The sequence below is a fragment of the Strix uralensis genome, chromosome 24 (genome assembly GCF_047716275.1).
Source record: "Strix uralensis isolate ZFMK-TIS-50842 chromosome 24, bStrUra1, whole genome shotgun sequence".
Lineage (NCBI taxonomy): Eukaryota > Metazoa > Chordata > Aves > Strigiformes > Strigidae > Strix > Strix uralensis.
Window position 1 is genome coordinate 9,223,719 of NC_133995.1, and position 68,757 is coordinate 9,292,475.

The 68,757-nt window shown below is 56.1% G+C and overlaps 2 protein-coding genes across 4 annotated transcripts; one reads left to right on the forward strand and one right to left on the reverse strand.

Moving 5' to 3' along the window:
- Positions 1–1,550: 1,550 nt before the first annotated feature.
- On the reverse strand, positions 1,551–16,819 carry SLC16A1 (solute carrier family 16 member 1). 2 transcript variants are annotated; one of them, XM_074893336.1, is made up of 5 exons: positions 16,702–16,819; positions 7,779–8,036; positions 4,726–4,869; positions 3,325–4,188; positions 1,551–3,047 (listed from the first exon to the last, which is right to left on the reverse strand). In XM_074893336.1, the coding sequence occupies exons 2-5, from the start codon at positions 7,993–7,995 to the stop codon at positions 2,770–2,772; spliced, it is 1,503 nt and encodes a 500-aa protein (XP_074749437.1). In that variant the 5' UTR covers positions 7,996–8,036; positions 16,702–16,819; the 3' UTR covers positions 1,551–2,769. The 2 variants fall into 2 exon arrangements, with proteins under 2 accessions (XP_074749437.1, XP_074749438.1); XM_074893337.1 differs by lacking the exon at positions 16,702–16,819 and adding an exon at positions 15,961–16,058.
- An 18,612-nt stretch (positions 16,820–35,431) lies between these two features.
- Positions 35,432–59,756, forward strand: LRIG2 (leucine rich repeats and immunoglobulin like domains 2). Of its 2 annotated transcripts, XM_074893934.1 has the most exons (19): positions 35,502–35,554; positions 41,670–41,741; positions 42,227–42,301; positions 42,801–42,935; positions 43,458–43,601; positions 43,734–43,877; positions 44,468–44,611; positions 44,867–45,010; positions 45,137–45,286; positions 47,765–47,845; positions 48,677–48,748; positions 48,888–48,956; positions 50,363–50,526; positions 51,712–52,032; positions 52,921–53,202; positions 53,796–54,245; positions 54,726–54,875; positions 56,097–56,378; positions 57,018–59,756. In XM_074893934.1, the coding sequence occupies exons 3-19, from the start codon at positions 42,231–42,233 to the stop codon at positions 57,245–57,247; spliced, it is 3,033 nt and encodes a 1,010-aa protein (XP_074750035.1). In that variant the 5' UTR covers positions 35,502–35,554; positions 41,670–41,741; positions 42,227–42,230; the 3' UTR covers positions 57,248–59,756. The 2 variants fall into 2 exon arrangements, with proteins under 2 accessions (XP_074750034.1, XP_074750035.1); XM_074893933.1 differs by lacking the exon at positions 45,137–45,286 and having other exon boundaries at positions 35,432–35,554.
- The last annotated feature ends 9,001 nt before the right edge of the window (positions 59,757–68,757 follow it).

A 68,757-nucleotide genomic window follows, 5' to 3' on the forward strand; every position in this document is an offset into this window, starting at 1 on the left:
AATCTGTGCAGTGACTGGGGGGGTGGCTTCACAGCGCAGCAGGGCCCGGTCAGCCACAGCCCCCCCGCTGCTACCAGGACCTCGTGGCCCACAGCCTGGGGAAGCACCCACGTCCCCACGGGCTTTCTGTGGCCCTTCGCAGAGGTATTGTCTCAGCAGCCCCACACATTCAGCCCCCAGCGCGTCCCTGCGACAGGGGCTCGTGCAGAGCAACACGTCCCTGAAGGCACCAAGGGCTGGTTTGAGCATCCACCACCCACTCACCATCCCCCTGGTAAAAGCCAGCGCTCCCCCGTCACACCACACCCCACAGCTTATTTGGGCTCGGTTTAGGGGTAGGTAACAGCGCGGCGCTCTGGGAGCCAAGCTCCACTCTCATACTTCCCAGCACTGCAGGTACCTTTGCTCGCAGAAATTACGTGGCTAAATCAAGCCCTGCTCCTCCCAGGAGCTGGGGTGCGCGGGAGGGACTGGGCAGGGAGGCAGCTCCTGCCCGGCCGGGCCGCAGCGGGAGGAGAGGGGTGCTGCAGGGCAGAGTCCGTGCCGCGGTGCCAGCCCTGCCGCGGCACGCAGCCAGGGCCCCGCGCTCTGCCCTTACAGGCAGGGCAATTATAGCTCTGAGACTGAGTCACTTTATAGGGCAAGAGTAAGTTTCTCCTCCTGAACCCACACACACACCTTCCTCCTCCACAGGAACGGTCCCCCAGGAGACCCCGAGGCAGGATGGGGCTGACACCCAGCCCCAGGCTGCACCACCCAGAGGGGACAGGGCACAGAGACCACCCTTAGAAGACAGCTGAGGATTTACTACCGAAGTGTTCCCAGCCAGCCAAGTCCAAGCAGCAGGAAATTATTTAAACATTTTTCCTTAGAAGAAGGGTTGGCACCCTGCCCCGGCTGCGCGAGCCTCTCCCGTCAGCGCCTGGTTATGGTAACGCCCGTGTCAGCCGCAGTGGTACCACGGCCCGGGACAGGCAGCAGCCCAGAATGTAGACGAAAATAAAATTACTTTACAGCATCACAGCTCAGCACTGGACAACAAAATTCTTTTGTACAACATACTCTGCTGACTTTATAAAGTTACTCTACAATATGAAAAAACCCTGGCCTGCTTTCTGCGAGGTTTAGACTGAAACAAAGCCCAAAGCAGCCCCACAGCCCAGGGAGCTCGAGGGCGGCTGCAGCGCAGGAACCGACGTTTAAGTGTGTCCATGCCCCTCGCAATGAAGAGGGATCGAGGCTTTCACAGGCAGCCTGTAAAGAAGGGCAGGAGAACATCTCTGAAAGCAGAACACATGGGGACCCTTGGCTGTGCTGAACCCCAAAGCCTCCTCTTGGGGCTGAAGAGGTGGGAAAGGGGCACCTCGCCCTCGCTGGATGGGGACCAGCCTCCACAGCCCCAGGAACCGCTCAGCCCTGGGGTGCTGGAGCAGGGGGTGGGGACCCGGGCTCTGATACAGCCCCACTCACCTCTCCCCAAAACTGACCCTAAATACGTCACCTGGCACGTAGGAGTGTGAGTCTAGGAAAGAAGGCCAACATTTGACGGGTAAATTGTAAAAAAACAAGTTTATTTGAAAAAAACTCAGCCTCTTAGATTATTTCTGATCAACATTTACTAGAACTTGAGAGCCATTAACCTGCTCCACGTACGTTGAGATATTTTCCAGCGCTAAAAAATAAAAAATAAATACGTACAAATTCTTTCCTCCCCCTTACGTGTCCTAGATGTGAGTGGTTAGGCATCCACCGCCTTAAGATCTCAGTTGAACAGAAGCAAGTAAAAGAGGTTTCTCTAAGAGATAGAAGAGCGAAAGCAGAAGGCCTGTCTCAGGGATGTACCATCTCCGCTCTGCCCGGGGTCAGGCACCCGCAACACCCGTCTGGGGCAGCGCAGGGGAAGCCCCCCCCGGGCCGGGGCAGCATGGCCCCACGGCGCTGCCAGCCCAGCCCCTGCGCTCGCACCCGTTTCACATCACCCAGCGTCGGGCTGAGAGGAGGCACCGGCAGGGCAGAGCGGGGGGGCAGGGGGGCCCCCGGCCCTCCCCACGGAGGGCACACGGGGGCTGCCACGGCCCCGGAGCGGGCGACGCAGCCCAGCAGGAACTGCAGCTGTCCTTCAACCCGAATATCCCGTGAGAGCAAAACTACGAAAGAGGGATTTTAAACAACTACAGTAACTAAAGTGTTTTCAAAACATACCTAAAGAACACCTACGGAGCCAGGAGGCACCAGGCACGGGAGCCGAAGCCCAGCCTGCCCCGTGCCCGGGTCTCCCCCTCCGCGGAGGGCCTGCGGTAAGAAGCGTGTGAAGCAGTATTCATCCGGGGCTGGCCCTGAAGCCCATCGTGCTTCAACAAATCCAGTATCCTGCTTTTTATGGCTTTTTAACAACAAAACTCCCCAAAACACACGCGTACCCGCCCCCCCCCCCCCAAGCAGAATACAGAGCTAAAGCACGGTTTAGAGTTAAGGCTCATCCAGATTCAGCTAGGTATGAAGACTGTAAGGCACGTATTAGTACATTCATGTTACTGTTAAAAAGCCAGACTATAAAAAGCCCCCCTGCCCCCCGACACGCGAGGATACTGCGTGTGTAGCCCTGTTACCTTTGTTGAACACAGATGGAAAGACAATTCAGAGCCTGGTTAAAAATGAACACCTGGTTTAAACACTTCTCACGGCCGCCCAGCGCCAGCGGAGCACTGCCCCAGCCGCCGCGCCAGGGCAGCGGCGCTTCCCCGACACCCCGGGATTGAGACCGGTCCCTCACATGTGGCTCTCCTCCTCTTTGACACCATCCTCCGCGCTCTTCTGAGGCGAGGGGGCCACGTCATTGTTTGCCTCTTTCTGCTTCTCAGCCTCATCGACGTTGGTCTCCTCCTCCTTCCCTTCCTTCCTCGACTTCTCCTCCGCCTTCTGCTCCTTTGCCACCAGGCGGTAGTTGATGCCCATCCCGATGAAGAGGTAGATCCCAGAGACGATCAGAATGACTCCACAGGCCCAGTACGTGTACTTGTAGTCACCGTACATGTCGTTGAGCCTCCCTGAGGGACAAAGAGGGGACAGCTTAGCCAGACACCCCCAGAACCGCTCCAGGCCAGGGACACGTTCCCAAGAGCAGCCCAAGCCCATCACCTTCAGCTTCAGGCCTTCACTCCTCCAGCCCCTGCTCCCCCACCCTCTGCCAGGGGCTCAGCCCCCACCCCCTCAGCCATCCCTCAGATGCTGGAGCGGCCTCAGGGCCAGTGCTCGCCCCCCTCCTCACCCTGCCCATGGCTCGGGGGGACCCGGCACTGCTGCGTGGAGGTACAGCACACCTACCCAGCATGGGGGGTCCCAGCAGCACAGGGCAGCACTCCACGATGGTCACCAGGCCAACGGCGCTGGAGAACCGCTGTGCTCCCACCAGGTCCATCAGGGTCTCAAACAGGACCGAGCTCAGCCAGCCGAAGGCAAAGCCAAAGAAGCCGGCGTAAATGCAGAAGCCGGCGTAGGTGGTGGACATGGGGGCCAAGAGGTGGCACACCCCATTGTAAATCACAGAGATGGCAAAGAAATACTGGATTCTGGGTCTGATCCACTTGGTGTTTGCCACCAGTCCCATGGAAGGTCTGGCCACCATGTCTACGAAGGCCAGGATGGAGAGCAGGAAGGCTGCAGACTCATTAGCAATCTTCTTGCTCTTTGCGTAATTGCTGAGGAAGACCAAGGGAGTGAACAGCCCAAAGAACATGATGACGTTGCCCGACAGATAGAGCAGGAAGCCCCTGTGGGTGAACAGGGACAGGTCCAAGAACCTGTTGATTGTCTGCATAAAAGTGGTCTTCTGCTTCTTGGCCTTCCCGCCGATGAGGTCTGTGCTGGTGTCACCGTCGTCCTTTTTCACCGCCTTCCCAGCCTCCTGCAGCACCTCCTTAGCAGCCTCTTTCTTCAGCTGATCCGGCTTGGGGCCTATGGGCCGCATCAGGGACCCGGCGACGCAGCAGTTCAGCAAGAGGCCCCCGAGGATGAGGAAGCTGCCGCGCCAGCCAAATATGCCGAAGAAGAGCTGGTTCACGGGTGCCAGGGTGGAGAGGAACACGGGGCTGCCCGCCATCGCCAGCCCGTTGGCCAGGGGACGCTTCTTGAAGAAGTACTTGCCGATCATGGTTAAGGCTGGGTTCAAGTTAAAGGCGAGTCCAAGGCCTGAAGGAGAGGAGAGACAAGGGGCTCAGAGCCCGACCACCCCCACGAGCCAGCAGCACTGGCAGGAGGGCTGGTGGGACGAGCAGGAGAGGGGGTTTCAGTTCTGGGGGCTTCACAGCTCCGTTTCGGCTGCGTTAACTTCCCCATGGCAGGAGCAGCACTCGGCCCCCGCCACCGACGTGGGAGAAGGTGCCCGGGCAGCAGTGAAGCTGCACGCAGGAGTTCGGGAGCTGGAAGGGCAGAACCGCCCCGGCTCGTGACAAACCTTGTGTCACGGGCAGGGCACAGCCCTCACCCGGGGTGGGAGCAGCGGACACTCTATTCTCTGCACCACGCACTAGTCCCACGTACAGTCACTAGTACGGTCTCCCCACGTTACGTGACCGGGGCCAGCTCTTGTTAAAATACGTGACAGGAATCAGGATTTATGCAAATTCATCACAGACATTCCCTACCACGGGTTTTGGCTACTCCTCCTGCTGCCTCAGGAGAGGCCTTACCTCCACTGCCCCCCATGAGGGCCAGGCCATCACTTACCCCCTACAACCCCAACGCAGAAGTAGAGCCCCTCCACCGTGTTGCAGAAGGAGGCTGCAATCAGCCCGCAGCCGGAGAGGCAGCCGCCAGCGATCATGATGGGCCGGCTGCCGTATTTGTTCACCAGGACGCTGCTGATGGGACCTGGGGAGTCGAAGGACACACACCCAGAGGTGAGTTATCTTTGCTCGAGAGACAAGACAGAGGCACACGAGCACACTGGAGGTTTATCGCCACAGGCCTTCACACAGTGACACTTCACCCAGTGAGGGAACTGGGTAAGGGGAAAGGACGGGAGGTTCAGAGGCAGCTGGAGATAAAAGTGTGATATTCGGTTAGAGCACAAAGCTGGGACTTCTCTGAGCAAGCTGCTTTCTGTGGCCTAAACCAGGAGCTGCCTGGACACCAGCCACCCCCAGGGACAGGGGTTTGGGATGGGGTGAAGCCACCTGCCCTGGGCTGGGTCTCTGCAGCAAAGCAAGCGCACAGCAGCTGCCCTTCTCCAGGGAGAGGTTTCTGATTGTCTCCAGGGAGAGGTTTCTGATCGAGGCCAGAGCCATGAAGAAACAGCTGGGATAGGCGAAGGCAGAGGAGTGGCACCGGGTGCCCTGGGGGAAGGGGTGCTGCTGCTTTCACTGCTGTCCTTAAGGCAGGAAGAGCCCAATTGCTCTGCACACTCGCCTTTAAGTGCTTCATTATCAGGAGTTTTAATCCAAAGCAAACAGTGATTAGATACTGTGAAGCATGCTCTACAGATACTAAAATGTATTTAAATAAACTGAATGAACATCCATTGAACATTAACAGACCCAGTTTTGCCATTAACAGATAGAAGGTTGTCAACATGTTATTCATGGGTCCTCAGACGCTACTTGACCTTTTTGCCCAGTTCAAACAAAGCCGGGAGAAGGTCACAGAAGCTCTGCTACCCCAGAGGCTGCCCCAGCCCCGCAGCTCCCCGCAGCCCGCGTGGTGACTACGTGCCAGCCAGAGCACCGGCAGCTCTGGCCCGATGCCACCGGCCACAGCCCCGTGAGAGGCAGCAGCAGCACCCTGGGGCTGCCACATCACCCCAAGCCCCACACGCTGCCCCACAGAGCACTCAGCACTTTGCAAAACCTGTACCTTGAACTTGGCAAACATGATGCCCCTGGACAGAGTCTAAAGGCAGCAGTGGCAGCCTTCCCTCCAGGAAAGCCAGCCCGGAGCAGCAGGCTCCAAGGACAGATAGCAGGAAGCACCTGGCAGCACCGTGTGCCCTGGTGGCAACTCCCACCCACCCCCCTTCTTTAATTAAAAAAAAAGAATTCACACCCACTCCTATCTTAAAGACTCACATGAAGCATTTCCAACCAAATGTTAGCTGATCTGTTTTGATTATTCACGCTGTGAAAAAAAGTGTAAGTAATGGAACCAGAGTCCTCCCTAATCCTAACGTGGAGCTGAGAAAGGGGCGTCTGGGACTGTTACACCCACAAACCCCAATGGCGACTGCACGGGGCTGGGACGAGCTGCTCCGCCACCTCTGGCCTTGCCCAGGACAGGAGCTACCCCAGCTCTGCAAGACACCATCAGCCCAGGACATTTTGTCAGAGCATGAGCTACTTTTTTTGCCTCCAGCAGGCACACAGCTCCCGCAGGAAGGTGCACTAGGGACAGGGAGAATAAGATGTGCAGTGACAGCTCCAGCAGGTTCAGCCCCTGCCAAGGGTCTGGGCTCAGGCTGCAGGAGCCCTGGAACGAGCGAGTGGGGCAGCGGCGTGTTCCCACGCTCCGGCAGCCGGGGGATGCTCCTGGGGCAGGTCTGGTACCTTCGGCATCCCTGCTTACAGGCAAGCGGCTCAGAACTGGCGAGCTGCTGGGATTTAATGGCAACAGTTCAAGGGGAGCTGGAGAGACAGTGTCAGTGTGGAGGGAGGGGGCAGAGGGACAGCCCGGGGGGTGGGGAGCTCTCACCCCAGCTGCCCGGCAGCTCCAGGCAGTGCCGCCCCCGGGGCGCCCAGAGGAACCAGCTCGAGGAGGAATGGCCCAGATTGACTCTCATTAAGGCAGTTACACGGTTTACAAGCTTGTTATAACATCGGAGCAGGGAAATGTGCTGGTCGCTTCGCTAGCTGAGCGAGGACAAAGCAGAGCCTGTTCCCCCAAAGGAAGCGCCTCGTGCTTAGCCGGGTGCTGACGTCAGCTCCTCTCCAAGCACAAACGCGACGAGGACACGGGCAGTTCGCCAGCTGGGATGGCAGCGGCACAAGCTCCGATTTGCCTCTGAAGTGGACACAACAACAGGCTCCCAATAAGAGTTTCTTTCAGCCCAGCGACCCAGTGCAAAGCTGCGTTTGCAGGCGGGTACGAGACACCAGGGTTTGGAGACAGGCGAGACGAGGGCCGGGAGCACATCGCCCCGTGCCTCGCCCGTTCAGGACAAGCATAAAGCGCTCAGCTTGGGGACTGGAAGACTCCGAGGAGCCATTTCTGAAGGATGGGGGAGGGGAGCTGCTTCAGGTTAAGTAGTTTTGCTTTATTCCACCCGTGTCTCTCGGGCCGCTCAGCTGTGCTGAGTGCACTGAGACATCAGAGCCAACCAGAAACTGGGGACTGATCCCTAGATACAGTCACTGTTTGCTGGATTAAAAAAAAAAATCAATATGTTATCTAAAAGAAAGAGACCCTGCGAGCAGGGCTCCCACGCGTGGCACAGCAGCTCCCGGCCTTCGGGCAGACGCTGGAAGCGGACGCAGCGTCTGCAGCGCCCTGTAACAAGGACAAGGGCAGAATTACACAAGTTGTAAGTCCCCGGAAAGATTTTACTTACAGCTTTGCAGAGGAGGACAGATTAACCCGGTTTTTGCATTCTGGGCATTAAATAGAACTTTTGAGCAACCTAGTTCAAGCAAACTCGCTAAGGGAAGTTTTGCTCCCACGTAAGGAGAGAATTCCAACTTTGAGCAAAGTTTTGGTTGTCGTCACTACAGCAAGACGCGGAGCAGACCCAGAGCGCCACATCCCGTACCGCCACGCACGAGCACGTGTACCGCTGCCTCCAGCCCACTCACCTCCCGCATACATCACAGCCAGCATGATGGAGGAGATCCATGAGACTTTGCTGCTGGACGCGTTGAAGATGACCTCAATCTCTTTGAAGAACACGGTGATGGATTTGGGGAAGGCATAGGAAAACCCAATGGAGATGAAGGCTCCAATGACCACGGCCCATCCCCACCCTCCTTCAGGAGGGGTGTATCCCACAGGGCCTCCGATGGCTGGTGGCATCTTGAACCAAGTTGGCGATGACTCGGTTGGGGTTCAAAGATCTGCAAAGGACAAAGCATTGCCTCAGCTGAAAGCAGACGGCTGCACCACCGCTCCCTGGCACGCAGTGGCACTGCACCAGCGCCCCGGACCACCTCCAGGAGAGCCGATCCCAGGGGCGAGTGCTGGGGGCTCGCCAGCACACCAGCCCCAAAGCCAGAACACATGCTCAGATTGCAGCTGGCCTTTCTAAGAGCCCTGGCCAGCAGGTAGTCATAAGCAACAAATTTAAGACATAATACCCCGCCCTAAGCTGAAAAGAGCAGGCAGTGACCTTGCCAGCAGCAGGGTGAAGTGGGCAGGGCTACCGGCAGCACATGGCAGTGGCCAGTCTGGTCGAGCCCCTGCAGCTTCTTCTCCAGGAGCGTGGTCCCAGCACCGCCCCAGCACACCGGGAAACCTTGGGAAGCCCCAGGCCACCCGGAGCAGGAACGGCACACCCAGGTTATTAAATGTAGACACACCAGGGGAAGTCAGTCCATGGGCACGAGCCAGGACACCTCCATTTCTGTGAAGGAAGAGCAGGCAGGTGTCCCAGCACAGCCATCAGCCCTGAAGGTCACGGGCTGCGGCTAACCTTGGCCTGAGCAGTGACCAGGGAAGGGACGTGGGTCTGCCCAGAGCAGTCACAGCCTGGCAAAGCCCAGTTCTCTGTGATCTGGGCCCCAGCTGGGCACACCTCAACCCAGCTGCAGCCAAACCCTCCTTCCCTACCGAAAAGGCTACAGCAGGTTTCATGAAAGCACCTCAGCTTAAAACAATTCACCTTAAAAGCTCAAAACCAGAAGGGATTAGAAAACAAAAATGGGGCAACGTCATCCAGGCTTGCTGAAGTGTGGAATCCCCTTAGAGAGGCTGAGCAGGGAGAGGCTGGTTTGGAGCCCGGCAGGGTCGGGCTGCTCGTGCGTTCCCCGTGCTGCAGCATGGCCAGATCACACCCTGGAGCTGTGGTTACTCGAAAAATACAGCAGCAGAGAGCAGCACAAGCCGTCCCAGGGAGGAAACGCAACCAGTGCAGCTGCTCGTGAAGGTGGTGTACAGTATGCAAAGCAACAGGAATCACTAGTTCCCAGAACTCCTGTGTGCCCCCGCAGATTTCAGAAGACACTTTCTGACAGCCTGTGGCCCTCTGCGGCCTCACAGTCAGAGACTCCCTCCGCGCCCCCATACCAAGCACCATCGGCCCAGGTGGGAACAAGGGTCTCCTTGGCCAGAGCCCACCCCTCACTCCGCAGCTCCCTGCTCTGCTGCTCAGGTTCCTACTACAAGAAACAGCCGCCTCCAAGCTTTCTCCAGAGCTCCCCCAGGTCACACCAGGCGCAGCGACAACTTCAAAGCAGCATGCTGGCTCAGAGAGGTGCAGCCTCCTATTTATAGCACACATCCGTTCAGGCTCAGGGCGATTACCATCTCATCCACGGCTGCTGACACGCCGGCATCTACCTGGCACGTCCCGCAGTGCCCTCGGCCCACCCCGCAGTGCCGCGGGCGCCTGCCCTGCTTTCGCTCACACTTGGGTGCACACCCGAGGCCGGGATCCGGGTGTCTCGGCTAAAGCCTGGCCGGTGGCCCCGGCCCGTGGGTGCCCCCGCTCCCACCTGGCACCGGCAGCAAAGTTACCCGATACGGCACCGGGTTTGCCAGAGCCACCCGACACCCGGACGTGCTCCGGCGTCGCCTCGGACCCACACAGGGCAAGAGGAAGCAAAGCACGGGAGGCCGGTTTCTGTAAGCCGTTAAGGCTGGTTTAGCCCGACCCAGACACCGATTTTTTTGCTGGCAGGGTATTTCCCTGCACCCCAGCCAGTGCGACACATGACCATCACGAGCAGATCCGAGCCACCCCACCGCTCCAACAAAGGAATCATTTACAAGATGCTGCCCCGAGCACGTCCACGGCTGAACTATGCCCAGGAGTCAGAGGAGCCGATTTCCTCTCCCAGACCCCCGGGGACCACAGTCGCACCGAGTGGCCCGTTCGACACCGGGCTGAGCCCACGCCGGCGGGGTCCGGCTGCCGGCAGACCCCCGCGGCAGAGCCCGGAGCCAGCGCGCACCCACAGGCACCAGCCTGGCACTGGCAGGCGGGGAGGGAAGTGCCAGGCTCTGCAGAGGCTCACCACGTACCTCCGGCCTCGGTACAGGGAGCAGTCCACCCACCGTCATCCTCTTTCTGATAAGCTGCTGAGAACACTGTGTTTCACTTAACATCACTTCCCCACACGGGCTGCACAATGCGCTTTCCAGCCACTTCTTGCTTTTGAGTCATAGTGAGCTTTCACAGCATTCAGTGAACTTTAAAGCATCATCTAACTACATGGATTTGTCTGAAACGTTTCTAAAATATGAGACTACCAGGTGTTGGCAATAAAAACTACCAGCAAGGAATACAATCTACTTGTTAGCACTAATTAAAACTACTGGCAATAAAAGCTATCCAAAGCAAAAGCTGGGGGGTGCTGATGAGGTGTTAGGGATTTTTCCCTTTTGCTGCCGAGACACACACAAGTTTAATTCTTTCACCACTCTCAAGGAGCTCGACTGCACCGAAATTACTGCGGCTTGGTTCATCTATTTGTTCTTTCCCTGCGAGCAGCATTCCTCCTCCTGTGGGTGCTCAGGTGGCATCTGCCTATAAAATAAAAGACTTCTGGCGGGTTAGACATGACCTCTCTTGCATTGCTGAGGCAGTGAAAAACCTTGAACCGAACAAGGTTTGAGGCCACAAAGCAAGATTCCCAAAAGCCTGATGCCAGAGGGTTTACATGACGAGTTCTACATGCCACAACATTTTTCCCTGACTCATTGAAAGTCCTCATTAAGACAGACCAGTTTTAGAAAGCTCTTCCTTCAACCGCATTAAGGCTTCTTGCTGATTTCCTCCTTGCCCCCACACAGAAGTTTCAAATGCAAGAGAAAAAAAAAGACACAGATGTAAGGCAGCCAGTTCAATTGGAAAGCTTCCCTCCCTTTCGCAAAAAGGAAAAAAAACACCCAGAACATAGTTATGACATTTACAGCTCTGTTTTGGAAGAGCTGCAACGTGTAAGACGTGTTTGGAAGTCAAATTCACAGCTGCCAGGCAGCCAGCTACAGTTTGCCCTATTAGGAAATAAAATAACCATATTTGCAGTAATTAAGACTGATGAGACCAAGTAATGACTGCAAGTATCACATCTGCTCCCCGTAAATGTCTTGACTAATCCGCAGGAATGGGTAGCCTACAGCAACCCTCCTCTGCACAGCAATGGCGAGAGCAGGAACTGAGACTTCTTGGGCAAGGAGGAGGACTGTATCATCTCGAAACAGATCCCGCAGAAGACTAAAACCCCTTGTATCGCCCAGCTCCTGTGCACAAGCACTGTTATCCCTTCTCTGGAGGGGCCTGGAACAGGAAGATTGAGACTTTTAGTTACATAATGCGGCAAATTGCTGCGCTTTTAAAAGCCCTGGATTGGCAAGACTCCAGAGCAGAAAGACAGAGGCTCACATTTATAAAGCCTGCAAATGCCACAAAGTATTTCTGGGCAAACCTTTTATGAAAGTGTCCTCACACCGCCCCTTTCGGGGTCAGAGGAAGAGGGACGTCCCCTGCCCGGGCACCACACACCTCTGCCATCCCCTCACACATCCCTCCAGCTCAAGGTTTCCTGCTCGGGCACAGGCTCACCTGGTGTTTGCTGCCCTGTGAGCCTGCAAAACCCTTCCCCAGGAGCAGGGCACTGGGGGTGGCAGGCAGAGCCCCAGCCCCTACCCCGAGCCCGGCAGGGCTGCCCGTGCCGCCGCAGGCAGAGGCTCACCCAGCACCTCGGCACGCTCCTCCCTGGCCGACGGGAAGTCCGTGGCGGCTGGTCCCAGCACAGCTGCTCCGCTCCTGGCTCCTCCTGCGCTCTCCCAGCTCCAAAGAGGGACACGGCGATGCCTGGAGCAGGATCTCAGCGGCAGCCAGACCCCCAGGGACATCCCCGCTGCACCACGTTTGGGCTCCTCGTGCCTTTGTCAGCGGGACGTGGCCTTCGGGCAGCCAACGCCAGCACTGGAACACCCAGGCCCGGCAGGACAGGCACAACACTGCCCCCCGCCAGCAGCACCAGACCTGCCTCGAGCCCCCGGCAGAGCAGAGGGACGCGGGAAGGGGAAGGGGACGTGGCTCCCCATAAGCCTGGCGAGCGCCCGGCCCCACCAGGCCTGTCCCGGAGCTTTACCCAAACGAGGGCCTGAAACATGTCTCCCCCTCCCCAGCCCAGCCCCCCAAAATCGTTCACAGTCCATGGACATGTCCCATGGACAGCACGGGGCCCTGAACACCCCACACATTTGTCCACATGGGGAGCCAGCAGACCCCGAGCATCCCTTTGGTCCCTAAACTACCCCGAGACCTCGTGCTTCCTGCTGGGGAAATGGAGGCGCTGGCAACTGCGGGCTGTTTACAGCCAGTAACGCTTTATAGCTTCAAATTTGGCCTTTTTCTGGCCAGAAGCAAGATGAAATGGAGATTGTTATGAGCTAACGAGACACCACTTTCACCAGTTTTAAGCGGGTTTATAGCATTAAGCGCGGAGCTGTAATTCCAGTGAGTGCCCATAGGCAGGGTTTAACCTGGTGGCATATGGCCTACGTGACTCCCGGCGCTCCGAGGGCTCTGCCCCGAGACAATGGCCGATTGAGGTCCCGCTCAGCCGCGGGGTGAGGCCAGGTCAGCAGCACGGGCAGGGTTTGCTCAAGGCCAGCAGCCCACACGGGCAAGCTCAACGTTTTTCCCAGAAGCAGCCCGGCCCCGCTCAGCACCTCTCACCCAGCGGCACCCTCAGACGTGCCCCGGTCTGCCAGCCCGGTGAGCTAACCCGGGCACGCAGACAGACAGACGCCACGGGGCACAGCGGCCGCGGCGGCTGCTCCCCACCGCCGGCACGAGCCCCGGCCTGCAGAGGTGGGAGCGGCCCCCGCTCACCCCACGGCCGCTGGCGCTCCCCGGGCAGGGCCAGAGGCCTTCCCTGGACACCCGCCATGGGTCTCTCGGGCAGACGGGACCCCCCAGCCCCCTAAAGATGGTTCCCAGCACAGCAGCTGCAGTGCACAGGCTGTGAAAGGCTGTGAGCCACCTTGAGCGGGATGGTGGGATGGTTTGTCAGGAGCTTTGGGGGAACAACCAACCAAACAGAAAGACAGGCAGCTATTTCTGCCCACCAGACAGATACCAGACAGGCTGCACCCCCGGTTATCAGCACAGCGACGCTCAGCCTGTCTGAGCAAGGACCAAGCGTCTTACTGGGATGAGAAAGTGTGAAGTCAAGCTTAAGCCATCAACAAGACCAAAGCAGAAAGCCTGGCTTATTTCTATAGCAGAGCCTGGCCATGGCTCTCCCAAAACCCTGCAGGCAGACCTGGAGGGTTTGCAGGTGGGTTACGAGGACGTTACGTGAAGCAGCCCTTATGGGTGTCCTCTGGGCTCACATCAGCTTCAAGCCCCGGCGCAGCACCCAGAGCCCCGTCTCTGACCTGCCCCACGAGGACGGCTCATCCCCGGGCAGCAGGGGCTGGCCACTGCCACCCCATGTTCATGGCCCATCTGGCCGCCGGCGCTTCACCCGGGGAGCTGCGGGGCTGTGGAAAGCCTCGGCCTTGCTGGAGAGTTCCACCCGCAGGTTCGAAGGGACTCACGCACACGGCACACGCTGAAGTACAAGGTACCTGCCCTCCGGCGCGGGCACTGCTGGTGACACAGCCCCAGACTCTGCTTGTGCCCTGTCCCTAGGGAAGGGCTTCCCCAGCACCAGCTGTGAGCCCCCCCACCTCAGGAGGGGACAGGGGGGCTCCCAGGCCCTGTGCAGGGCTTCAGAGTCCCGCCCCGAGCACAAGCCGTGCTCTGCCAGGGCACAGCGCCGATCCTGCCCGCACCAGCGGTGCTCGGGAATGCTCCCAGGACGTCCCGTGCCCGCCAGGAAATCCTCAGAATGAGAAAAATGTGGTGCGGAACAGCGTTGGCATTCCTTCATTAGACACCCGCACGGGCAGCCAGGGCCGCGGCCACTCGGGGCTCCAGGGCAGAGACGGGGAGCGCGAGGCTGCGAAGCCCCAGAAAGTCACAACCACCAGCGCCAAAGCGTAACCGCTGCTCCCCTCCCTGAGAGCGCGAGTCCGAGCTGCCCGCGCCCCCACCACATCATTCCCCCAGCCCAGGGCCGAGGCAGCACAGGTACGGCGCGGGGGACACTCACCAGCGCCCGGGTGACTGTGGTTTACGGGAATTAACTACGGCTCCACATGAGTTTTCTTTGGCTGCAGCACAACTACACTGCAGCAGCTTTAAGGGCACATTTGAAAATGACTCACGCAGACACCACCGGTGAGAGGCTCCCAATTTGTTACAGTCACTGTTACAGGCTGATTTCACGGAAAGAAATAGGAAAAGCCATAAAAGTGCAACAATGAGATTAGCACTACAGGGCTGAATGGGATGCAACTCGCCTCCCTTAGCCTACGTGCAGCTTCCCAACTCCTCACAAAGGATATAAGCAATAATAGCGGGCAAGTCGCTGGGTATTTTCCACCTTAGCTGCCAGAAAAATCAGACCAATTGTGTGAGATAAGAGCCAACAAAGCACACGCAACCATTCGCACCTTTTTCAGGACCCACCCCCTGCAAGGGCAGGATGGATGCTTCACACCTTCCAGGCCTGGGCACCCTGTGACTCCGGGGCAGGGAGGCCTGCACTGGCAAAACACTTCTCTGTCATGGAGAGATCCATCGCCCCAGCGATTAATCAAAGATTGAGAAAGCCCCTTCTCGCAAAGCCACCCAACAGGAGCTCCGGGGGCTTCTCTACACCGGGACCCCGAGCCCGCCCCGCGCCCCCAGCACACCCCAGCTATTCCGTGCGCTGGCCCATTTCTCAGTCCTGCTCCTTTCCTTCCAGACACAGCCAAGAAACCCTCTGAGCAGAGACACCCAGGAGAGTCAGCCAGCACTAAATTACCTCACTTAGCATGAAAATAGGATGCTTGTGCACCACAAAAAGGCTCACAGAAAGCACAAAACCAGTATCTTTAGATTTCAGGTTTCTTGTGATGCAGCTAAAAAAACCCCTATTTTTTCCTCAGAAGAAACTTAAAGCCCAAAACTACCAGTGACCCTTGTGCAAAGTGCCCGACCTCCCGGGGCAGCGCTCGGACGATTCGCTGTCACAGGGCAGGGCACAAACCCCACCTCTCCGGCTGCGGGAACAAGTCACCCACCATTTCCTTCTGCTCCTCCCGTTCGTGCTCATCCCCTCTTCTCCAGCGCTGCTCACCCTTCCGTGACGGCTTTGCGCACCCCTCGCCCGCGGGACCCCGGCATGGGCCAGGGCACCCACCCGGGGGACGCGGCCCAGCAGCGGGGCCCGCTCACCCTCCGCGGGAGCCCAGGTGCCCCGCTTGGCTCCGAGCATCAAACCCGGGGCTAGCAAACACCTGCCAGAGGCCACCAGGCTACAAAGAGCGGTCCCCAGGCCACGCGAGCCCCCGCTGCGCCCAGCCGCAGGGAAGCGGTTTGCAGGAGCGAGCTCCGACGGCCCCAGCTGCCCGCTGCCGGCCACCCCAACACCTCGGCACACGTCGGGGACCCGGATGGGTGCAGCCTCCTCCCGAGCAAAGCCAAAGGCGCACAGAAAGGCGTCGGGCTCTCCTGGACTTGGGGCCTCCGGGCTCCCACCGAGCCCAGCGCACCCCGCCACGGGAAGGGCCGCGGCGACTCTCCCGCCCCAGCGGCTTCGAGCGGCCGAGGCCCCGCTCCGAGACCTGCTGGGACGAGACACCCGAGGGCCGGCGTGGGCAAACCAGCGGGAACCGTGGCCCCACGCAGGGCTCCAGCCGCGCTGCCCACGACCACTGCCCGGGGGGGGTTCAGGGGACACCCCCGTCCCACCCCCCGTCCCGCAGACCCACCCTCCTCCACGGGACGCGCTTCCCACGCCGTTCCCGGGGACCCGGCCCGAAGGGGCCTCCCGGAGCTCCCCTTCTCTTATCTGGTGCCAGACACGCAGGTTAGTCACCTCCTCCCCCCGCACCCCCCGCTATCGGGCACCCGCACGCCGGTGCGGAGGGGACGCCCCGGCACAGCCCCTGAAAACAAGCGGCCTCCCGGGGGGAACTGAGAGGGGCCGCGTCCCCGCCAGCCACGCCGGGGGCACGACCCGCCACGGCGGAGGGACGGGAAACCCCCCCCGGGGCAGAGCATCTCCCTTTCCCCCCGGCTCTGAAGCCACCCGGGGCCACCAACCGCCCCACCGGGGGAGGCCACGGGGACCACGGACGTGTGGGGGGTGGGACCCCCACCCAGGCGGCTGGTCCAGAGCGACAAACCCCGGTCCCCACGTGCACCCCCGGGGCGGCGGAAGGCCCGGAGCGGCGGCCCCGGCACGGCCAGACCGGCCGCGCCGCCGGCGGGGAACTTCCCGGTGTGCGGAGCCCGGCGGCGCCCACGCGTGACCGGCCCGCGCGTCCCCGGGAGCACCGGGCCGGGGAGCGGGGGGGGTGCAGCGGGGCACCGGAGCGCGTGGAGCTGCCGGAGCCGCAGGTCTCGCCCCGGGAAACCGCGGTGACCGGGACGCGGCCCCCCCATCCCGGGCCGCCATCCCGGCCCCCCCCATCCCGAATCCCGCCACGTGGGCGGCCGCCGAGCCCTACCTGCGCGTGCCGCCGCCGGCCGAGCTGCCGCCGCCCCCGCCCCCGCCGTTATAAGGGCGGAGGGGCCGCGGGTAGGCGGGGAGGGGGTCGGGCCGCCGCCGAGGCGCCGCCCCCCCCCGCCGCCCCACTCCCCCCCTTCCCGCCGCGCCACGTGCGCCCCGCACCGGCAGCCCACGCGGGGCCCCTCGCGCCGTGCGCCCCGGCACGTACCGGCCCGGGGGGGCTTCCGCCGCCCCCCCTCGGGGATCCGCTTGACCCACAGTTCCACCTGTGGGGGGGTGTGTGTGTGGGGGGGTGTTCCCTCCGTGGGTTCGCTCCCCACGCTGCCGGGGGACCCCCCTTTGCGCTGGGGGAGGCTGCGAAGCGTCTCCGTTACAAACCGTGGGTCCGGCCGTGGAATCGGCGGCTGCTGCGGCCCACGGCGGCCGTGAGCTGCGGGGGGACGTGTCCGGCGGGGCTGCCGGTCTTTCAGCCGAACGGGTGCCAGCAGCGGGTGCTGAGGGCCGGGGATGAGCTGGGTGCCATTGGCGTTCCCCTCGCCGTTGGGTTTTGCGGGAGAAAACGGGCCCACGCCCGGAACAACAGGCCCTCGCGGGGAGCGCGCCCCGTCCCGAGCAGCGCTGCTCGTCCTCCAGCTGCAAAACTGCCCGTGGCACGCGGGCGCGAGGGCTCTTCACCCCCAGGTGCCCGGTGCTGCACAAAGGGGCCGTTACCTGCGGATGTTCTTCTCCAGCTGCAGCCTAATGACGCGAATTGTCTCCTGGGCCGCGTGGTTCGTGCTCTGCTTTGGTGTGAAGGAGCGCGGTGCCGTCCAGCTCGGAGCCAAGAGAGGGAAAGAGGGAAAAGGCTGCAGAGGTGCGAGCCCGTCCCAACCACGGGGAAGCGCCACTCCTTGCGCCGCAGCTCCGCGCGTGCTCCCTGCGTGCCCTGTGCGCACTCTGTGCATGCCCTGTGCACGCTCCATGTGTGCCCTGTGCGTGCTCCGTGTGTGCTCTCTGCACGCTCTCTGCGCGCTCCGTGGGCGCCCCGTGTGTGTCTTACACGTGCCCTGCGCGTGCCGGGGCGCTCCGTGGGCCAGGGGCGCTCCCCAAAACTCCAGGGACTACAACAAACTCACTGACCCAGTTCTGAGGCAGGACACGATAAAGCAAAGAGCGAGTGGGTGGGAGGTTTCCGTGACGCACTCTTTCTGTGTGAGGCCTGCACCCAGTTTTGCTTAGACAACAAGGTGAGTAACAGTTTAAAGGGGCCATTTTGGATCAAAGCGCCGCGTGGCTTCGCCCGCGGCCCCGAGCGCTCTGCCCTGCCCGGGCGCTGCCGCCAGCCGCAGCGGGGGAGCCCCGCCGGGACATGCTTCCCGTGGCCTCTGGGGAGACCCAGCGCTGCGGGGACGAAGCCGTGTGACAGCTGGGCCCGTGTCCCTTCTCTGGCGCTGACACACGACGCCCCGAGCGCGCTGTGGTTTGGGGAGATGCAGAAAGCGGGAGGGCAGAGCTCAGGTGGGCAGCGAGGGGCTGGACGGGCCGGCGAGGAGCCACAGGACAGCGCTGCTGCTGCTGCTGCTGCTGCCGTTCAACATCTCGTGGAAAGTGGAAAGGAGTCCTTCCTGTTCTGTGCCACTGCATTTTTGTCTCCTTTAAAAGACGGATTTAATATTAATCCCATTAGGAATTTTTTTCTTGTGAGGAAAACAGGATATTGTTTCAGGATATTGGGCAACAAAGCTGTCCTTGAAAAGCAACTCTAAGCAGCCTTGCAGTCCTGCTACTGGCTGTGTTTGCTGGGGACACTAATCGAGTTCAAAGTCGGGTACAGCCAAACGATTTCACTTCCAGAGTGCGAGAGAGGCCGCGGCAGAGCACTTCAAGTTCAGGTTTTCTGTGTCCTGTTGTAAATACTAAAGACCTGTAGTAATCTCAAAATATAATCACTAGCTCTGGTTTCTCTTGGAATTAATGTCTCTAGCAGGTGTAAAAGTCTAAGGCCTCTCATCTGTCACGAATACGCATGTCCTGCTTGATAAGAGAGGTAACAACAAGGGTCCAAATCCAGGAATTATTGGCAATCTCTCGGGAAAGTCTGTTCTTTTTAGATATCCATCCTAGTTTCCTGACTAGGCTTTGGGAAAAGGTTTTCTGAACTTTCGGATTCATGTTTCACTTCAGCTGAGCTTCCAGGCTTTGAGTTTACCCATCACAGCAACCCCGTGGTAATGGATGGGGAAGAGAAGGCGTCGGAGCAGCACCCTCAGGGAACAGGCAGGTTCTGCCTCCATCGGATGATAAAGGCCTCACATTGTTCTGGGTGTGTTGATGTAACAGTCTCTGTCATTATTTAGAAAATAATCTGTTTTAGGAATAAAGTGTCTGCTGATAAAATGTTCAAAATGGTCACTAACATCCTATAGAAAACCTTTGCAGTTGGGGTCATCTTTACACTCACTTAGGTCAATTCTGACCCATCCGAGCTCCGCCCGCCGCAGGCTCACACACCTCCCGGGGACACAGACTGTCCCTTAGCAGGGTCGTGTCTCCGCAAAGTGGCCCCAAGTGCCCTGGGCGCAGACACTAGTGACAGCATCAGAGCTGCGTCTGCTGGCGGGAACGGAGCTCAGCGCACTGACTGCACCCAGTACGTGTTACCCAGCGGCAGCCAAGCTAATTCCTTACCAAAATCAGTTGTAGGGATGTGGTGTGACCAGTGAGTGGTGAGGCAAAGACAGGGACTCGGGCTGTGAGGGGATGAGGCCAGCAGACAGAGGATGACCTCATGTAGTTGCTCCCAGGAGCCCTGACCGAAGGGTGACGGCCACCTCCCCGTGAGCGCCGGGGGGACGGCGTGGGCCAGAGGCACATGGCAGGGGGTACGCTTGCCCCACTGCTGCTGGATGGCAAGAGGGAACCTGTGCTCCCTGGAGAGCTTTGCTTTGGCCCACATCCAGCAGTGGTGGTGCTGATCTTCACTGCCAGGAGAAGGATGTTCCCCTTGGTGAGGTTGTTTAGGAATAGGGGATCCTTGGCCGCATGGAGACCACGTAGCAAATGTTAAGAGATGTCACACGTACGCCATGGTCCTCCCTTGACCCTTGCACCGTGCCCCTTCCGCATCTTCTGGGGCGAGTGCTCTCTGCCTCCTTTCCGTGGGCCCCTCATGCTGCGGCGTACACCAGCGTGTCACCTTTTGCCGAGGAGCTTATCTGGCACAAGAAATAGTATCTCTGTTCCTCCTCCCTTGGTGTCCCTGGAGCCAGAGGAAAGTGATGCTGTTCGATGTACTTTCCAATGCTAATTCGCTGCTCTGCGAGGACTCGGGAGGGTCTCCGCTGGCTCGTCAGGGAGTGTGGGAGCTGCCGCCCTTCCCTGCAGATTGCCATCCCATATGTTCCCCGTGCAGTGACTCGTTCCTTCCACGCTCTCCTTCCTCGTTTCCTGAGCGCTGGCCGCCTGACAAGCACATCTTGGCAGCACCAGTCCCCCGCTCAGGAAAGCAGCCCATCCTATGGGATCTATAGCAGGTGCTGCTGGCGCCTCCACGCAGGCGGGGGACGGGGCTGACGTCTCCCCTGGCAGGAGGGGTTCGCTCCCCTGCCCGGAGGCAAATCCCACCCCAGGGAGCGCCTGCGCACCGGGTGCTGTAGGTGACACTGAGGCCCCGTCCTCAGGGTGATGCTGGTGGATGAACCCCCAACTGCAGCCCAGCCCCAGTCACCCAAACCTGTCTGACCAGCATGAGATCCTGTTCTGCTGCATACACCAGGTGCTGGGATCATCTTCCTCACAAAGCTCCCTGGCAGACCTGGGGACCCCCGAGGGAAGATGCAGGGGTACGGGGTCAGGCCGTGGCGGTGGGTGTGCTTCCCACCGTGTCCAGCTCTCCCGCGGGATCGCCCGTGTCCCAGAACACGCTGTTTTAATGACCCTATTCCTGTTCTTGGGGTGGGGAGGAAAAGGTGGGGGCTCTGCAAATAATTTAACCATACCCTGCACCAGATGACTTCGTGTGTCGATAACCCTGCCTCACCTGCATTTTCCTCTCCCTTGTATCCCTGCCCAGAGCCTGTTTTCGCCCTGTTCCGCAGCCTGCCTTGGTGACCCCCAGCCGTCAGAGGTTCATGGCCACGGCTCTTGATCTTCAAGCAGGCTGCAGAGCCTCTCCCTCTCCACGCGACACATCTTTAGGATCGGTTTCCAACCGGGCTGCTTCTGGGAGGATGGCACCTTCAATGATGCCCGGGTGGGTCACCATGGGGCTGAGCTGGAGCACCAGGCTGCTCCCCAGCTCTGCTCCCGCTCAGCAGCAGCTGCGGCAGCTCTTCCCTGGGGTGCTGCACAAAGTCCAGCTCCTCTCTGTAGCACTTGCAATTTTTGGTCCTGCATTGTCTTGGGGGAGCTTGGGGCCCTCTCAGAGGTCTGAAAAGGAAGAGAGAGGGCTGCAGGCAGCCTGGGAGCCAAGAGGATTGCAGGCAGCCTGCCTTCCTCCAGGCACGGGGCTCGCCCAGCTGCCTCTGACGCCTGCAGAGATGCCCCTCGGCCCCCGGCTGTGCGGCTCCCACCGTCCAGTCGCACCAGTTGCCCACCAGTTCCTGCTGCTTCCGGTGACCGCCAGCCCCCAGCACTCCCTGGCTGCGGGGATCCCTGCGGAGGCCCAGCACACTCAGTGCTTCGGCATGTGAGCGTTGGGAGCCCGGGGAGCCGCGGGGCAGGGCGGCAGGGCCGGGCGCTCGCGGAGGAGGAGGCTGAAGCGGAGGGTGAGCGCTGGCCGGGGTAAGCACCATGGACCTGGGTGCGAAACGTTGCACTCCCAAACCCCGCCACAGCCTCAGCCGCTCCTGGCTGATAAACGGGGCCTGGTGCTCTGTGCAGCAGACGTCTTGCCTGGCACTTCCCTCCCGAGCTGTGACATGGCCGAGTGCTGCCACCGAGGCGTCACGGCTGCCCGGGTTCCCAGGGAGGCAGCGAGCGCCGAGCCAAGCGCCTGCCGAGAACAGACAAAACACAACCCCCAGTATTTGTTCTGAAACCTGCCCAGAATTGCTCTGGCCTCGATGAGACTGGAGGATTATTTTCCTTAAGTATTTTTAAACCTGGAGCCTGGCGAGTAGCAGAGGGCTGGGATTTCCTGGCTTGAGTACACAGGTCGTGGACGGCAAGGAGCCTGCTCCTGTCGCTCCACCTGGGAAGCCCTGGCTGCCCGTGCAGCTGAGCCAGGACGACGTCAGGAAGGGAAGGCAGGAGCTGCAGGGAGGAGGAAAGTGAGGGACGGGCTCACTTTCTCCTGTGCCAGTAAGGGGGGTGGATGCAGAGCCCTCCAGTCAGCTCCTGGTGGGTCAGACTGTGTGTCCAAGCAGGAGCACTGCCAGAGCCGCGTTCATGCCTGCGGAGGGAACGTGACCCTGCTCGTGGGGCCGCGGGGAGGTGGGGGGGATGTTTGTCCATGTGTCCATCCCCTGGCAGCCCTGCCCAGGCGCCTGCAGAGCCTCTCACCCACCTGGACGGCAGCAGCATGGGACCATCCAGCCCTGCTCTCCCTCTCTGGGTTGACTCAATACCTGAACATTCTCCCAAAATAACCCCCCAGAGCCCATCGGGTAACGAAAAGGGAGAGAAAAGTGGCACCTGTGTCACACAGTGCCAGCAATGGCCCAGCTGGAGCAGCCGCCTGCCTCTTGTCTGCTTGCGCTGGTGCCTCAGCAGCATCCCAGGCACCGCCACACCGAGAGGTGCCCCAGGGCACGTTGGTGCTGGGCGCTGCTCCGCTCCGCGATTACTGGGCACGGGGGAGAGCAGAGCACGGCTCAGAGGAGCGTGGGGCTGCTCTAAGGCAGGTGTATTTTTTAATGCCCTGCCATTCGCCCACAACCCCACAGGCCACGTGGAGGTGAGCACGGGGGAAAGGGAAGCAAGTGCAGAGCTCTGGGTGCGCGCGGTTTCCCCGAGGCTGGGTTCGTCGGTGCCGCTGTCTCAGCCTTGCCCCGTTCAGTGGGTTTGCTCCTGTTCAGCGCTGGTGAGCACACGACCTATTGTGTGCACATGTAAATACACATTGGTGCTGCTTGTTCCAAACCCCCACTTGTTCCGTTCCCAAAGAGCCAGCACTGACAATGTCAGGAAGGCCTCCGTCCCCCCGGCTTTGTTCGACCGTGCCTGTTTGGAGGAAAGATCCCCGGAGAGGAGCTCGCAGCCGCCACACGCCCTGACACAGGCTTGCTGCTGACAGGGAGCAGCCCCCGGCTGTGGGCAGAGGGGGGGAGCCCGCGGGTTCTGCTCCCTCCCAGGGCACAGCTCAGCGTCATTCCCAGCCCTGGGAAGGAGGGAGCAGGGACCAGCGCCCGTAGCCGGCTCCTTCTGAAGTGGGTCAGGTCCCTTCCCTGCACAAACACAGGCCTAAGTCCAGCACCACCAAAGCACGCTGGAAGCTGGAGGCATCCTGGCCCCGGTACAGGCTTTGGGGACTTTGCCTTTTGCTGCTGTGGAGGCCGGGATCTCGTGTCACAGCCAGGGTAGGAGCGGGCTGCGGGTGGCTCTCCCCTGGGAAGGGACCTGCTGCTTCATCGGGGACCTGCCCGCTCTGTCCGCTGCTCGCCTGCACCGTGCTCCTTCCTCTGCCCCGCTGGGATGTTCTGTCTGCTCTGCCTGCTCTGCCCGCAGCCTCTCCTGCCCACTCTGCCTGCTCTGCCTGCTCTGCCCGCAGCCTCTCCTGCCCACTCTGCCTGCTCTGCCTGCTCTGCCCGCAGCCTCTCCTGCCCGCTCTGCCCACTCTGCCTGCAGCCTCTCCCACTCTGCAGGTCCCACTCCCCCGTCTCCCCTCACCCGCAGCCCCTCACAAATGCCCTCGCACAGGCCCATCTCCGGGAGATAGTGCTCTCTGGAGCGGTAAGCAGCAAGAAGACTGTTGTGGGGGAAAAAAAACATTTACAGACCCCACGTCCTGCCTTCTGAGTCCACGTTACCAGGGTTAAGGTTTGGGTAAATACTGCAAAGTGTCCATCAAAACTAGCTCTGGCTGGCAAATTCACTTCTGCTTTTCTCATGTGCTTTTTGAGTTTGGTTTACACGAACTCTGGTGGCAGAGCTGTACAGGCAGGAGGATTTGCATAAAGCAATTTCATGAGTCTGACATGCAAGCCAGAACTGCTTCCTCACTGGGGCCGGTGCCCTGTGAAATGTCTTTTGACCTACCTACCCACCGCGGCGGCACAACAGCCCATGGCAGGAATGCCGGCACAGGCGCCGGGCGCGCACACGCTCTGTCGCCAAAACCCCCAGATGAAAATCCTTGCAGCAACTGCAGTTGCCATCTAAACAAATCCCAGATCTTCCATAAACAGAGAACCCGGCTAAATGTGCCTAATAAGCTGCTCATTCTGAATTATCATCCCTGCTCTAATAATAGCTGATAAGCTAGTCTTTTGTGGGACAACAAACATTTCTGTTATTCCCCAAGCCCAGCTTCGGGATAAATAAAGCCAGCCCTTGTTCTTAAGCAGGAGGTCATGCTCCATCTTAGGATAAAGACACTGCTACCCTTTCCCTGGTTTACAGGCTTAAGAGAACTAAACATATCGAGTGATACAAAGTCAGGGAAAATTAGAGTAGGAGCAGCTAAAGACAAGTCAAACACGCTGGCATTAAGCTCCCTTCACATGTGTATTTAGCAGATAATTTGTTATCATCCCAGTCCAAAGTTAACCTGCTGCAAAGCTGCTGTGGGAGAGTTGGCTGCATCTGCAGTGTTTCAGATTTCAATGTTTCAGCTGGGCACAAACACAAAAACAAACTAAAAATTGCTATAAAAGCTTGGTTCTGATTAAACCTGTTGCTGCCAGGTACAAATACTTATTTTCTGGGTGGAAGCCCATTGGGGCACAAGCACCAAGGATCATGAATCCCAGTAAAACACAGACCGTGTGCCCAGTGCCTCGGCTCTGCCGGCAGCGGCTCTCATGGGGCCGGGTGACGCTGCCCTGTGGTTTCCACTTCCCCGTCTCAAACCGGAGGGACGAGGGAGGAGGATCCTGAGGTTTCCTACCACCCTCCAGGTCCGGGGGACCCGGGCAGCAGTCCCGGTGGGCCGGGGTCTCGCAGCCGCCCTCCGGTCCCGGCAGCGCTGCCGAGCCCCCCGTGTGCCCCCCCGCAGGGTCTCCGTCACCTCCATCTCCCCGGGGCTGCGGCTGTGGCAGGAGCTGCGGTCACGGCTGTTTTTCTGCCTGAGCTCATCTGCTATTCTTACACACCTCGGGGGAGTGAGCGGTGTTTTCACTGCCTCAGAGGCGGGATTTGCCTCCTTTATGCCTCCAAAATGCAGCCAGCTGTGTTGTGGGGAGCCGAGGGGGAGGCACGTGCTCTGGGCTCTCAGGAGACATTTGCCACAGGGCCAGCAGCAGCCACGGACCCCACGTCCAGGCCCCACACAGAATCTCTCTGCCACCGCTGGATGCCCGGATTGTGCTCCCCGGGACGCCTCAGCTCTCCCAGGGTGGGCCCTTTCCCTCTCCAGGTCTGGGCTCTGCCAAAACCAGCCCGCACTGGCACGAGGTGGGCAGGCGGCTCTGGGGAGGCCGTCCCGGGGGGCAAGACCCCAGTCCTGGTGCTGCCGGGGCAGGAACAGCCACGCTGCCACTTGCCAAGGCCCCTCACGGCTCTGGGGGTTCCGTGCCTGCCACAAAGCCGAGGTGCCACGTCCCAGCCTCCTGCGTGCCTCCGACAGCCCCAGTGGCACCAGCCACCCCCTCTAACCAACCACCCCCCCACCGTCCGGTCTCAGACCAAGCCGCAGCAAAGGGACGTCCCGGGCGGGTCCTCACGTGTCACCAGGCACGCCGGGGCTGCGCGTGCACGTGGCTGGGTAGTGGAGTAACAAGATTACCCTGGGACATGATGGCTGTGAAATAATCCACGGTATCATTCAGTAAATCCCGGGATCCAATTACCCTTCCACATGACACCCCTTCCCGGGCACGGGGAGGCTGGGGGGCCGCAGCCCAGCACCCTGCCCCTCCAGCAGCCGCTCGCTCGGCTCCTCCGCTCCCCTGCACCTCTCTGCCTTGGTGTCATTTAAGATTAGCAAAGTTCGCGTTACCCTGCAGGAGCCCCGACCCTCTGCCAGGCTCTGTTGTGTTTTCTCGCCCGGCTGCACGCTCCCCAGCACCACGCTGACCTCCCTGCCCGGCAGCCTCGCGCTCCCTCGCCGCCCTGGCAGCACTGGGCCCGGCCGAGCTGGTGTTCGGCTGCCTCGGGCTGCGATGCCAGCCCGGCCGGGACGGGGAGGGAGCCAGTCTGGCCGGCCAGGAGCTCCACGGAATGTGGGAGAGGCGAGCAACATCGCCCTGTTGAACCCGGCCATGCGGAGAGCCCCAGCACACACCCGGCCTCCTCCCACGGCAGCACAGTTGTTTGCAAACAGCTTTCCAGGGCATTTTCCTTGTCCCAGCAGCTGCTCCCGGCAGCCAGCATATCCCCTTCTGTGAGAATAAAGCCCGGGGCACAGGTACGCCAGCACTGCCGGCCCCGGAACGGTGCCAGGGCACGCACGATGCCCTGCGGCCAGTTCGGCGCGCTCGGCTGCCGGCACCGCGCTGCTCCTGGCCCTGGCAGGTGCTCAGACACCAGCGCTGCTGCCAAACCAGGCAGGGTTTGTTATTTGTTAGTCTAAGTATTTTTTTCCCAAGTGAATTTCAAGCTGGCGAGAGGAGCCAGGCAGAGGAAACTTGGCAGGGGGCCCTCGGCATCCTCAGCGCCGGTGGAGCGGGGGCGAGGGCAGGATGCTGCGGCGTGGTCCGCCCTGCCCGGGAGACCCCAGGCAGCAGGACAGCGGGCTCTCACACCAGGAAACCTCGAATCTCACCTCAGCTGCAGAGGGAACGCAACCGAAACTCCCACGCACGGGGCAGAGCTCATGGACCAGCCTGTCTGGAGCCTGGTCTGCACCTCTGCGGATCCCTGACAGGCCTCGGGGAGGCTCCATGCCCAGGCGTGGAGCTCCAGGGCGAGCAGGGCATCCATAACACCCATTTCCATCTGAAAACCCCCGGGGTCCCACCTGAGCCAGGGCTGAGGCCGTGCCGAGGTCCTGTCCCAGCCGGGTCTGTTTGGCTGGATGCTGGAGCCCACGAAGGCGCAGCCTGGCCCTGCCCCCAGACCCAGCGCTGCCCATCGCGCTCCGCACCGGGGCTGCTCTGCAGCTGCGGCTTCGGGCTCGCCCAGTTTGCATTTGCTGAGCCCAGGGGTGCCGGCAGCCCCCCTGGAAAGCACCCGGCCCCCGCACCCAGCCATGCAGCCACGGAGGCATGGGCAGAGCTGGGGGGACTCGCGCTCGCCGGGGTGGCCCTGGGAGCTGGCAGAAGCCACTGTGGTGCCTGCGAGCTGCCCCGGCCTCCCAGCCTGTGCCAGCTGAGTCCGCAGCGATCAGGAAACAAAACAGAACAGGGGCAGTTTGCAGGGGAAGAAATTGCTTTTCCACCTTGGAAACCTGAGCTTCAAATCCATTTCCCTCCAGTGAAGGGAAATAAAAATGCTGGGAGGGAAGGGCTGGGTGGCTGCCTCGGAGGGCAGGGAGCCGTGGGGCAGGGAGCTGTGGGGCAGGGAGCTGCGGGACAGGGAGCTGTGGGGCAGGGAGTCGTGGGGCAGGGAGCTGTGGGGCAGGGAGCTGCGGGACAGGGAGCTGTGGGGCAGGGAGCCGTGGGGCAGGGAGCCGTGGGGCAGGGACCCGTGGGGCCAGGGATGGGCCATGGCTGGGGGGTAAGTGCCAGCAGGAGGGAGCCTGCTGGGCTCTGGCAAGAGCAGGGCACAGGCGCCTGGAGCGTGTCCCGCCGTCCCCCCCCACACTTCCCCAGCTCCCCGCCGCGTTCCCTGCCATTGTTCGGCAGCCCCGGGGGTGAGGCCCGGCGTGGAGCCCGCCTGCCCTTCCTCCCTGCCTCCCGCCTGCCCTTCCGCCCCAGCTCCCGCCCCAACGCCCTGCAGGCGATGCCCCCCCAGCTGCCCAGCCACCACCGGGAACACGGGGTGGCAGTGACCAGCACCCCCCAGGAGCCAGCCCAGGGCCAGGAACGGGGCCAGATCCGGCCCCGCACGGCCGGGACTGCTCCCAGGGCCATCCCCTGGTGCCCCACTGGCCTCTCTGTTTAGACGGACAAAGCCTCCACGATCCCGTTCGCAGGCAAAGCCATTTCTGTCACATTGCTTCATTCCCCTGACACTAACACGGGGGATTTTGTACGGACACCCTTCCGCCGCGTTGTCTGAGCGTTATTCCTGTGGTTCAGCTGCCGGCGCAGCTCTCGGAAAGGCAAACCGAGCCCTCGACCGGCCACGCCTGTCGGCGGTGCAGCGGGAGGGACGTCCTGCCCCAGGCGCAGCGGCCTGCAGCTCCCTTCTGGGGGACAGGCCAGATCCCTGCAGGTGACTCCCTGTGCAGGGACCCCACTGGTGCTCCTGGACAGAGCTCGCAGGCCAGCAGCCTCACACACAGCACGGGCACCGGGCAGGGGCTACACGGGAGCCCCCGGTGCCCTGGCTCCAAGTCCCAGACGAGCCTGAAGGATTAACGAGCTTTTTTCAGTGTTTGCTTTAGGCAGAGCCCTCACTCCAAACCAGAGGGCTTGTGCTCCAGGGCTTCGCTCAGATAACTGTCTTGATATGAGAATGAGCTCTCCTGGTGAGGCGCAATTTGGAGAACTTGAATGGGGGCTCCAAAACTGGTTGCAAAAAAAGAGATTAAGATCAGTATTTGTCCTTTTTTTTCCTTTTTCCTTCCTGATGGAGCAAAAACATTCCTGTTTATTGCTATAAACCCTTTGGGGCTGTATGATAAACTCCTAGCGGGAATTACTGTCTCAAGAGATCAGAGATCCCGAGAACATCCCCTTGCCAAATTTACGGTTACTGTTAGCTCTGATCAGCCTTGTTTATCTCTCCCTGCGGTGGTATTTGGGAAACCAGCACAGGTCAAACACAGGACAGTTCCCTTATCGTTACCAGATACCCGAAATCTCCCTTTGGGCCACATCGAATCCGTCAGGGCGCGGGCACCTTCCTTGCGCCTTCTCCTAGAGCCTGGCTCAGGGCTCCTGCGGGCCTGGGCCCGGGAGCAAACGTGCTGCTCCTGCTCAAACGACGCTGCTGGGAAAGGGCCCGCACCCACAGCCCTGGCACCAGCACCTGCAGCCCTGGCACCTGCACCCACAGCCCCGGCACCCACAGCCCCGGCACCTGCACCCACAGCCCCGGCACTCACAGCCCCAGCACCCACAGCCACTCAGCCCCTGCCTGCTCCCGAGAGCAGGGACGGCCGCGAGCCTGTGCGCTCACACCCTCTCTGCTGTATATTCTTCCTAAGAAAATAAAGCATCACTGTCCTATTAATTATGTGAGTTCTGGAGCAATATTTTTCCCAGAGTCACCTACTGGTTCACATATTCGTTTTCCAGGCAGCTTAGCCAGTAGCCTGGCAACACGGTGACCTTATGCTCTGCTCAGCTTTGAGCATTTTATTAGCCACACTGGACTCTCTCCACCGCTACATATTGCTGAGCTCCTCATTAGTACAATTAATAAGCCGCTTCTGTCAATTCAATCAAATGCCAGGCTCGACAGCAGGAGAAAGCTTTGGCAGATCAAGTAGGGGAGATTCTGGGTAGCACTGGGAAATTGCAGGAAACCTTTCATCTCCCCCAAGGAGCCGAACAAGAATGGAATTGTGGGATTGGGATTCTCTCAGGTCATGTTTATTTATCGCCGGCTCGTTAGTATAATAAATCAGGTCCCCTGTCACTTTGGATGAAGTCATAGGTTTGCTGGAAGGAACTTGGCAGAACACCTTGATATTATTAGTGATGGTGCGGACAAAGCCTCATGAGAGGCGATGGCCTGGCCGGGGTGTGCAGGCACCCTCACACGCACCCGCTCGTCCCCGCTCCCCGTCACCGGCCCGGGCTGGCGCAGTCACCCCGGGGCAGCGCCCGCGGCCGGGATGGTCTCGGGACACACGGTGCAGCGCAGCCTGTCCTGGGTACCCGACGGCCAGGGGAAGGGATGCTGCTCCACGCAGGGTGGGAGATATCCCTGTCCCGGCCCCGCTCTCCTCCTGCCTGTGCGTGGTGCCAGGACGCGGCCGGGCCAGCGCAGAGCACCAGGCGCTGGTCCTGCGCCACGGTCACGTGTATCGGGCACATGTGACGGCGCTTTGCCGCTCACACCTCTCTGCGTCCTGCCAGACTTTGCCCTGGCTCTGACGTCGGCGTGCTCTTTGGATCCCGCGCTGGCTCTGGCAGCTCCCGCGGCCGCGGTGCCAGAGGTGCTGGGCAGGACGCGGCTGCTGCCGCGGTGCGGCCGGCGAAGGCCCGGTGCTCGCACGGCCGCGCGGCCGCGGTTCTTGAACGTGATCGGTCCCTGCGTCCTCTGGGCAGGGCCTGCCGGCAGCAAGGGCCCTTGGTGGCTTTGCAGAGCCTTTGGCGTGACACCTCCCTCGAACCGGGCTCCCCGGCAGGGTGAGTGCCGCGGTGCCTGCAGAGATGCTGGGAAGGTCACGGTCTCCTTGCCTGGATCCGGCGCTTTTCCACACCGGAGGGCGGATCTGCAGGGTGGTTCCTATTGCTGGAAGCGATGCTGGGAAGCGATGCTGGGTAGCGACGAGGAAGAGCTGTGGCTGCCCTCTCGTAGTCTGAGTGCCCCAAATAGAGCAACATCACAGGTGTGTGTCCCAAAACCGTTCCTAAAATAGACTTCCCCAGGAAATCCTTTGATCTGGTCTGATGATGAAAACGTAAATCTGAATAAAGTCAGATTTTTTAAAAGATTAATTTCCATTTAGTTTAAATATAGCTTAAAGGTTATAAAGTAATAGATCTATTTTATTGTTCAATTTATCAAAGTATTTGGTCTCTACGCTGGGATAAATATTAAACTGTTCCTAATTTATTGCTCGTAGACCCACTTTAGGGAGCCAGTTAACCCTCGATTTCACAGTCTCTAAACTGGGCCTGCGCTGCTGTTGGAATGCAGGGTCACCCCACCCGGCTGCACGAGCCTTCCCCAGGCCAACCTGTCCCCACCCCAGTCCCCAGCCCTGTTGCCATCCCCTGCCCAGTCCCACCAATAGCGGCCTGGGAAGCGCCCGGGGCCCTGCTCCCGCTCATTAGCTCTCTTGACTCCAGCTGACCCATAAATGTCGAAGGAACAAACAAACTGCTGCGGGGGAGGGAGAGGAAGGGCTGTAGGTGTTGGCCACTGTCTGCCCAGCTGCCCCAGCTGAAGATCCTATTGTGTTGCAGCGATTTCCCAGGAAAAACTGGCCTGGAGATCAGGAGATGTGTTCCTGGGAAGCGCCTGGTGACCGGGAGGGTGTGGACTTGGGGCGGGGGCAGCCCGAAGGCTGCAGGGGTGTTTGGGGTTTTTGCTGTTGCTTTCTGACGCTGCCGTGAATGACACCCCGAGCAGACTCGACTGCAAAACCGCAGCTCTGTGTCTCCTGGCTGCGCTGGCAGCGCTGGACGCGGCGCCGGTGCCCGGCTCTGGTGCTCGTGCCGTGGGAGCGCCGGTGGCCGGCAGCGCCGGGGCTGGGCTCCGGCTCCCAGCCGAGCAACGGGTGTTTGAGAGGACGTGCAGGCGTGCACGTGGCGGGGGCGCGCACACGAGCACGGCGGCTCCAGGGCCGCCGCACGTCAGCAGCCGCGGGGTTGTGTTCCTGCAGCCACCGAACCGAACGGGGAGGGGACCGTGGTGGTGGGGTGTCTCCGTGCGTGCTCCGAGCCAGACCCGTGAGCCCTGGCCAGGCCCGTGGCTCCTGGTCTTTGGACTTTGCCACCCCTCTGAAGGGCCGTTTGCAGGCGGGGTGCCCGCGGGAAGGTCGGTGCCCGGCTCCCGGAGCCGGTGCGTAGCTGCCTGCTGCATCCCGGTGCAGCTCGGCACGGCAGCGTGCCCCCAGCCCCCCAGCGCTCGCCCCTTCCTGCCAGCCCTGGGCACGGGTGAGGGGTCTTCTGATTTTCCTTGAATTACTTCAGTTAATTTGGCAAGGTTCTTTGGCTGAGCAATTCCATTTTTAATTCCATATAATATTAATTGCTGATATCATTTTATCATCAGCTTTCCCTCATCTCTGTTGGGGTCCCAATTAGATTCCTGGATGGGCATAAAATGCGCCGGACCATCCCTTGCATTCATCCTCCCATTCGGTGCTTGATTTGTGGAACAGTCCCCGGAGCACCCGGGCCTGAGCAAATACAGTCTCTCTCCTGAGCGTGTTACAATTGGGTTATTGCACACTGGGCACGGGTCAGCTTTTTGGATAACACAGGGCCCACGGGCACACACGGATGGGGTCGCCCACTTGCACCCCACCCCTCGGGGCTGGGATGGTGCAGCACCCCGGGAACGGGCTGGAGGAGTCAGGGCCCCTCCACCAAACCCCCCCGGGACCCCAGCCAGGCCCCAGCCCCTGGACCAGCCTTGAGCAGCCCCATGCCATCGGGAGGGAGGGGCTGTGGGGTCCCTCCCCGCCCCAGTGCCAGGCCTCTTCAAGGCCTCTCAGGCAAATCACTTGCATCTTTTGCAAAGTCTGGCCTAAGTAAAGCACTGCCTGAGCATCCCGTGGATCCCCGGCGGCTTCCCGCCGCCCGCGGGGCAGCACGGCAGGGTCTGGGGACACAACACTCTCACTCTGCTGCGCCGCGGGGGACCCTGCTGCATCCGCCACCCCTGGAAAGCCAGTAACTGCCCCCTCCCTCCTTATCGTCCCTTTAGCAGCGGGGGTCTTGGCATCTCCTTAGCCCCCGTTTCCTCTCTCAACTCCTGTTGACACAGCAGCTGCAGGAGAACAATGGGGCCAAGGGCGGCAGAGCAACACCCGGCCCCTTCCTCTGGCCGCCCGCTCACCTTCCCGGGCACAGCCGAGGCACCCAGGCCCCGGGGACCCGCAGAGCGGCCAAGGGGGTGGTGGCACCGGGGCGAAGCCAGGGCAGGCTGACACACAGGGGAGCCACGGCCGGGGTAGCCTGGTGCTGCCCCGTCCCAGCAGCTCAGCGTCAGGCATCCCCCAGCGCTGGCAGGAGCCGTCCCGGTGCGGGGGGGACACAGAGGAGACCCCGGAGCAGGAGAGTGGGGGCTGAAAGGGCGACAGGGGCAGGTGGAGAAGGGGCTGGGCGGGGAGCCGGGGCAGAGAGGGGTTTTTATAGCGAGTTATTGACCGGGCTGACACCCTCTGCCTCCCACCTGCCTCGCTGGCAAGAAGGATGATATTAAATAAAGGGCTCAGCCTGTGCTTGTCAAGGCCGGCAGGTTTATAACCTCCCCCCGGATTTTCCAGGCTGCGAGGAGCAGGGGGCTGAGCTCGCCCTTATCTGGAGGGAGCCCCGGTGGGGAAGAGCCCCGGGTGCTCCCGAGGAGCGGAGGGGCGGCCGATGGTACGTAGTGTCCGGCCAAGCTCAGAGTCCCGCTCCCACCGAGCTGCCGCCGCTCCCGAGGGCTGCGGGGAGGGAGCGGAGCTGCGGGGCCGGAAGCCCAGCACCCCCCGACACCCCCCGGCACCCCCCAGCACCCCGGAGCGCTCCCCGGCATCCCCAGCCCGGACCAGCCGGGGGTTTCGCAGCCCCCCGGGACCACCCGGGCCTCTCCGCCGGGGCTCGTGTGCCATCCAGCGGCGAAGGCCCGGCCCGGCGCCGGCTGAAGCGGCGGGAAGGAGGGAGCCACAGAGGAGGAGGAAGAGGAGGAAGAGGAGGAGGGCAGCCCACGCGCTGGAGAGACTTGCGGCCCGAGGGGGCCGAGCAGGGCTGGGCTGCAGCAGAGCCTCCTGCCCCTGCCATGGGGATCCGGGAGCAGCCTGTGCTGAGGAGGAGAAGGGAGACTCCTCATCTCAGGGACAGGGAGCCCTGACCCCCTTCCCTGGCGAGCCCCCGGCCGCTCCACACTGCTCGTAACACAGGGCAGGGACCCAGGGCCTCCCCACGCCAAGCCACGCCTGGCCGGGCTGGGGGTGCCTCTGGCGGGACCGTTCAGCTGGTACCGGCTGTGCCACCCCAGCGCGGGCAGCAGGGCCAGGGCTTGGGCTACCAGGAGGGTGATGTGGGCAATCCCGGGCATGCAGGAGGTGCGGAGGCTGCAGGGTCAGCCCGGCCTGCGCAGGTGGCTCCCAGAAGGCAGGACGGGAGCCCCGGCTTTCGCTCCTGAGCTCACACTGTGGGTGACTGCTCAGGTCCCAGGAGAGCTGCCCGGAGCGGGGCTGGCGAGGGAGCTGGGCTGGGACGCAGGGCCCCCGCAGCCGCAGCTTGGTAAAACACTGCAGGCTCCTTTCTGCTCCCAGACATTAGGAGCAGCTCAACAATTAGGACTGGCTTCTATTAATATGCAAATTTCTGCTGCCATGGCAATACTCTTATAAATGCAAATTGCAGTGGGAACCATTGTTGGAGAGACCTGTGCTGGGCCCTGGACTTTGTCTGAGCAGATGCTCCTAATTGAGCCCCACCAGAGCCTTCGCCTTCGGCCCTGGGCAGCAGGGGACAGCACAGGGGACAGCACAGGGGACAGCACTGCCAGCAGCCAGCGGGACAGGAGCAGCCACCGCCGCAGCTGGCAGTACGGCTGTGGTGCCCCTGCCCAGAGCCCGGGCCTGTCTGCACAGGCGCTGACGTGAAGCAGCAGCAGGCAGGGCCGTCCGGCCTCGCTGCTCCGTGGGAACCTCCTTCCCCTGCCACTGCCGGATTCCCGTTCCCGCAGCAGGAGCCGTGCCCTGAGCCGCTCTGCCCAGCGGGGACATGCACGGCCGCCTGGGCCGGGGAGCTGCGGGGCGCGTACCTTCCCCCCGCAGCCAGAGCAGCCGGCAGTGGGGCCTGGCTGCGGCCCAGCCTGGCCGTGGGCCACCGGGGGAAGCTGGGGCTGGCCCAGGAGCGCAGGCGTCAGCTCCAGCTTGGCCCTGCTGGTGGGCACCGCTGGGCCCGACCCGCAGGCAGGGGGGATGTTCTCACCAGCCACGGCCCTGCCGCGGGACTGTGTCTCGCGCCCCAGCGCCGAGGGCTGTGTCAGGGAGCGGGTGCCCGCGCCTGGGCCCACCCAAGGCCCGGGGGGTAAGCGGGCACCCAGACCTGGGGCAGCAGGGCCGGCCCTTCCCGAGGCCAGGGCCACGAAGTGGGCGCCCGGGGCTCCCGCCACAGACACCCCGAACCACGGGGGGCACCCGCTGGGTGCCTGCGGTCCTGCTCCCTACGGCCACCCTCGGGGGGAGCCCGAGCCCCTCGGTGGGACGCCAATAGCACAGGGGGGTGCAGCGGGGACAGGCTGCAGGGACCGGCGGTTTGGCTGCTGCAGGCTGGGCCCGGGTGTGGGCAGCGGGGCTGGGCGCCGGCGGTGCGCGGGTGTGCGCCAGCAACCGCCGGCACTGCGGGGCTGAGGAGGCCGTTAGGGGCCGTTTGGGGCCGTTAGGGGCCGTTTGGGGCTGAGGGCGCCGAGGCACCCCACCGCCGCCGCCATCCGCGGCCCGTCTGAGGCGGGCAGGGGGCGGGGATACGGGTGCCCCGCCCCTCCTGCGCGGCCCCGCCCCTCGCCGCCTGCGTGCTGACGTGATGACGTATGTGACGTGACGGGGCGGGGCGCGGCGCGGCGGCCGGGCCGGGCGGGCGGCGCGGGGCCGGGCCGGGCCGGGGGATGCGGGGAGCAGGGCCGGGCGTGCGGGCCGCCCGCGGGGCGCTGCCGCGGGCTCTCGCGGTGCTGCTGGCGGCGGCGCTGTGGGCGCGGGCGGTCGCCGCCGCCGAGCCCTGCGCCGCGCCCTGCTCCTGCCGCCGCGGCCTGCTGGACTGCAGCCGGCACCGCCTGCCCGCCGGGCCGGGCCCGCGGAGGATCCCGCCGCTGCCCGCCGGCACCACGGGGCTGTGAGTGAGCGCGGCGGGGCGGCGGGGCTTAACGGGCGGCGGGGCTTGTGCGCAGGCCGCGGCCTAGCGGGGGGCGGCGTGTGCGCGGCCGCGGCCCGGGGCCTAGCGGCGTCCTGGCGGGGCGGGCTGCCGGGCCGCCGGTGGGGGCTGGCCGGGGCCTGAACGGGCAGGTCGCGGTGGCCGGCGGTGCCGGTGCCCGGTGCCGCGGGTCGCTGTCCCGGGCCCGGTGCGGCAGAGCCCAGGAGCGCTGTGGGCAGCGCGGCGGCGACCGGGCCTGGCTGGCGGCGGCGGCCGCCTCGGAACCGCCAGAGCGGGGTGGGGGGCCCGGCCCCGCTGCACCCACGGCCGCCCGAGGAAGGTCCGCGCTCCGGGGTCGCCCCGGCGCGGGTTTGGTGCTGCCCCTGCCCCGCTCTGTGACGGTACCGCTTGAGGGCAGCGGAAGCAGAAGCAGGTTGTGGTTAGTGAGAGTTTTGGTGACGCCGGTCAAGGCAGGACTTGTGGTTCTTCAGGCCAGGCTGTAGGACACGGTCCCTTACAACTGTCCCTGGAAATACTCCTTCCAGCCCCCGACTTCAGCTGTTCCTGCTGCTGCTGATTTTCTCTGCAGCCCTTTGCTGCTTTGCAGCTCGGTCACTCCCTCCTTTTCGCTCAGGAAAACCGCTGTGGACTCCTCTTGACATTTGCTGCTGCTGTTTTTAAAAAGAATCCCACAAAACAACCTTAGTCTCTGCTCCCAAGAGTATAATTAGAGAACGTGCTAAACAGTATTCACACGGGGTTGTGTGCGGGACACCTTTATCCTTCCCTGGCCATTACTGTCACGGTCACCATCGCCTTTGTCACCTTTGGCTATAGCTTACTCAGATGGAAGAGGTGCTGAAGTAGGAGGGACATCAAAACCCACTTTTGTGCACAGAGGAGTCCTCGGGCCCTCTTGGAGTGATCGTGTTTCCCAGTTGATAGAATTAAGGTTGTTCCAGACCAAGAAAAAGCCTATTTGGAAGATAGCATAAACACACAAACCACTGTTCAGTTAACTCCAGGAATTCCTCTAGCAGGACCCAAGAGTTTGATCTGTATTAAAAACTGGGCATATCGAAGGAAGCTGGTCACCTTCTTGCCCCAGGGTGGTTCTGTAGTTCTCTTCTTCCTGGCACTGTACGCAGTTGGAAATGTTTAAGGGAAAATGTGTGTTTCAGCGTAGAAATACAACTAACTTGTGTGTGAAACCTGTCGTGTGTAGAAAGGTCCAAGGATATCTTAACTTCGGGCTTGCCAGGGCGGGTGTCAGTGCCTGGAAAAGAGAGTTGGCAGTTCATCAGGTGGCTGATAAGCAAAGCAATAGCTGTGCTGCTTGGGGAGCAAGTTTTCAAGCTTCAACAAATACTTGTATCTTTCTCCAAGCTGATCGAGGGCGTGTTTCAAACGGCTTGGCACGGGGTGCGATGGGAAGAAGAGGTGCTGGCACTGTGCTACGTTACGCAATCTGACATGTGCTGCAAACAATAATTAAGTGTATCATAGAGTGGTTTGGGTTGGAAGGGACCTTAGAGATCATCCAGTCCCACGCCCTGCCCCGGGCAGGGACACCTTCCACTAGCCCAGGTTGCCCAAAGCCCCGTCCAACCTGGCCTTGAACCCTTCCAGGGAGGGGGCAGCCACAGCTTCTCTGGGCAACCTGTGCCAGGGCCTCACCACCCTCACAGGGAAGAATTTCTGCCTTAGATCTCATCTAAATCTCCCCTCTGTCAGTTTAAAACCATCACACCTTGTTCTATCCCTCCTCCCTGATCAAGAGTCCCTCCCCCCTTTCCTGTAGCCCCTTTCAGTCCTGGGAGGCCGCTCTAAGGTCTCCCCGGAGCCTTCTCTTCTCCAGCTGAACCCCCCAACTCTCTCAGCCTGTCCTCACAGGGGGGTGCTCCAGCCCCCCGAGCATCTTCGTGGCCTCCTCTGGCCCCGCTCGAGCAGGTCCGTGTCCTGCTGCTGTTGGTGCCCCCAGAGCTGGACCCAGCACTGCAGGGGGGTCTCACCAGAGCAGAGCAAGAGAATCCCCTCCTCGCCCTGCTGCCCACACTGCTTTCTGGGCTGCCAGCGCACGTTGCTGGGTCATGTTGAGCTTCTTGTCAACCAACACCCCCGAGTCCTCCTCTGCAGGGCTGCTCTCAATCCCTTCTGTGGATGGTGTCTGTTGTGGCTTTCAGGATTTTGGCACACAAAGTGTGTGTGACATTTTTTCTTTACTAGGACTAGTTTAGCAGTTCTGAATCTAAACGAGCTATAATGCATACAAGCTGTTTAAAATTAATCAAAGATTCATTTTTCTCACATAGAACAGTCCCTGATGTGCTTTTCCCTCTTAGTTCTGTGACGTCATTTCACCTGACTTTGAAGACTAAAATTTCTTGTTTATCCTAAGTCTTTCAAACTACTTGCAGGTGATGCTTCCGGTGTGGGGGCTTTGGGTTTGTTTTGGGTGTTTGTTTCTAATAAGGCCAGGAGAGCACCTTCAGAACTTGTTTTCATGACAGAAATGTTCAAGCGACTGTAACGTCATTTCTCCTGCTAAATTACATATGTTTTGTGGATAACCCAGTGGTATGAAAAGGGTAGGGAAGTCAAGGAGCTCTAGTGAATATTTTTTGATGTGCCCGCATCCTAACATCACATTTTGTAGAACAAGGAATGCAAGCCCTGTTTGTAGGGCAGTCATCTGTCGGGGCAGAGGGAAGCACGATGCTGGTGGTTGCTCCTTCCAGGCCTATATTAGTGCCTGAAAATGTGTTTATATATCCACTTAACTAGGGAGACGGTGAATAAAAGTAGATTAGATATCAGTTAATTAGCTGAGCAAGTTCCATTCCCAGCAGGCTTTTTGGGTGAGCTGGGATGGCTGCCTGCGTTGCTGCGGAACACCTGTACCAGCACGGCACCCCGGGGAGGGAGCGGGTACGCTCAGTTGGGCGGAATTAAGATCATCCTCCAGGACTAAGTGTGCAGTAATCAATTCAGTGTGTGCGTTCTGTTTTATTTACTTAAGACATGAATACCACTTCAGCTCAAAATGAATGTTTGGATGATTTTGTATACAATACCAGATGAATCTCTGAAATGCAAATTTTGCATGTTTGCTCTGTATCTTGCATAACATGGGCCTCACAGTAAAAACACAAGTGCTTCTAAAATGATGGGTTCTGTTCTGCCTATTTCAGAGCATCAGAGTGAGAGAATTATGTCTGGTTCTGCATGATAGCAGAAATCTTATCTGTGTGGTCAAATATCTATAAACGCAGAAAACCAGACAATGTGTTTCACTTTGTACTTCGTGATCAGCCAGTCTGTTTGAAAAGGAAAAGTAACAGTAACTAGATATAAATAGTGTCAGAACTGTTTTCAATATGGACTATACCCAACTGCTTGAAAGAGGACTTACTGTTAATGAAAACTTTGTTGTAGTCCAATTCTGAATAATAATAGAAAAATACTTTCCTGAGCTTTCTAAATTAAAATCTTCTGGGGGGAGGAGGATACCTTGATGTTAGCAGATCCTCATCACCCAGGCCCCGTGCCAGTCAGGGTTTAAGAGGCATTTGGACAATGCAATAATTTGCTTTAACTTTTGCTCAGCGCTGAAGTGATCAGGCAGTTGGACTGGATGATCGTAGGTTCCTTACAACTGAAATATTCTATCCTATGATACTCCTCCTGAAAGCCTTAGAAAAATCAAGTTTCTGCTTTCTTTGCATATTAATCTGACTCCCAAGATCTTTGTCAGTGCCTGCTAACCATGCCTGACACGCAGGTAGGTCTGGCTCAGCACCCGTGCATGGTTTTGCTTGTCGGTGCAGGGTCTGGACAGCTCGAGGACTGTGGTGTTTGTGATCACCTGTGTCCCTTGTCTCATCCTTCCTCCGGGGGCTGCGCTCAGGCCCTTTGGGCTGGCTTAGTACCCCCCGGTCTGGTTAAACCCACTGCTGCCGAGGGGAGACTCCTCAGCACTGGCTGGGCGCCTGCATGTTGGAAAGAGTCTTCCTCTGGGGTTTGGGATTAGTGCTGCCACGCGCTGCCCGCTCCGCTGAGCGCGGCTGATGGCTCCCGCCGCCGTGCTGGGCTCTTCGGCACCCCAGAGCGCCGGGGCTGAGCCGGGCTCCGGCCGCGGTGGGCAGGCTGGGTCCAGAGCGCCCGAGAGCCTCCCCTGACGCGGGAAGGCAGCTCCCGGAGCAGCTCGTACCCCGCTGGTTTTATGTGTTACGTGTCTGTTGAGGGAGCAGGCCCCCGGAGCGGCCTTCAGTGGCTCGTGTGCATTGTTCTCTTGATTATTTTTTTTTTAACTGTAGGAATTAATAATTGTTTGCAAACCTGTTTGCTGCTGTATCTGTATACTTTACATCTTGATGTAATCAAAAGAATACATTAACAACTGTCTGACTTGCCGTGACACCCAGGATTTTAATAATTCATTGCTAGAACGGTATCTGTATTGTGATCCTGAGTGGAAGTTAACAACAAATAGTCTGTCAAGTCCTTGCTCTCTCCCAATAGGTTCTGGTCTTGCAGATCAAAAGTGTGTCGGTGGTGCCACGAGCTCTGGGGTGAATAAAACCAGGTCTTGCTCTGGTTGTCCTCTGGTTAGCGGCAAGTCTTCCCCACAGGGAGGGTTCCTGTGGCAGCATTCACACCCGCTGATGGACCCTTACTGTACTCGGCGAGGCTTGAATTTGTAGAGCAACCCCTTCTTCAGCAGCGGCAGCAGCCTCATTTTTTCCTTCCCCTGGTCTCGGGTTTGGGGCAGCTTCGTGTCCGCAGGGTTCGACCCTCACTGTAGCTGAAGTCAACCTCAGGCCCAAAGCTATTGCAAGAGTCACCGAGTGCGTGGGTGCCTGGTTGTCACCGGAGATAACTTTACCTGTGATCAGTGACATGGTACTTTTGTTCGTAAAGGATAATTTTGTCTCCCTTGTCAGCGTAGCTGCAGCCTGCCTGATAATCTTAAAACTAGCTGTAATAAATATGTGCTGTGCTACTTTGTAATCGTGAAGGAGAATCAGTGATACAGGACCTCCTCAGAGGAACTCACTGGGAGGTGAACAGCTTTTGCTGGAAATGGCTCATTACAGCTGTATCCTTGTCGCCAGAATGGGAAATGGAGTGAGAAGGGTGATGCCGTACGGACGGGCGGGCACGGCTGGCTCGTGGGGACAGACTTTCTGATTTAATAGGCGGTGTCCAGAAAGGTGTCAGAGAGATGAGTTGGTTTCACCGTTTGGAGGGACATCTGTCTGTCCTCGCTGGTACGGCTAGAACCAGGTTTCCATCACAAAGCTGATGTTTTTTGGTCATGCTTTGACTCGTGTCACAAAATAGAGATAGTCTGTGCACAAAGAGTTAGCTCGCAGAAGTGGACCCTTTGTTTATTTTTCCCTGTAACATTTTATGCCCCAAGTCCAAGGCAAAAGTAAAATACTGCTTTAAAGTTAAAGCAGTGGGAACAGCATCAACATCCAGCATGGGCATTAAAACCAGATTTAACGACTCTCATGCCCATTGAAACAATCCAACTCCTGCATTTGTTTCCTATAAGCAAAACCAACTGGCACTAGAGCATGCCTTCTGTAAGCTTCCCAGCCTCATGTTTCTCTCCCCTCCAGCTTGTTTGGTAATTGCGTGTATGTTGTTCCTTTAAATAAGCCTGCCTTGACTAGTCAGCGTCTTTGAAAAGCTGGGCAGGCTGAGAAAATGGGGATTGTTGCTACAGAAAACAGTTCAATAACAGGCATTTTGTAAGAAATTAATTTCGTGTCCTTGGAAAGTTTTTCTTTTGGGTGATAGGCAAGTATTGTCGATAAAGCTGTGATTTAAAGGAAAAATGCTCTGGTCAGGTATGATCCTTCTTTCAAGAAGTCTTTTTAACAAAAAGTTATTTGATTCAAACAGAGAAATAGAACTGTCTAGACTTATTGTGAGTGACCACTGCAACAAGCTAGGAGGAATCTCCTCTTCCTTTGGTGAAGGAGGAATTGATGTATCAAAAATATGGTTTAAAACTTTCAGGTTTCATAAAGCATATGTGTGTGGTTTTATTCCAGGAGCTAGAATAACTTTTCTCTCTGTTCTCTAGGGATTTAAGTCACAATCATTTATTGTCATCCAACTGGAGCATTGATTTGTCTGTGCACACTCTACAAGAAGTGTAAGTTGTTTTTTGTGAGGATAAACCCTGAACATACCCTGCCTGATTCTAACCAGCACGTTTCGTTACATGTCTGGATATCTGGTCTGACTTGTAGAAATATTCAGTGCCAGTTAATTAAAAATGGATGCTCTATGTTGGCAGCATGTTTTATGTATAAAACTGATGCTTTGTGAGCAGAAAACTTTTTCATAAAAGACGACCAATATTTTTAAAAAGAGATGTGGTGCGTTTGTTTTGACTATAGCTGGCTCTAAGTTAGAGAAGTAATAATACCCATGAAAATGGTAAAAACTAGCATGCTTTGCTATTAAATTGTTTAAATTATTAGTATTTAAGCTTTCAGGGAATCTTTTTTGTCAACTACTAACAGACAGAACTGTGAAATGCACTCTGTGATACAAGGGATTTCTGCTGGGTACAGAAGGGTTTTCTTCTCTTTGAAGTGCCAGTAATCTTTCTGGGTTTTGCTTTTTTTTTTTAAGGAAAATGAATTACAATGAACTAAGTGAAATTCCGTATTTTGGAGAAACAACTTCTAATATAACTCTTCTCTCACTGTAAGTAATAGCTTCTCTGTCTTTTTCTTGTTTAACAAACGAGAGGATTGTATTAGAGTTTTGCTATCAAGTTGTAGGAAAACATAGCTGCTTTTGTCTTGGAAGACTACTCATCTAAAGTGCTTTAGGGACTATGTAAGCACTCTTTAAAGAAATACAAATCAGTTAGACAATCAAGTCACCCTAAATTACCAATAAAATGCAGTCAACCAAGGCAGGCAGCTTTGAAGGGGAGGGATTTAGTCTAGGAATGACAGTTCCCACAAGGAGCAGCCCAGCTACAGGCTCCAGAATTTGAATCTATTCATATGTCAAGGTGGCAAATAGCTGTTGGATTTTCAGTATTGCTTCAGGAATTAACCCTTTGAAGTGTGTGATACATGTCTCAGTTAAGAGCCTTGCTGATGAAATTGATACACAGAATCCAGTAGCTGTTTCAGCTGGGCAACTTGAAGGGTGGGATGTTTTGATAATCATATTTGTTGCTGGTATTTTTCAGGGTACACAATACCATTCCAGAAATAAATGCTGAGCAGCTCCAAGTTTACCTTTCATTGGAAAATCTAGATCTTAGTTCTAATCTTATCTCAGAAATTAAAGCTTCTTCTTTTCCACGGATGCAACTGAAGTACCTGTAAGTATGAGTGATCTGTTATGTCTGGGATTCCTGGCTCTACAACAGTAACGTTGAGTACCTCATCTACTCTAAGTTGCTGCTGTCTTAAAGTAGGCAGCCTTGCATGGTTTGAACTGGTACTGGTGCTTAACATAGCTACAGATGTGCTCGAAGTACTTTTCAAGCCAGTCTGTATTGCATTTTCTCCAGTGGTATGGAAGACAATAGCTGCTGTTGTCGAAGTGCAGGTACTGCAGCCAGCAGGGACATGGAATGATTTCTGCCTGTTTTGAGTAGATCACTGCTGACATTGTCTCGCCCATGTCTAACCGAAGCATGGGCATGAAGCAAGAATCACCTCCTAGCACTGATTCCTTTGGGAAAAACGATTTAGTTTGGTATACCAGAGTTCAGATTTGTGATGTGACTTCACAAGGAACTTGAGTTGTAATAATAAGTGGTTGCTCTGAAGTGCCTGTGCAGTTGTGTTGATAAAATTCCCCATGTTCTGAAGGGCCTCTTTTCCTCTTCCTTTCCTAGGAATCTGAGTAACAACAGAATAACTACTCTAGAAGCAGGCTGTCTTGATAACTTATCTAGCTCCCTAATGGTGGTAAAGCTGAACAGAAACAGGATTAGTGTGATTCCACCAAAGATCTTCAAATTGCCTCACGTGCAGTTTCTGTAAGTAGCAATCTTGAAAGCTTAAAACCGTGGTGTTTACAGCTGTGTTTTTCATCTCAGTATGTGTTCTTGCCTTTCACAAAGTGGTGCTTAGAAAGATGTCTTAATATTTGAATGTCATCTTTATAAAAGGGAACTGAAAAGGAACCGGATTAAAATAGTGGAAAGCCTTACATTCCAAGGACTGGAATCCTTAAAATCCTTGAAAATGCAGCGCAATGGGATTAGCAGACTGATGGATGGAGCGTTCTTTGGCCTGGGTAATATAGAAGAATTGTGAGTATGCCTGGTCGTGGAATTTCTTTTAGGGACTCTGGCTGGGGGGGGGGGTTGTATCCTGAATGGCTTCCCTTACCCCGGGGCTGTGCTGAGACACTGATGAGCTTACAGATCTGTACTTTCCCATCATTTTGATACCGTGTCTGGTTGTTTCAGATGTGGAAAGATGTTGGCTCCCTCCCCAACTTCTTCCCACTAGCTGATCAAGAATGCTTTGGCTCTGTAGGTTGCTTTTTGCACTCCCCGTAGCATGGGACGGTTCTTTGCTGTGTGGCTGTTGGACAGGGGTGGCACAAGGCTGTGCCATGTGGTGTATGCGAAAGATTTTTAAAAAAGAAGTCCTGTTTGAGAACAGAGATGACAGTTCTGCTGCTGCCACCGGACCACTGCAGCTGTTGTTGACTTACTCAGTTCTTCATACACTTTAGTTTGAAACCAAAAGAGCAATGAAATGAGTATAATTGTGCATTCCAGGTTGCCTAGGGCTTAATGTTAGTAAATCAATTTGAGATCCACAAGGTGAAATTTTGTAAATATATTTTCATTGATTATCTATTTGGCAAATGTTTTTCCTTCTAATTCCTTAGAGAACTGGAACATAATAACTTAACAGAAGTAAACAAGGGCTGGCTGTATGGTCTGCGGACGTTGCAACAACTCTACGTTAGCCAGAATGCCATTAACAGGATCAGTCCAGATGCATGGGAGTTCTGCCAAAGACTTGCTGAGCTGTGAGTCCTGCTCTGCCTTTCACTGGGGATTTTGTAACGTTGCAGTAACAGATTGGATAGCACGTATGTAGCAAGGCTGAGTTATCAGAGGAAGCGCTCAGTTTCCTTGCTAGGCCCATGGCAATGCTGTGTATTCTACTTATAAGTGTTCTGTTAGAGAAATTAATCAAAACGCAATACTTAATCACGTTTGATAGTATCTTCGTTATTAATCCCCCCCCACCTGCCTTTAAAGTGCATGTTCAATGTTTCTAGAGACTTGTCATACAACCAGCTAACTCGCCTCAGGGAGTCTGCCTTTGTGGGACTTGGTTTACTGGAGAAGCTAAACCTGGGTGACAATCGCATTAGTCACATTGCGGATGGTGTGTTCAGAGGCCTGGCAAATCTTCGAACCCTGTAAGTACAGAAAACTTCTGGGTCAAATCTCAGCTTAACGCAGTGCGGCTTTTGGAGATAAAGACAATGAACATTGCAAGCCTGAGACCGGTGTTCTGGTGTTGTTCTGTGCTGTCCTGCCTGCAGGTGTGGCGGGGCGGATAATCTTTTGGTCTGCCAAGATAACAGAATTCTGGCCCAGCTAAACCAAACCTACCACTTAATGTCAGTGGTGGTAAGAAGCAGCGGCTCGGTGGCCTGGGGTGCCCGGCTGCACGGCATACCGGTTCCGAGGAGGTGGGGGAGTCCGCTTGTATAAATGCCGGTTGTGTGGGGTGAACAGTCGGCCTGGACCTCTCTCTTATTCCAGAGGGTTTTGTTAGGGCTGGGACCTCAGAAACCAAGCGGTGTGCACCCTTTTGGTTGCAGAAGGTTGGGTTTAGCCCACCCTGCTTGTGCGCTGGTCACGGACGTAGCGGGTGGGAGGGGAGTAGGATTGCTTCTTGCCGTCACAGGCGCAGCTCTGCGCTTGCCAGGACCTTCCGTAGCAGCTGCAGCTGTTTGGCATTTCTGACAAGAAAAGACTCAATCCTGGCTCTTAATAATAAAAAAAAAAGTGTCCCAAGTAGATCTGAACAGTTGTAATCATCCTGAACAATGGTAGTTGAGAAAGGAGTGAAAGTTTATAACCCCTCTGTCAGTTCATTAAATAAATGCTTAAATAAGCAAACTCACCAGAGAGATTTATGTAAGCAGTCATATTCTGTTAACCTTAATGCAACCTTTTAATGAAATAATTAAAACTAATTTCTTAGATTTAGAATAGCATGAAAAAGAACAAGAGCAGATTAATTAGTAGGTTTTCCTGGGCTCCTCAGGGGCGTCAACAGCGCAGAGGCTGGCCGCTTGCGTCAGGTTGGAATGCGCAGGACGGAGGGCAGTGGTGATTAACAAGGCTCCAGGCATTTGTGCCCAGCCAAGCGTGCGGAGCCAACTCCTCTGCTCACACAATGAGGGGCTTTTCTTCTGAGCTGCTCACTCATTTTGCTAAGCGGTCTGAGTAGTGGAGTGTAAAAATACTTCAAACAAGAGGAGATACCGTGTTGCTGTCGGATTCGTTCCATTGTTTGTGGTGCTGGTCGTGGCGGTGCTTGGGCTGACGTAAATAGTTCCCTGTAAGTTCAGCTCCTGCTGCTATTCTGCAATGTAGCTTTAATTAGTGAGAATAAACTGTAAAACTGTACATTAACTGCAAGGTAATAAGAGCAAGGTAGGATTAAAGGTGTAGCTAAGAATAACACTGAAGTTCTGAAGTTTTACGTCTTACCACATTATCCGCTTCACACTACCGCGAGTAGCTCGGCGCTGATACCCCTCCAGCATTCACGGTCTAAAACTCTGAAGCAGACCTGGAGATAATTCTAGAAACAAGTTGCAAATCACAGGAATGAGCAACTTGGAAATAAATTTGGCATATTGTTCATCTAGTCATGCTTCTCGTTAGATCACATCCATGTGGAGTATTTTGGCTTGAATAGTTTTCGTGCAGGAGAATACTTCACACGAGCAGGTATCAAGGCCGTATTTGAAAGACCTTGTGATGCATGAATTCTTTTCTTTTTGTCCTAAACTTTAAAGTGTATATAAATTGTGGAAATAACTGCTGTCTCGTGTTAAGAACAAGACTTCCATGTTTCAAAGTAAGAAAAATAAGAAAATAATGTGTTGCCACTGACAGTGTCCTGGAGGTTGATCCCAGTCTCTTCCAGCATGGTACTCTACACAGCTTACAGTCTCACCCAGGGGAAAGTAGACACTTCATTTTTCCACCGTTAGCACAAGGAAAGAAGTGCTTCTGTGAGGTGAGGTGTGCAGTCGCCTGCATACGGAGGTAGCTTTCTGTGTCAGTTGACTCGTTTAGAAGCTCCATCAAGCTGATGTGTATAATATCTGGTAAAAGGCAGTGCAGGCTACTTTTCGTGGGTGTAGTTTCCTTTAAACACACCCCTGTCTGCAGGGACTTCTGTGCACGGTGGTGTCAAAACAGATGAAAACTGGCTTTGGAAACTCTTGGCTGAGTCCACGCTATTCAGGCTAAAAATGCAACTGAATTTGTTTCTCCTTCTCTCTAAAAAGCATTTAATCCTCTCCAAACCGTATCACTACGCTGCTTTTGCTGTTTAGACCACGCTTCGATGTGAGGGGCCGAAGTGCTGTGCAGAGGTCAAACAGAAATCCCATTAGCTGGTAACGAGATTTGTGAGCAGAATATCAACTTAATTCGGAAAATCTACTCCTTTGTGCCTGGCAGCCTTACACTGTAACCTGTGTGTAATCTCTTAATATGCTAATGCAGTTATAAGCCTGTTACTCAGGAAGATTAATGCTGCTGGTGTATTGGTTAATTCACTGACATGAACCAACTTGCTTCGGGAGCCTCTCCCAGCTCCTGGTAAATAGTCCATCACATGACAAGTGCGAGTCAGGCCGGGTCTGTCCTTAAATACCACATCAAGAAGTTGTGCTGCAGAATTTGTTTGTGGTTCTGTCTGCGGCACTGATCTTGAACTATTCTGTTTTCCCTTGCCTCTCTGAAATGGGGTATTCATCTTCTGACAAGCTTAGTTTTAGAAAAGATTTGAGGCCTCCAGGTGACAATGTGCCAGGACACTGTAGCTGGCCTGGACAAGAGTAAGTTCTCTTCCCTAGCTCGCCACTGGCAGTGGTCACGGTGATGTTCCAAGGCTGCCTTGTGAGAAAGCTCTTCTCCCGCAGGGACTTGCGGAACAACGAGATCTCCTGGGCCATAGAAGATGCAAATGAAGCATTTGTGGGACTCAGCAGGCTGGACAGACTGTATGTATTACAGACCCCTGGAGTGACGGCTCTTCCCGGGCACGCAGAGTCGAGGGAGAGTGTGAAATACCGAGTAACTGCAAATCACTGACAGGAGGCAGAAAGCCTTTCTCGGGGCAGCTGTATTCAGTGTGTGTCCACTGGTGTGCTACACCCGCTCGGGTTCCGTGTTCAGGAGCACAGGGTCTGTGTAGCACCGGATCACCCTGCAGCACCAGTTTGGAGAAATTAACCATAAGTATTTGCATTTACTATTGACTAGCCCCGTCCTGCTGTGTGATGATTGTCACTTCTTTTGCTTCTTTAGTTTGGGTAGAAGTTATTGCTTATAAAAAACCCCAAACTAAACCACAAAGTATTTTTGAGCAAATCTGAAACACTACTGAATTCACAGCTTTTCCGTGCTTAGGCTGTGCACTTTCATCCAGTGCCATGTGCTCTGTAGGAAGCTCCGTCCCGTGGAGCTACAGACACTGCTTGCAACAAACGGCTTAGTGTGAGGGTGCAGCCTCGGGAACTAATGTGATTGTGGCGGATTGCTGTTGGGAAGTTACTGCTCCACTCCCAAGTTCTCCTTACCACTCTTGCATTCTGCTGGCTTAAATTGTGTTCTGACACATCTCTAACCCAGATCTCTAAGTTAAGAACGGAAAAGAAACCCTGTTCTTGGGAAAATTAGTTGAGCCTTTAAGCTCAAAAAGTAGTATTTGATCTTTGAGCTCAGAATTAGAAACATCTTAGTTAAACATCATAGGAAACTTCTTTTGGGTCTTATTTGTGAACTCATTGACATTCAGACTGGTTTCTGGGTTTGGGGTCTTTGTCTTTCAGAATCTTGCAAGGAAACCAGATTAAGTCAATTACCAAAAAAGCATTCTCTGGTCTTGAAGGACTTGAACATCTGTAAGTACTTTACTTTGTAGAACTTCTAATTATTTGTCAACTTCAGTCTTGTGTTCTCTGTCCAATTTTCAAGAATTTAACTGAAGGTGGCATACGAGATCATACTTACCCGTTGTTGTTCTCTTTGCTTGACTTACAGAGACTTAAGCAACAATGCAGTAATGTCCATCCAAGAAAATGCGTTTGCCCAGGCTCACCTGAAGGAGCTGTGAGTTCATGACAATTATTTACAGATTCTTTACAAGTCCTACCTTGTAGAGAATCCTTCAGCCGTTGTAGGATTGGCTGAAGTGTGTCTGCTTTCATCATGAAATATTTAAAGCAATGCTGGTAAATGATCGACTCAAAGGCGGTAGCAGTATACTTAGATTTAAGGTTTGATAAAACCTGCACCTCCGTTTTCTTAGTTGCAATTAGTAGAAAATAATGTTTTCTTGCAATGCTGAACCATTAAGTTTTTCATATCTTATGATTTTGCAGCAAGCTCAGCACGCTCTAGCACGTAGATAGCGAACAAAAGAAATAATTCATCAGGAATCTCTCAGGGGGGTTAGCTAACCCCACATTTTGTCTTCCCATTTTTGGGGCTAGGGAAAGGCTTTAAAATTCACCACTAGACAAGAATTTTTACTTGCTCAGCAGATGCTTAAGCTGCTAGAGCCTCTTGTGCTCTTCAGACATTTAAAGTATTATAATGTGAAGTGACCTTCACACCCAAGACTAATCCTGCTGTAACGCAGTCATGTATCTGAGGTAAAGTCTCTGCATATCGTGTAATCTGTTTTAAAACTGTTACTCAATTAGTTAATCTTGGCCAGATGGACTTAGTCTGCAAGATCTGCCAGTTTGAGGAGACACATTTTAGGTGTTAAAGATAAGACTTTCGTTGCCTTCTCTGCTGTATCTCAAAAGTGAGGAATCGTTGGTGTGCGTGGGGGCAAACGGCCGGGTGGAATCCTGGCTTGTGTGCGTGCCTCTCCTCTCTCACTCCTGGATTCACCACTTCTTGATCGCTTCTTGAGAAAGTCCAGCGATTTAACCAGTCATATTGGGACATAATACTTGGGAAATCTTGAAAGCAGATGGTGGGGAAAACGTGACCCGTCATCGCTTCCTGTTTGCATTTCTGTGGAGAGAGAAAACAATCTGCAGTAGGTGCCTGTATGAAACAAATCACTTTCATTCTTACTCGTTTTCATGCCAGCTAATAAATATTTATTGAGGCTTATACTCATTTCATAATGGCAAGTGTGTTTAGTGTGGGACATAGAGCTTCCTTGCAGCGTTATGTTCCTTTTAATTGCTCTAAAGAGGGATGGCATAATTGTAAACACGGGCTTAGTATATTTTTGTAGAAGTTGAAAATTCAGGGTTATTTCTTCAGAATTAAAAAGAAACATAAGGTTTTAACGCTGACACAGAGAGAAGGTTTTTCTTGATTGTTTATAGCGTATATAGCTCACACTTTATAATAAATACTCATAGGCGTAAAAGAAAACTGTAAATCCTGAAATTTCTGAACGTATATGCTTTAAGTTGTTTTGCTGCATGAAATCACATGTAGGAATGTGAAATACATAAACTTTAATCACGCTTTTTTCCTTGTTCCTGCAGAGTTTTGAACACTAGCAGCTTGCTGTGCGATTGCCAGCTGAGGTGGCTGCCGCAGTGGCTCACGGACAGCCGCTTGCAGCAGGCCGTGAACGTCAGCTGTGCTCATCCCGAGTGGTTGGCAGGACAGAGCCTTCTCAGCGTGGACCCTGGTGACTTTGTCTGTGGTTTGTACTTTTAATGACTTCTGATATAAAATCATGGTAACCCAAATCCGTGCCGGTACCCTTCTGAAGCCAGGCTGTAGCGCTGCTGGGGGCACTTGGTCTCGGCCATGATGTACACGGGGGCCTGTGTACATCACTGGGTCTGCTTTGGAGTTTGGGGTTTAATTCTGCTTCTCTTTGCTCTGTTTTGTGGTGTTTGAGCACTGAAGCTAACCTGAGGGAGTGATTCTGTGAGACTTCATTGTTTTTCATTTAGGTTACTGTTAGAAACTGGTTACGCTTCCGCTCTCCCTGCCTGTGAACGCCTTCAGCTTTGGAAGGGCTGTTTGACACTTCCTACTGGTTCTTGTCCACACCAGCAAGGCTGGAGCAGTTAATACTCTGGCACGTTTTCTGATGCTCTATATCTGTAATGTTTATCTGGTCTCTGCCACCACAGTTTGACATAAGCCTGTTTATTTTTGTAACCGAACTGTGAGATGGAAAACTGAGAGACTCTTTGCCCAGAGCCATGTGTGAAGTCTGTGGCAGACCTGGTGTTCTGTTTTCCGGGTGAGCAGCCTGATAAGCGTTACTTGTGTCTACGCAATTCTTTCATTCTTTTGGTGGTAAAGGCTACAGTAATCGCCATGTAGGCGCAAGCACCTACCTCTCATTCTGATATCCCCACCGTGGTGCCTGACACTGAACGCTGCGTGTGCCTACGAGAATGTCTTTGCTCAAATAATAGGTGTTGAGATAACTCTCATCGAGTGGGATGAGACGGGGAACTGACAGCTTGCTGTGCTTTGTATTTGTAGAACTTAAAGGCTTTTCAAGATATTTAAACTATCTGAAAATAAGTCTCAGTCCTCTGTAAACTAGCGTAGCTCTTCAGCTGAGCGTGGCTTTTGTGTGTGATCTAAATATAGCAAGTTCCAGACAGTTGTACAAAATGCAGGGCCCTGCTCAAGACCACGCTTCGACGCCGACTGTTTTCAGTGCTTGTTCCGTTTGCCTGCCTGTGGTTCTCATCCTCTTTCACAGCTTGGTTTCCGACTGAAAACAGCTGAATACGTGCACCTCAAGCAGGACATCTGTTCCAAAGCTTGCTCTCTGCTTACATTGCCTTTTGAGTGAGTTTTCTTGCAATATTAATTCCAAGTTTAAGAGGAAAGGAACTAATCGTGGTGCTTTTCTGTCCAGATAATTTCCCTAAGCCCCAGATAAGGGTGCATCCGGAGACCACAATCGCTCTGCGAGGCATGAACGTGACTCTGACCTGCACTGCTGTGAGCAGCAGCGATTCGCCCATGTCCACGGCCTGGCGTAAAGACAGTGAAGTACTCTATGATGCAGAGGTTGAAAATTTTGCCAGGTATCAGCAGCAAAGCGGTGAGGTGGTCGAGTACACCACTGTCCTGCACCTTTTCAATGTGAATTTCACTGATGAAGGGAAGTACCAGTGCATTGTCACCAATCACTTTGGCTCCAATTACTCCAGCAAAGCCAAGCTGACTGTCAATGGTAAGCAGTAATGGTAACAAAGGAGAAACACTTTTAACCTGAAGCTTTGTTTGAATAGCTGCAAGTCTATTTTTTCACTAGAGCTGGCCCAAAATAGCCTTGCAAGACTGTCTCACAGGTATTTAGAAGTATTAAACATCTTTTTATAAAACAGGAAAGGAGTGATTTTTTTTTTTTGTGCGTGAAAAGCCTTCTGTTCACTTTTTAAAAAAGGGGCAGATGCCTCCCGTGCTTTCATTGTAACACAGTTAGTAGTTCAGCTAGTTAAATGGAGGTAGAAGTCTCTTAAACTAAAAGCTCCCTCTGCTGTCTCTTCAGAACTAAGCACCTCTTCCTTGTGTTTGTAAAACTGGGGAAGATTTGACTAAAAATAACTGTTGGGACTGGAAACAAACCGAACAACCAGTTATGAAGTTGTTTGGTTTTAGCCATAACGATTCTATTCATGCTACTGACACCAGTCAGTGGATGGCTGATCCCTGTTGTATCTGAGAGCAGAGGTGCCTGTGGTGTCCAGAACAGATAATGCAGACTTGGACCGATGGGGTGGAAGTTCACAAGTTCACCTTCCCTATTGCCAGGGAAGAAAAAGTGTGACAGAGGTCTTATGAAGAAGGCTAAACCTTTTCCCTGTATGTGCCCCATGAGGAGTGTTGTCTCTCAGATCATCTTAAATGAATGCTGTAGGTACTGTGTCTAAATCTGGAGGATAGGCTCCTAGGAATGACCGCTGAAAACTTGTGCGGTTCTTCAGAAGAATCTGCCCCTCTCTCTTCGGGAGAACTCCAGGTGTGTTTCAGACTGGTTTGTTTTCAGATGTTCTCTCTGCTGTGGAGCTCTTGCTGCTTTTTTCCGGATACTGAAAATATGAAAACTGTCTCTTTGCAGAGCTGCCCTCCTTCCTGAAAACCCCCATGGATCTGACCATCCGCACAGGGGCCATGGCCCGCCTGGAGTGCGCGGCGGAGGGCCACCCTACTCCACAGATCTCCTGGCAGAAGGATGGTGGCACAGACTTCCCTGCTGCGAGAGAGAGGAGGATGCACGTCATGCCTGAGGATGACGTGTTCTTTATTGCAAATGTAAAAATAGAAGACATGGGGATCTATAGCTGTATGGCGCAAAACACCGCGGGCGGTTTGTCGGCAAATGCCACGCTGACGGTGTTGGGTAAGCAGTGTGCTGGTCGGTGCTGGCGCGTGGATCCCGTCGCTTCTGCGGGGGTAGCGTGGCTTGTCTGCAGGCAGCGAGCTGAAGGCCTAAAGAAGGGAGTTAAAGTACAAAGAGCAGCACTTGGTTGTTGAACAGCGAAGCTTTAGAAGCTGAGCTGCGGTGCTGACTGGTGAAGTTGGGGTGATCCTTGTGGGGGGAGCCAAGGGGCATATCTTAAGCCAGTGGTGCAGACTAGACAGATAATTTGTGTTGCCTTAGAACAAGTCTAGTCACAGGTAGCAGGAGCTGAGCAGTAGTGCAAGGACAGTTCCTTCTGGAGTGCAGTATTTTATGAAGACCCTGACTTTCAACATTACAGCCATATGCAAATTTAGACCTGGTGTGCTTTGGGGTGTTTGCTGAACCTGCATTTGCTGCAGTGATGCAGGGAAGAGCTGAACTCAGAGGAGTTCCTGAACCCTGTGTTTGATTGCTCAAGTTTAGGTTCAGGTTGTAAGATCAGATTTTTAAATGTCAGGTAGTACACAGTGGTGTGGCACAATGAGGTTATCTTACAATTTATCTTTTATTTTTCCCCTCCACTGTCACAGAAACTCCCTCCTTCGTTAGGCCCCTGGAAGACAGAACGGTAACCCGAGGTGAAACTGCTGTCCTGCAGTGCATAGCTGGTGGCAGTCCTGCCCCTCGCCTCAACTGGACGAAAGACGACGGCCCTTTGACGGTCACAGAGCGGCACTTCTTTGCTGCGGCAAATCAGCTCCTTATCATCGTGGATGCTGGACTGGAGGACGCCGGGAAGTACACGTGCATCATGTCCAACACGCTGGGCACCGAGCGCGGCCATATTTACCTCAATGTCCTGGCGTCCCCAAACTGTGATTCTTCCCAGGGTGGCATTGTGCATGAGGAGGACGGCTGGACGACAGTGGGCATTGTGATCATCGTGGTGGTCTGCTGCGTGGTGGGCACATCCCTGGTGTGGGTCATCGTCATCTACCACATGAGAAGGAAGAGTGAAGATTACAGCATCACTAACACAGGTAACCTGCAGAAGCAGCAGTCTTCAGCCCTGTTTTTAATGCAAAACACTTGTTAAGAAATTTCTGGATTCATTACAGATGGATAAGATTGCAGAACTGAAGATTGCCTTCTAAAATCTCTTCAGGGATTTGCTCTAATTCCTTCATTTTAGAGGGTTCTTTAAATACAAAAAGCATGTTAATTCTATTCCTTATACACTAGATTTGTTCTGCGTTGAGGGAAAACACTGAAGTCTGGAAATATTTGAATACATTTACAGATGTTTTCAGGACCTAGAATAATGTGTGTAAACTTCTGGTCTGGCCCTGTTAGTTTTGAACCAGCTATGTGGATTTTTAATCACCGAGGCAGAGAAAAGATAACTATATGTGAGCTGTAATTCTGGATGCGTTGTTGTTAACATGGGTGGTGGTGTTGGTACTACCCTGAAGTTGTCCCACTTGGCTGTTAATGCCGTCACTGTTAATTCTGCCTTGCAGAGGAGATGAACCTACCTGCAGATATCCCCAGCTATCTGTCCTCCCAGGGAACTCTGTCAGAGCCTCAGGAAGGCTACAGCAACTCCGAAGCAGGAAGCCATCAGCAGCTTATGCCTCCAGCCGGTGGCTACGTGCATAAAGGCACAGATGGTGAGCAAAGCCCCGCGCGGACGCTGTGTTTCAGCAGGATGCCAGCGCGCGGCCCCTCCCCGTAGCTGGCAGCGGTGCTGCCCGATGCGCTGTAGTACCGCTTGTTAACATCAAAGGTGACTTTTCCTAGAGAGGAATTCAGGTTGATCTGAAAATTTCCATTAATTCTTTTGAGTTTGAGGCATCTCCTGTTTTTCTTCTAGTGTTTGTTTATATTCTGCTATCAAGGCTTCTGCATTCTGTGTGTGTCATTTAATCTTCGGTCCAGCAACATCTGGGCTCACATCTGCCAGGAGTGCCTTTGCATGTAGATGTCACGGCTGCTGTCCTTCGGGTGCCAGAGTAGTACGGTTCCCTCCAGAGGCTCTTTGCCTCTGGGTTTGTGGTCTGGTCAGCAAAGCAGGGATGCCATTAGATAATTCCTAGGTTTAATGTCAAGGTAGATTTTTATACTATTTTTTTCCTTTGGCATCTCAAGAGTCCAGGCGAAAGAGGTGGAAATAAAGTCTGCCTGGAAGATGACAGGCTGTCCCTTTTGTCCTTGGCATGAAATTACTGCCTCTGCCAGCCACACGGTCTGCTTGCCAAAGTCCTAACTGAAGGGTCCACACTATTTCTCTACCTTGTTTGGACGCTTTTCAGGATATTCGTGTCACTGAGTCCATAGAGATGCTGTGTTTTGCCACTGAAATGCTGAGGAGCCATCCCATCCCTGTATGGGCTGGCTTTCAGAAGTGATCCTTCGGTGTGGTTTTGTGATCTGTTCCCTCCGGTCTGTAGCCCCGCTGCAGCCTGTGTCAGGAGCAGGGCAGAGGCAGCTGGTTCGTCGGCTGTCCTGAGGGGTGTGGGCGGGCGGGTGCAGGTCTGGTGACGGAGCACGGCCCATGGGGCAGCTCTTCCAGCTGTTCCTGAGCTGCTCAGACCTGCCTGGAACCCTTCTGCCCTTGAAACAGGGGAGCTCTCGCTCCTGTCCGTGGCTTCCCCCGTCTGGGCTCCCAAGGGCAGAGCGATTGAGAACGTGGGTGCTGGGGACCCAGAGCCTTCTCGCGGGACCTCTGCAGCGACCAGTCGGGCTGAGCGCTCTGTTACCACGTCAGCTGTCTAAAGGCCCTTCAGACCGTGCCACTGTAATCACCGTCATGCTAAGACGTGAAAGAGGCTGTGGAAATTCAGCGTCCTTATCCTCTTTAAGAGTATTTTGGTTTTCCGTCGTGTTACCAGGTGGCGCAGCGCCGTTGGTGATCTGCTCGGACTGTTATGACAATGCAAACATCTACTCCAGGACACGAGAGTACTGTCCCTACGCCTACATCGCAGAAGAGGACCCCCTGGATCAAACTCTCCCCAGTCTCATGGTGCAGATGCCGAAGGAAACCTACGCAGCACGTGCCCAGCATGAAACCAGTACTCTTGATAATCTCTTAGCAGACAGAGACATGGCTGTCTTCCTTACCAACCACGACAAAATAACTGAAAAGAAAATCTCCTCCCAGCAGATTAATGGTGAGTGTCCCCTTTTCCTTTTGTTGCTTTGTATTCCCCAATAACTCTGGCCTTCCTCGTGCTGCCCTGCACTGTTGGCCCACAGCTAATTCTTCAAGTGGCCGCAGTTTGTGGAGCAACTCATCTGTGTGGTAACCACCTGTTCTCAGCTCGAGCCCTGTTTGTATCCAGTACCCAAGAGCTGAAGAGGGTGATGTTTAGAAGATGGTATTTCTTAACCTGCAGTTCATCTCTTAAAGCTTCTGGAACGTGATCCTTCGCGTGTTCTTCAGGGACATCCCTTAGCCAAGAGTTAAAGCTTCACATAAGAAATTCAAATAGCCCTTCTGTTTGAGCTGGCCTGAGTTTCAAAGAACTCCAAAAGATTATTTTGTTGTTGTTGTAAATTGATTGGTTTTATATTGATTTTCTTCCAGGTAGCCTTTTTAAAAATTCACACTGAAACTGTGTGTGTTGTTTCTGGTTACTGTAACAGACTGCTGAAACGGGAGAGCATCCAGTAAAATATGCTTTCAAAACCAGAGAAGATAACCTCAGAAGGATTGTTATTGCTGAGCCACACAACGCAAAATCTGTCTAAAATTTGAGTGTGTTTATTGTGAACTCACCCCTGTTCATCTTCTAATCTTTCTTCCTCAGAACCCTTTCAGCTTCCTTTGTGGGGAGTAAACAAAGACCTGGCGCTCTCTCACTCCCACTTTCTGCATCAGCCGCCAGCCCGCGAGACCTCGCGGCCTCTCCGAAGCGAGGGCGTTGCCGACAGCGACCGGGAACAAGCCGCTTCACCCAGACCTTGCCACAGGTCACGTGAACATAACTTTGATTTTAATAGGACACGGAGCATTCATGACTCTAGTGAAACCACGTAGGACACTAAAATGAAGTCTTGAAAGCAAATCCATATCAAGTGACTTTTTGTATTTACTACCTCAGGACTAACCCCAGGCCAAAGATGCTTGTGTGCGTGGTCTGCAATTGCAGACTGACTGAGCAGGCACAATCTCCAGGAGGAGGTGGCACATGCCCTTTTTCCTTGGATTTCTGTGTGTTGGAAAATGGGAACGTGCAACAGAACACATGGATGATTAGTGATATCTACTAAAACACGGATTTTCTGATGCTGGAAGCAGCCTTTGTGTTGGTGCATGCTTTGCAAATCTCTCAAGAATGCACAGCTATTTCACACTGCATTGTCTGCTTGAAAACAAATGTTCAGGGCCTCCTCGTGGAATTCCCCAGCAACTGTGAGCGTAAAACTCTTGGCCAGCTTTTTGTTCCTTAGACTGTTGGCAGGCATCTGTTACCAGTCTAACTTTGGGGCTTGTTTTTTCCTATGAATAATGGACTCTAGTTGTAAATAAATTTGCATTTATAAATATTTTGTATACACTAAGCATATAAATGTGTTGGCTGTAATGTAAATATATTTTTTATTATGCCAAAGTATGTATCATACTGTTAGTCTTGACAGCTGCATATCAAGCCATATGGGTGTCTTGGTGGGACTGAAAGCTTGTTTCTGAGGGGTAGAGCTCTCTTTGCTTTGGGAAGGAGTGAGTTTGCTCTAGGGACGTGGTGAACCTGTGATGGAATTTCATTGTTACGCACCACTCTGCAGGCATTAAGCCTGGCTGACCTGACTGCAAGCTGATCCGCTTCACGACAGGAGCAGAATTCCAAGTTTGACCCATTTAAGTGTTGAGAGAGTCCTTAAATCTCTGCTAGGCTCCCGTCTCGTCCCGGAGAGCGTAAAGCCCCATGGACCCTGCGTTAGCCCCTATTCCAGGCTGTAGGATCCAGCTTCCCAGAAGTTCTTGTAAATAACAAACAACAGTACACAGACTGTTTCCTTCTGGTCATCGGGTAAAATAGCTGTAAGATGGGAGTTTTGAGTGGTTTGTTTCAGAGTTTATCTAAGCTCTTGTCTTTAAAAAAAGCCATTGTGTTGTGTATGTTGCAGAGAGGTCTCCATGTATTTTTCTTAGCTGACAGTTAAGTGAGCTTTTAAAAAGAACGTTGTGATGAAAAGCATCAGATAAATTGGGAGAGCATTTGATAAATAGTGAACTAGACTGTGGATTTTCTGTTTCCTCTGCACAGCCAAGAGGCATACGCCATTTAAAACACTTGTGTCCTTTTCTGTTGTAAAGTATCAGGGAAAATTGTTGCCCTCTTGAACTCTGATAGTTCCCCAGACCTCAGCGTGGCCAAAATGTTTGAGTATTTGACAGGTGAGAAATGAAACAATATGCAGGGCACCACTCAATATTGAAAATCCAGTACTTGCTGAGACAGGGGAAGCACAATCCCCGTTAGTTACCTCTGTTAGCTATCTGAAATCTTTTAATAGCACATGCTGGAAGAAGAATCTGAGGTTCATTCCTTTCTGGTTTTATTTCCTCCAGGCTTTTCCGTTCCTGACAGCATTTAAGCCGTGGTGCTTATTTTCAGTCCCAAGTTCTCTCTGTTGCAGGAACCCGGCGCTGACAGTTTAAATCCAGATGCGAGAGGTGGTGCCATGGAACTGCAGCAGCAGCACCGCGGCCCCTGGCTGCTCTCCAGCTGCTCCCGCGGCCGCAGAGCGCTCGGTGTCTGCGGAGCCGCTTCCGTGCGCGGGAGAGGAGCGCCCTGCTGCTGCTGCTGCCCCGTCTGCCGCCACCCTTTGGCAAACGCTTGTTGCCTTTTCTTCCGTCCCTCTCTTCTGTGGAGTTGAGCCGAGCCAGATGTGTCACGGTCTGGCTGTGGGTGCCCAGACCTTTGGGTGCACTTTGTGCTCCCTGGTGCGACTGAATGCCCTTTAGGTAGGTAAGATCTGCTTGGCCAGGACCGAGGCTTTACAACCAATGCTGTCCGCACCCGAACAGGCTCACGTGCGAGCTCTTGAAGCCATTTCCGAGCTAGAGCTGCACTGATTTCTGTGAGCTACTGGCCTCTAAAAGCTGCCCTTGTGAATTAGGACATTTGCATCCTTCCTTGAGCAGCGGTGTCTCTTTAAAGTCCATAAGCTGGTTGTAAATAGCTGAAGCTTGTAAGTAGGTGACCACCTTGCTGTGCTTAGCATTGTGGAAAAACTTCCTGGGTAGACTTGCAGGAAAAATCAGGTCTCTTCCATCCCCTTTCCAGGGAGGTGCAGGTCGGCCAGAGCGGCCGTTCTGTCTTCAGCAAACGCAGTTTCCTCAATCAATGCCAAAGCACGACCAGTACAGAACTGGGGGTACGTCAGACAGTGTGAGCAAAGCTGCTCTTGTTCCCTGTTGCTATTTCCTAGTGTCTATTTATATTTTTTTCACATAAGAATGTATATTTTGTATAGCATGTGTAATATATGTTTGTCTATTGTAATATACCTTCATTCAATAAAAGGCTATATACACTGAGCATCCGGTGTAACTTTGTTAGCCTGCAGATTAAATAATTCATTTTTGTTCTATGATATTTAATTTTCACAGAGAAAAAGCAGACTGTAGACTTGGCTGTCTGGACGTGTTCCTGGGCAGCTGGCTCCAGGTGCCCCTGCTCGAGCAGAGGCTTGGACAGGGTGAGCTCCAGAGCTCCCTTCCAACCTCAACCATTCTCTGATTCCATGATTCTTATTTCAGTGTTCCGGTAGGAAACACCCGGTACCCATTTCTGAAAGCGTGCAGACGCTTCTCCCATGGTGCCGCTGACTCTGGGCCGGGAGACTCGCAGATGGCTGTGCCCCAGCGCCGTCCTCCTGCCGCTCGCATCCTTTGAAGGACCAAAGGGATTTTCTTTCGGCAACAAACTGCCGGCACGAGTTGGTGAGAGCGTGTCCCTGCGTCCCTGCCGCCGGGGGGAGAGGTGCGCACCGCCCAGCTACCGTCCCTCCGGAAAGCCGACGTAAGTTCTTTACTCCTTTGAATAACTTTATCACCGTGTTCTTGCTGGTGCCTGTTCTGGTGATTAACCCCGTTTGCTCTCCTGTGCTCCCTTTTGTCCACGTCCCCGTGGTACCTGTTGGCGGGGGCCGGGTGGAGGTGCAGCCCCACTTGCGGGAGCTGCTGGCTGGCGCGGGGCGGCCCCTGGCTCCCTCTTCCCAGGGCTTTCTCCGGTGCCGATGCAGCCGCTGCCTCCCACCAGCTCTGGAGCCTCCCCTCGTGTTTGTAAACGGCGCCGGGGGTTTCCCAGGGACGGGAGCTGAGGCGCTCACAGCGTGTCCACAGCTCTCCCCGGATCCCAGATTTTTGTGTGATCTTCAGTGGTTTCAAGCCGCCGCGATTGCAGGGTGATGGCCTCGGTGGTACGAGCCTCCCCCACGAGCCTTGATTTACCCGGGAGCGTGAGTGTTGTGAAACCCCACCCCGTCCTGAGATCCTCTCGACAAGATGCTCAGGAAAAACCAGCTCGCGCCTTCCCCGGTAAGTTCAGCTCTCCCTGGTTCGTTATGTACATCTCAGCCCTGGCGCGGTGTCAGAGAACCGACAGCTATTGAAGATAAGATCGTGAATAGTTAATGTTCTCAGTTACCCAAGCATATTTAAAAATTAACACTGAAGCCTGGTGCTGGTGAGATTAAAAAACTGGGTCATCAAAGAGAGGAAAAACCAGAAAACAATTGCATCTACCCTCAGGCTTCAGTAACGACTGAGTTTTTTGTGGAAGATCCTATCCCTTCCTTGCTTTAATCCTTCAGTGGTTTAAAATACTGGATACTTCATCAAACCACCTTCCCTCCCTCCTGCCTGCCAGACCCTCCTCTGGCCAACCCGCAGGAGCTGGTGGCCCCCTCGGAGGAGTCTCCACACGCTGGGAGCTGGAAGGGACACGGGACCCTTTTCAAAATGAAACCAGGCAGATGAGGATAGGGAACACATCAACTCTAAATCTTAAGTGTTACAGCTTTTGCCCTGAAGTAGCTAACTGGGAAAGCCAGCGGCAGGGAGCCGGTTACCTCGCCCTGGGGAGCAGGCAGCCGGGTGCCGCGGGTGCAGATGGCGCCGGGGTGTCCGCTGAGCACTCAGACGCGCCGCGGCCGCTGCCCGGTGCCTCCCTGGGGGAGCAAAGGCGGCGGGTGGCTCCGTTGCGCGTCCGCCGACGTGTGGGGGATGAGGATCCCAGCACCCTCGGGGGTGCTGAGCTTGTACCCCGAGGTCGTGGGTGCTGAGGGAGGGGAGAACAGCCCCCAAAGGCCCAGCATGCGCCGGGCAGAGCTGTCCCCAGGGCTCCCACCACCCCGTTTTCCTTCCCGTGCCTGACCCGGCTGTTTTTGGGGCGGCTCGTTCTCGCCGCACCGAGCGGGCCAGGATGGGAAATGGGCTGAGAGGCAGCACGGCAGAGAAGGGGCGACCGCGAAGCGTGTCCTTTAGTCCAGGGCCCTTTCTTCCTGCGCCCGGCAGGCGGGCCCGCATTGGGGTTCCTGTTTGCAGGGAAATGGAGCGCTATTAAGGCTACTCTTTATCTCATTTTCTCCCAATGAGCTGCCATCGATTTGCTCTGCGTGGGGACATGCACGGATGAAACCGTGAGTGTTTATCGACAGGCCCTGACGGCCGCTGCGCTCGGCCGCGGGCTGAGGGGAGGTCTCCCCCGGCGTGAGGCTCCAGGCCGAGTCTTGGGAGACGCGGTTCAGGGCCCAGCAGCTCTCGCAGCCGGCCGGGTGCTGCTCCCTGCCCGGGCCGGGGGTCCGTGTGCGGTGGGCAGCGGCAGCAGGAGGCAGAGCCGGGCCAAGGGAAGGGTTAAAGCTGCATCCCCGGAGCCCTGACACGCAGATCTCGGCTCTTGATTCCAGCTCATCTCTCCTGGCAAAGGCAGATTTTCTCTAAATGAGATCCTCTTGCGCATAACTTGCGTGTAACACCAGGGATAACTGCTCCGCTCATCACTTCGGAGGTTCAATTTCACATTAGGTTTAATGTCTCTTCTGAAGACTTATATCTGTAATTCATCCCCGCATTTAGAAAAATCTCCCCTGTCCTTGCTCAGATTTATTGTTGATCGCGGTCTGCCTGACGCTGGGTGTTGCAGGCGCATCTATTGAACGGTGGGCTGTGATTTGTGACTCGCCAAAGGGGATTTCAGGATGCAGAAATAAATGTGCCTGACTCGATTAATAGCTAATAGCCTGCTGAGAGCGTCCCTGGCAGCGCGCTTGGCGTAGGAAAGGACTGGCTGAACAGAGCGAGGAGCTGCTCTGCAGAGCAGGACAGATCCTTTTCTGAAGAATTTTAATTAACTTAAAACAAATGCACGGGAAAGGGGCAGCCATTAGCTGCCTTTGCTTCCTGGGCCTCGTCCCTGCTAATTAAGCAGTGTGTCAGTGCAAGTGACCTACAGATAACACAGCACCCAATTTGCATTTAAATTAAAAACCATATTTTTAAAATAAAGGTTTCATTAAACCCTGTTTGTTTGTCTTCCCAGGCATACACGTTATCAAACCCTTCCCTGATTTTTTACTGACTGGCTTTTGGACCGGCAGCAGCTCGGGGCTCCAGGTAGCTGGGGCAGGTCCAGGCCCTCTCTGCCCTCGGATGCTCCAACACGGCCGGATCCGGAGAAGCTTTTGGCGGAGCCTCTGCTGCCGCGCGGTGCGTGAGCTCTGACCCGAGCCCCGGCTGGGCCCTCCCTCCTCGGGACGGTGCAGCTGGCGGCGAGGGGCTCTTGGTGCCCTTTCCAGTGGGGTGTTGCTCTTCTACCTGGGGTTTGTCCTCCCTGTCATTACCTGCAGGAGCAGCATCGGCCGCAGAGGTCCGCGCCTCCCTCGGGGTGTTCGGCCTGGGGCTGCACCAGTGATCTTACAAGAGGTTTTCCCTCCGCTGCTCTCAAAATGCAGTCTCCATGGGCAGGCCCTTGTCCCCGGGCTCAGTTGTGTTTCTTGGATTGATGTGGTTCATAAAACCCAGCCCATATGCAAAATGGGATCTGGTCTTTGCTGGGGCCTCTCTCTTTCTCACCCTTATTTTTTAATTGTAAGTGTTGAGGCATAAGTGACGCTTAGCGAGGTCTCGTCTGTTCTGTGGCCTTGTCGCTCGGCCCCTCTCTGGTGAGGAGCTTTGGCTGCACTGGGCAGGTTTCTCCTCGGTGGCGCCGTTAATGGGATTTGAACTTTGGTGAGCAAAATTGAATTCCTGAGCATGGGCTCAAATTACATGCAGGGGACACGCGAGCATCCATAACCCCGGTGACCTTGTGGAGGGGAGGATTGTCCTGCCAGGCTGGGCAGGTCCCTCTGGTGTTATGAGCGGTGACGCCTCTGCCCCGGCTGCGGCCTCAGGGGTGAGGGGGCTCTGGAATCGTTGCTGCTTCCCCCTCGGCGCTCTCAGCTGTGCTGAGGTCCAGGGGCCACCGGTGCTGCTGCCAAGACGTGTCCCCTCTTCCCACAGGGCTGGTGGGCCCCCCTGCTGCAGGTGCCCCTGGACCCACTGCCCTGTGCCCGAATCCTTGCTGTGAGCCCCTGGGCCGCTGAGCTGGCACAGCCCCACGGAGCCCAGCTCCTCTGGATGCCTTTCGTCTCTCGACACCATCAGATGTCCTCTGGCTCGTTTTCACAGAGGCTGACGCAAAAGCATCTGGCCCGTCTCCATCCCCCTCTGCCACTGCCCCAGGGGACGGGACCCAGCCCCGGCTCAGGGGGCTGCGGGGGGGGCAGAGACCGGCGGGTGCACGGCACCACATCCTGCCCCTGCCCCGCCGCCGCTCCTGGCGCAGGACGGTGCTTCTCCCTGCCCCGGGCTCTGCTGCGGAGCTGGCGCCTTGCCTGCCCGGCTGTGGTGACACCGGGGTCTCTGACGGTTTGGGGCTGTGGTGGGTCCTGTGCCCCCCCAGCCCGAAGCTGAGCTCCCGCCACGGCCGCGTCCCCCCAGCAGTGGTACCTGGCTGCCCGCTGCGGTCCTGCCCTCCCTTTGAGCTGCCCTTCGCTCCTCTGCTGGCGCCTGACAGCTTTGATTTCTTTCTCCCGGTTAGAGAACATGAGGTTTTTGACAGCTGCCTTTCCCATTATTCTTCCCTTAATGCTGTTGTTGTTTTGCGTTACTGTCAAATCGCATCTTATTAAAGTTCTTCCCATCCTGTCAGCAGCAGATGAGGAACACGAAGGGCTGCATAATCTCCTGGCTCTGTCCGGGGAAATTGCTTTTTATTATTGATAAGACAACGCTGCCTTTGGAGGACGCGACTCCGCCGCGTGCCGGAGCGGGAGCACAGCACCCTTGGCCGTGCCGGTGCCATGGTGCCGGCAGGGAGAAGAGCCGAGGCCTGTGGGGTGAGGCGGGCGCTGGGGCCGGGGTGCTCTCGGTGACACCTCTCCTGAGGGAACCGCGGGAAAGGGGCTGATCCTGCCCTGACCGTCCCAGCGGCTCCTCCCCCGCCTCAGAGGGGACGGGGCATCTGCCCCCCCGGCTCTGCCCTCGCTCCCGTGGCAGAGCAGCAGCCTGGCACCCACAGACCCGCGTCCCTCTTGGCCCTGGCAGGAGCCCTGAGAGGACGGGGACCAGGCAGGGAAAGGGCCTGGCCTGGCTTCATGGGGCTGGGGGCTGCCGTGAGCACCGGGGGGGCCACGCGCGTCAGCGGCCGTGCGCCTGCCCCATGCCATCTCCTCGGGTCCCGGCAGGGTGTCTGGGGGACAGAAATCGAGGTCATTGCAGAAACTCTCCGAACATTAAATATTTATCTGTGTTTACAGCATGTTGGAGCTCCTGGCTGCAGCCGAGGGGCAGCAGTGCTCATGCGGGCACACGTGTCCCTGCGCGGAGCCGCGGGGTGACGGAAGTGGCACCGGGCCCCTCGGCCATCTCTGGCCCGTGTGCCCAGGGCTCTGCCGCTGCCTTCGCAGGTCTCGGCCGTGCTGAGGTTTGCCCCCACCCCGAAGCCACGCTGCTGGTTAACAGCCCGACAGGGTAACTGGTCCCGGGGGCTGGAGGGGGGAGCGCTGGCCGGGGAGGGAACACACGGGCAGTGGACACGGGTCCTCTGAGAGCTGATAGCCCAGTGCCAGGTGGAGCTTGATCTGCCGCTGAGCTCCGGTTACGCTTTGCTCTGTGAGCAGTCGCACCTTTCCAACGAGACTGACACTTCCCACGGTTTGCTAAAAATTCCTTGGCACCGGAGCGGCTCCTCCGGCTTTGTTCAGCTGGAGGGAGCTGTTTGTACCCGCCAAGCGCCCTGCGACAGCCCAGGCGCTGCTTGGGCCGCGGGGCCGGCGGAGGAGCGGGGCAGAGCCCGCTCCCGGGGGGACGCGGCAGCTCGGTGGGGCGGGGGGGGCGGCGGGATGTGGCTTTGCAGGAGGCACCTGTATCTCCCCGTCACATTTAACACCCTCCCTCGTCAGGCAGTGGTGTGGCGAGCGCTCATCCCTTCCCTCGGCCTCTCTCCGCGGCAGCCGGCGGTGGGCACAGTGCTGGGACCCCTCGTAGCCCCTGGTCCCCCTCCGCGGAGCCCCCGGACCCACTGCTGCCGCTCGCGGGCATTACAGGCTGCTGGAGCAGGACCTGGGGGGCTCTTCGCTGGCGCTGAACACGTGGCGATGCCCTTGGAAGGGTCGTTCCCTTGGCGTGAGCCACCTTCCCCTTGGCCTCTGCCGAAATCACGAGTCCAACGTGGGCCGTGTGGCAGCGGCACCACGCGTGGAGCCCCCGGGGCTGGGAAGGGGCCGGGGCTCTGCTGCCCTTTGGGGATGGATCCGGGATCTGCAGGTTCAGCCCAGAGAAACGCTCTGCTGCGCTTGTTGGAAGCCACCCTAGCAAGTGCTACTTTTTTGCTGATAAATCTTGTTTTTAAATTAGCTGCGTGTCAGACTGGTAAATAATGCATCTTATAAATGAAAAGAGTGTTCGGAGCCAGGCTGGAGCAAACAGCCTGTGCTGCAGGTACAGCCGGTCCGGTGCAGCAGGGAGAACAAGCGGCACCTGGCAGCAGATTGCCTCCTGCACCGATTCTCAAATTGCCTTTTTAAATCTTTAGTTCCCACAACATCTTCCATGAGCTTTTCCCATAAGCATAAATCTGGGAGTAGCTTTGATGGGAACATAAAGGTTTTATGTGTATGAACTCGAGAGCAGCGGGGAAGGCGGGAGGCTCTGGAGGGACCGGCCCTCGGCAGAGCCAGGTCTGTCTCCTTTCGGGAGCATTTTCAGCCCTGTCAGAGCCGTCCCTCCCTCCAGACCCCGGCCCACGCTGCCCCTGGCCACCCAGATTTGAGCAGAACAGATTGTTAATTACTATTAAAAGTCCCAGGAGCTACACGGTACCACGGGGTGCCTGCCTGCATGGAACAGATGGGGTTGAAGGTCCTTGAGCTCCTGGATGCAGGTGGTTTTGCACTGGATAAAACGCCCTGCGACGCCCAGCTTTTTCTTGGGGCTCCCCAGTCCCAAATGGGGCGTGCTGGGGAGGGCTGCGCTGCGTGCTGGAGCCCCGGCAGTGCCGGGTGCAGCCCTGAATGTCCCTGCTGCAATCTGAAGGGCCAGAGCCTCACCGCCATTCGGCCACTCAGCCTTGAAAGTCACCCAGAGCACTTGCGCGGGGGCTGTCAGCGGGGCTGTTTGTGGCACGTCCCTCCACGCGTTGGTCACACAAAGCCCTGAAGCTGCCCTGTTTGGTTCCAGCATCCCAGCGGACGCTCCGGGCTGCTCCGGGCACACGCAGCCGCAGAGCAAGCGAAGGATTTGAAATCTGGGCTCTGGAAGGGCTGGTGTGCTGCCCTACGGGCAGATTTTCCTCACGGCAGCAGGAGAGTGAACCTGGGGCAGATCCCAGCTCGCTTTGTGAGTCCTGTCACTGGTGTGAGGGGGGACCTGGGACCCTTCACGCAGCGGCCGGCACAGGGCAGCACCGCAGCAAACACCCCGGGCGTGGGGCCGGGGCTCGGCGGTTTGGTGGCAAATCTGTGCGGTGCTCTGGAGGAACCGTCTTTCCAGGAGGGCGGTAACAGGGGTTTCGGCCCATCCGCAGAGCTGCCGCCCGTTCCTGGGCAGGCTGCAACGAGGAGAGCCGGTCGGTGATGGATTACGTGCTGTTATGGGAAGCAGTTACCGATCAGCGCAGTGCCGTGAGGCGGGAGGAGCCTGCGGGATGGATGTGAAAAGCACGATAGATTCCTTGAGCGCTGCTAAATGGATAGGGAATAGTTAAGGGCTAATTAAAAATCTGGACTGTTTCCAGGAATGAACAAAACGGGATAGTCGAGGTGCTTGTGAACTGTGGTTAGACGAGTTCTGCACTTTGGGGGTTGAGATGCTGCAGCTGCAGCATCCTCCCGCCCGCTGCCCCTCCTCGTCTGAGAGCGGGTGCTCGTGGCCAGGCCTGTGGCTAAAGGGGGGTGCGGGCGGGGGGCCGGGGGTCCTGCCCCGCCGGTGTGGGGGCTCGTGGCTTGGCTGGGAACGGGGAGCAGGAGAAGCAGCTCTGAACCTGGCGGTGCCCACCCGGCCACCGCTGCTCCTTTGGTTTAAACTCTGAAGCCGATTTCCCACAAAGGTAATTTTCTGCTTCTCTGACTCAATTCTATTCATCTTTTAGAGGGTAATTAGCATCACTTCGGTGTTCTTTTATGCCCAACTAATTGCACCTTGTTTCAGGAGTGAAAGTTAATGCCTCTCCATTTAGGTTAGCACAGCAATTTATGATTAGGGATGAGGCCAGGCAGAAATGTGTAGCAGGAGTACCGCTGCCTGCCTGCCTGGCTCGGGACTTGCTGCTTGCACCGGTGGAAACGTTTCCCATTTTACATCCGAGCTGCTCCTGGATGCTACAGCTGTGTAGTAACGAGCCCGCAGTGCTCAAGCCACATGCGGATCGGGTGACGGGGCTGTCGTGGGCCATGACGCTGGAGGGGCTCGGCTGGGACCTGCTTTGGCGCCCCGGGAGAAGCAGACAGGGCTGGATGCCGCTGCGGGGGAGCTGGGGGTCAGCGCAGCGGGGTCCTCCGGGGCTGGTCACCGCGCGGCGATACGCACTGGGCAAGTGTCCCACTAGGGCAGCGTTTATCCAACGTGTCGCTAATTGTTCTCTACTTTTAGACAGTTTGACCGAAGGAATCGTGCCCACGACGGGCCTTGCTGTGCCTCCCCGCCGAAGGGCGGCTCATCAACCTCCTGTCCCTGCAACGGCGTTTCCTGCGCTTCCCACGCTGCCCGCGAGCGCTGGAGCCGCAGCCCAGCGAAGCCCAAGGGGACCGGAGCCCCCGGAGCGTGCCTGGCTCTGGCGTGTGCTGGGCTGACCTCGGCCGGGCTTTGGCCTGCAAACAGCACCTGGCAAACGCCGGCCAGGCCGCGTGTTTGGAGGCCTCGTTTAAGGGGCTTCTGATCAGGCATCAGCGACTTTGATAGCGTCAAGGACTGGAAAGGAAATGCTTCCACTATAAATCTTGTCTGCTTTAAAGTAGGTTATATTTTCAAAGCGCTTTAGTTCTTAGGGATTTAATATT

Excerpts from the sequence above, each read along its gene's own strand:
- SLC16A1 (XM_074893336.1), bottom strand. The coding sequence starts at position 7,995 with ATGCCACCAGCCATCGGAGGCCCTGTGGGATACACCCCTCCTGAAGGA. Across the intron at positions 4,870-7,778 it reads GGCTGTGATGTATGCGGGAG|GTCCCATCAGCAGCGTCCTG; the intron begins GTGAGTGGGCTG and ends TCGACTCCCCAG. Across the intron at positions 4,189-4,725 it reads CTGCGTTGGGGTTGTAGGGG|GCCTTGGACTCGCCTTTAAC; the intron begins GTAAGTGATGGC and ends CCTCTCCTTCAG.
- LRIG2 (XM_074893934.1), top strand. The coding sequence starts at position 42,231 with ATGAATTACAATGAACTAAGTGAAATTCCGTATTTTGGAGAAACAACT. Across the intron at positions 42,302-42,800 it reads AATATAACTCTTCTCTCACT|GGTACACAATACCATTCCAG; the intron begins GTAAGTAATAGC and ends GGTATTTTTCAG. Across the intron at positions 54,876-56,096 it reads CGTGCATAAAGGCACAGATG|GTGGCGCAGCGCCGTTGGTG; the intron begins GTGAGCAAAGCC and ends TCGTGTTACCAG.